The sequence below is a fragment of the Panicum hallii genome, chromosome 8 (assembly GCF_002211085.1).
Source record: "Panicum hallii strain FIL2 chromosome 8, PHallii_v3.1, whole genome shotgun sequence".
Taxonomy (NCBI): Eukaryota; Viridiplantae; Streptophyta; class Magnoliopsida; order Poales; family Poaceae; genus Panicum; species Panicum hallii.
Window position 1 is genome coordinate 25171229 of NC_038049.1, and position 70774 is coordinate 25242002.

General features: G+C 47.6%; 4 protein-coding genes across 15 annotated transcripts; 2 read left to right on the plus strand and 2 right to left on the minus strand.

The window, feature by feature from the left end:
* The first annotated feature begins 16317 nt into the window (after positions 1-16317).
* On the plus strand, positions 16318-19634 carry LOC112902776 (pentatricopeptide repeat-containing protein At4g21065-like). Its single transcript, XM_025971946.1, has one exon. The coding sequence runs from the start codon at positions 16374-16376 to the stop codon at positions 17826-17828; it is 1455 nt and encodes a 484-aa protein (XP_025827731.1). The 5' UTR covers positions 16318-16373; the 3' UTR covers positions 17829-19634.
* LOC112902777 (ELMO domain-containing protein A) lies at positions 18006-22710 on the minus strand. 2 transcript variants are annotated; one of them, XM_025971947.1, is made up of 9 exons: positions 22300-22710; positions 20430-20539; positions 19815-19883; positions 19102-19217; positions 18961-19015; positions 18758-18878; positions 18623-18670; positions 18434-18528; positions 18006-18354 (listed from the first exon to the last, which is right to left on the minus strand). In XM_025971947.1, the coding sequence occupies exons 1-9, from the start codon at positions 22442-22444 to the stop codon at positions 18256-18258; spliced, it is 858 nt and encodes a 285-aa protein (XP_025827732.1). In that variant the 5' UTR covers positions 22445-22710; the 3' UTR covers positions 18006-18255. The 2 variants fall into 2 exon arrangements, with proteins under 2 accessions (XP_025827732.1, XP_025827733.1); XM_025971948.1 differs by lacking the exon at positions 22300-22710 and adding an exon at positions 20727-20979.
* A 4360-nt stretch (positions 22711-27070) lies between these two features.
* LOC112902779 lies at positions 27071-29837 on the plus strand. Of its 11 annotated transcripts, XR_003230669.1 has the most exons (9): positions 27095-27502; positions 27573-27663; positions 27749-27778; positions 28218-28298; positions 28482-28488; positions 28580-28636; positions 28731-28842; positions 28939-29110; positions 29209-29697. XR_003230669.1 is itself a non-coding variant. In XM_025971951.1 (8 exons), the coding sequence occupies exons 1-7, from the start codon at positions 27167-27169 to the stop codon at positions 28940-28942; spliced, it is 744 nt and encodes a 247-aa protein (XP_025827736.1). In that variant the 5' UTR covers positions 27071-27166; the 3' UTR covers positions 28943-29110; positions 29209-29837. The 11 variants fall into 11 exon arrangements, 3 of the variants coding, with proteins under 3 accessions (XP_025827736.1, XP_025827737.1, XP_025827735.1); XM_025971951.1 differs by lacking the exon at positions 28482-28488 and having other exon boundaries at positions 27071-27498; positions 28543-28636; positions 29209-29837; XM_025971952.1 differs by lacking the exon at positions 28482-28488 and having other exon boundaries at positions 27076-27498.
* Positions 29838-33400: 3563 nt separating this feature from the next.
* LOC112903300 lies at positions 33401-44513 on the minus strand. The gene is made up of 6 exons (XM_025972540.1): positions 44315-44513; positions 44150-44195; positions 36787-36910; positions 34876-34955; positions 34374-34477; positions 33401-33725 (listed from the first exon to the last, which is right to left on the minus strand). Exons 1-6 carry the CDS (start codon positions 44474-44476, stop codon positions 33687-33689), a joined length of 555 nt encoding a protein of 184 aa, XP_025828325.1. The 5' UTR covers positions 44477-44513; the 3' UTR covers positions 33401-33686.
* Between the last annotated feature and the right edge of the window lie 26261 nt (positions 44514-70774).

The following is a 70774-nucleotide window of genomic DNA, read 5'->3' on the forward strand; positions in this document are numbered from 1 at the left end:
TGTGGTCCAGGAAATTATGAAGCATCAATACTCTCCAACCGGACCTACCTTGGGGAGTCACAAAGGGGAATTGCCATTCCAAGCTAAGCCACCACTGCCTTATACGCTCACGGCTGCGGAGTCACATGGCTCTCCGGCCTATGTGGTTTACAAGGTGGGAGGTGATCCCGTGGATCACCAATTCTTCAGCGAGCCGCCCAAGGAGATCCTGCATGGATATATGTGTGCTTATATACCGGACAGCAGTAATCCGGTACATCCAGTACAGAGGGCAGCTGTGACATTTAGGTACTTAGGAGATAGGCATATTAAATTTTAGTATATGTTATGTTTGTTAGAATGAAGTGTGTGTTGCTTTGATAAATACTTTTAAAACCAAAATGCAAGTTAAAGGGTAGTTTTGTAATTATGGAAAAATTAGGGTTCTTTTGCTAAATGTGTGTGAAGGTAGGGTAATTTCAAAATATAAGAAGGTTAGTTTTGTAAAGGTAAGAAGTTACTTTTAAACCATTGTAAGTAGTGGAATTATTCTAAGGTTTCTTTTAGAATGTGAATTTTTAAATAGGTTTTATGTGAAATTTGCGGATTTCAAAATAGTTTCAAAACCCTAACTCTTTTGAAGCTGATCCTTAAAGCAAAGTTGTAGATCTTTCTAAACTCTACACTTTTGCTTCTGGGCATATCTTCATTTGGGCTATGGTTTGAAAGAAAATTTTACTTCACCGTGAACCCCTTGAACTTTTGGAAAATTACGGAGACATCCTCGTCGTCTTCCTCTCTCCCCTTCCTCTCTGTTTTCTCTGCTGCTCTGCTCCACCGCTCACCGGCGAGCTCCCGCGCTGCCAGCTGCCCCTCGCCGCTTTAACCTCACCACCTGGCACTCCAACTCACCCGCCCGCCGCTCGCCCGACCCCTGCTGGCTTCTCCCCACCCCGCCACGTCGTGCCACCGTCGCCCGAAGCCGCCACATCGCGCCGCCGGTCGCCAGCAGCTGCTCCAGCTCGCCCGTGCCCCTTCTAAGCCCCACCGCATGCCCAGGAGTATTCTTCGACTACTTTTACTCGTTCGCGCGGCCGTATTTTGCTTCCTCGATTTTTTCTCCGCTCAGCATCGCCACAGCTCCGCCGCACTCTCTGCTCGCTGTCGTCAACCGCCTCCGCCACCCCACACCCACAATCCCGTGCTCCACCGGCACCGCTACACTCCACTGAAGCTTCATAGCTAGTTCTTCTCCATTCCCTCACGCTCGTGCCACTAGAACGCCGCGCCGGCCGTTCTATCCACCGTCGCCGATCGACTTCACCGTCGTCCCGTCGCTCCGCCTCTTCTTGGACCTCACCGAGCTCACCACCAGCACGACAACTACTCGAAGAAGCTTCCTGGCCACTTTCCCATCGACTTCCTGCACTCCGGTCGCCAGAACGCCACCGCCGCCTCAAGAACTCACCGCGCCGCCTCGGTCCTTCGTCGAGCCGCCGTCTCCGCACCATCCGACTTTGATCCCGGCCACCCCCGAGCCCACCGTGAGCTCCTGAACCTTTTCCCACACTTCTCCCTCGCCGCCAGGGATCCTCCTCACCAAAATTTGATCGCCGCTGTGATGTCCGTCGGTTCAAACCGGCCAGGGACCCGATTGCAAGCATTCTTTTATTTCTTGGGTCCTCTCTGCAAAATATCAATACCCCTACAATTCAAATCAGCCAGCTTTGAAAATCTGAAGAAATTTGTAGAAAAATCCAAAAAAATGTCAAACCTGTCCTTTTATACTCTAGAAGTCTGGTTCTACAACTTTTATTACTAAAGTTTAGTTTGAAACTTAATACTTTAAGTGTTATTTTAAAGTTTAACAAAAGGGAATCTTGTATGTATCTCTTGCATGCTAGCTTTATTTCATGTGATTTTTGGTGTACAACTTGTATGTGATATGAGTAAACTTGTGTGCAAATTTCATCACCAGTATTGCACTCTAACTTGAACTTATTTGAATTTGTACAAAGTGAGCTTGAAATCAACTAAATTTATTCAAGCATGCTACTGATGCTTTCATACTTAAATCTTTTGATCATGTGTTAATCTGATGTGGAGTAATTCATAGAGAATTTTTAATGAAGTTTTAGCACTATTTTGCCTTAGGATTTGATTTAAACTTGAAATTTAAATTTAGTTCAAATGACTTAGCTTCTGTTTTCAAAAATTTATGAAAAATTTGTGGCAAGCTTATCTAATAGAGATGAACACATTTATCAAAATTCAAGGCCAGAACCTTTGTACATTTCAAAATAAAAATAAAACTTGTTATCTTAAATTTAAATTTATCCATTTTTTTACTACTGTTCTGTTAGGTTTAAATGTATGAAAAATTAACAGAAGTCTTGTATTAACCTTAGGTATGTGTATTTAAATTCCTAACCTCAATACTCTTATGCTTGAAGCTATAGAAATTAATTATGATGCTAGTAAAATTAATTGGTTCAAATTATAATAAGTAAGTGAAATTCTTGGAATTCAAAACCTTGTCTTGAGATGCTTTGATTGTGAGTTATTTGGATTGCAACTTTATCGTGAAGAAAAGTTATTGACTTAATAAATCACTTAATTCAAATCATTGCATGTCATGTAGAATCGACGACGCTTGAAGACGGAACCTACGAGTTGGTCCCAGAACCCGAGCAGGCTATTTCTGAAGATCTAGTGAATGTCGCTGAAGATCTTACTGAAGCCCCAAACCAAAGTTTAGAAGTTATTGACATTCCTAATCCCAGCCCCACCCAAGAAGGCAAGCCCCGGTGCATAACCCAGTAGTTTAAATTATGCACTTATATTACTATATATCTATTTTGTGCATTAAGTATTAGCAATTGTTATGAAACCCTAGTTGCATGAAATCTAGGAACCTATGTAATGTTTCAGAGTCCCTATCGAGTAGATGCTCTACTAATAGGACCGGCAGAAGTCGAGTGATTTCCTGTCACTCGCGCGATATAGGAGTTGGTTGTTTACTATTTTGCAATCACTATAAGGATCACGGACGGGATTATGTGCAGTACCATGATTTGGAATGGTACCCATCTGTGTTGATCAATTTGATAAGGCCGTAGTGTGTGGTAGTGGTGGTCAAGTGTTTGAAAGTATTAGCCACATACCGTAAATATGGTACGCGGTAAGCCTACTAACAGATTGGCCCGGCAAGTAGACTTACCCCACCACTCGAATTATGGTTTTTGTCACACACACGCACCGACGTGTGAGAATATGTTCTGCATACAAGACAAGAGTATGGTCATACAGTCGTGTTGTAGACGTACGTCCTGCACATTGGATGTGCATATGGTCCCGCAGTCGCTTGTGGTGGCTCTGATCCACGCCCCGGAATATGAGGGGAATGGTTGCCCGGAAAGGAAAGTTTCCGAGCGTGTGAGTTAGGATCTCTTGCAAGGTTATGAAATTCGATTCACGAATCGTCCATTTCTCACGGAGATTGAGACTACTTGATAGTTATACCACATAGAGTAACAAGAGTAATAGTTACTGGAATAATTGTATTGGATGCCTAATATCTATCTTGCTTGACTAGTATTGGTGCTTACCTAGAATAATTAAAAGAAACTAGAATCTGAAAGCCAAAATATGAAAGTAAAGACATACTCTTTGTTGCTTTTCAGCAAAAGAAAACCTAGAACCTTTCAACCTCTGATGGTCTAGTTATGGGCTAAATATACCCAATTGACGGGTAAGCCTTGCTGAGTATTAGTATACTCAGCCTTGCTAGTAATGTTATTTTCAGGTATGCCATTCGAGGACTTAGTGGCTAGTTCTCCTTGGTCCTGTTCTGTTCCATTTGGCTAGTCCGTGGAATGGGATCCATCCCCGGCCGGCAATGACCCATCAGAATGACGCCATGCTTTGGGCTAAGTATGGTGCCTACCTCTGTGACGCATGTAGTCATGTTGTTATATCTTTTCCACTGCCCCCTCTGAATAATGTCAATTAAAACTTGAAGTTTTCACATACTACTTGTATAAATTTGTATTAGCTAGGATAAAATAAAACCCCTATGTAATAATGTGTAATTATCTTGTGGTGTGAAATTTGCGAGCTGTTGTAAGGTTGGACTCGCCTTCATGCGAGGTAAACCTACGTCGATCCTATGTAACCGTGGTTGAATCGGGCGGTGACCTGACAGACCAATGAGTTGTTCCGTTTGAAGTGCGTTGAAATCTTGTCGCCTGTATAGCGATGGTCTGGGCACTTGAACCGGAATAATTCAAGCGGTTCTGCCACAGCAGCTGGAGGAGTCCCTGGAACGGATGCAAACAAACAAGCGTGGCTAGCAGCCTATGCCACCGGGCCGAGTCACGATAGTGCACACTCGGCCCCAGGATTACAGACGGCAGAACAAATCAGTGCTATTCTAAGGGATCAGTTTGGTACTCTACTAAAGAGGAGGGCAATCGGCTATACTAAGCCGTATCCCAGTGATTATGACTTAATTCCCCTACCACCTAAGTATCGGCTTCCTGAATTCACTAAATTCAGTGGAGCAGAAGGATCTAGTTCTATTGAACATGTGAGCCGATACTTAGCGCAATTAGGGATGATCTCGGTGTCGGATCCCTTACGAGTAAGGTTTTTCTCGCAATCTCTCATAGGGCCAGCCTTTGGGTGGTATACGTCATTAGGCCCTGATTCGATTCGCACCTGGAAGCAGCTTGAGGAGCAATTCCATATTCAGTATCATTCGGAAGCTGCAGAAGCAGAAATTGCCAATTTGGTGCAAGTGCGGCAGAAGCGTGGGGAAACCGTGGCGGAATATGTCCGACGCTTTAGAGAAGTGAAGAACCGATGTTACTCGACATGGATTTCAGAGAAGGAGGCGGTCGAGTTGGCATCTCTGGGATTACTAAAGCCGATCAGGGATCTGGCTTTTCAATTGGAGTTTACCTCTTTGGCGCATTTGGTACAGAAGCTAACAACGCATGAGCAGCGCCACCTAGAGCTATATCAAGATAAGTTCAAGCGTCAAGTGGCATTGGTCGACACAGAAGAAGCTGAAGACTCTGGGGATGAGCAGGAGGTGGCACTTGCAGAATGGACTCAGGGGGCAAACCCCGTGCCCTGCAAATGGGTGAAACAAAAAGGGCCTGCGAAGGGTTTTGACTTCGACGTTAGCAAAGTCTAACAGATATTCGATCTGTTATTGAAAGAGAAACAGTTGAAGTTACCCGAGGGTTATAAGCCTCCTACAGTGCAGGAACTGAAGGGGAGATCATACTGCAAGTGGCATGACTCTTTTACCCATAATATAAGCGACTGCAAGGAACTTCATCGGCAGATCCAATCGGCTATCAAGCAAGGCCGATTGATTTTGGGCCAAACTGCCATGAAGGTCGATACCCAGCCCTTCCCTAGTGTGAACATGGTGGAAGGTTATGATCGGTCTGCAAGGAGGCAATTGGATTTCACGCTGGCATCAACATGGCGGGGTTAGCGTCATGCCGCCAAACCAAGAATGAAGAGGCTGATCCTTGCGATCGGCCCCAAAAAGGAGAAAAGGGGTATATCATAGAGGAGCAAGTGAGGCATGTTAGGAATCAGCGGCTGACTTCTTCTGATCTCCTCAAGAAGTACGAGTACCAGTACCAGCAGCGTCTCCGGCGAGAATCAGAAGAAGAAGAGTATGAGCGCCGTACTGGAAAGTGTTTGAAGAAACACGAAGATGTGAGTGATCATTGGCATTGCCCGTTCTTCAGGTATTGTTGGGATTCTGGCATGAGTCAATTGCCTACTACCAGAGACTGCCCAGAGTGCGGACCTGTGAAACCAGATGCAAAGGGGGTCTCGATTTTTGGGCGTTTGGGACCTGTTCCAACTCAGCAAGAGCAGGTTCGATCGCCACAAAGGAGGGTGAACTTTGAGGAAGAAGAAGATAAGTATCATCGTCTGCGGTGGTGCCCTGATGAACTCAATCGTTCTCAGAAACACAGGGTTCAGCGGTTGCACAGCCTGGAAGAAGCTGAAGCCAGATATCTCAAATCACTAAGGAAGGCACGTCCGGATTTGGCGGATAAGGTCCACCATGTGCAGAAAAGGGAGTCATGTCCTCCCAGGAAGGAGTGGCGGCCAAAGTCGACAAGAGCCGATGTGAGGACATCGGCTGATACACATATGGTATTTGTGCTCCCTGCAGAATTCCACGCTCGACCCCATGAGGAGTCGGTAGCTCAGTTTGACTTGGGACCCCGGCCGGTAATATTTGAGAAACCACAAGCAAAGAATTACAAGCATTTGAAGGCTTTATATCTCAAGGGTTACATAAACGGCCAGCCCATTAATAAGATGTTGGTGGACACAGGAGCGGCAGTTAACATAATGTCGTATTCAGTTCTGCGCCACTTGGGGCGGTCCACTGGAGATCTGATCAAAACTAATGTCACACTGAGTGACTTCAACAGATAGACTTCAGAGGCTCAAGGCGTCCTCAGTGTGGATCTGACCATCGGAAACAAGACCATCCCGACCTCTTTCTTCGTCGTCAATAGCAAGAGCACATACAACGTCCTACTTGGCAGGGATTGGATTCATACCAACTACTGCATCCCTTCCACAATGCATCAATGTCTAATCCAGTGGGATGGAGATGAGGTAGAGGTGGTTCATGCAGATGACTCGATCGAGATTTCGCATGCTGCTATGAGCATTTGGGATGCGGAGGACCATAAGCCAATATCAGGGATCAGTTTGGAAGGCTGCGACCGCATTGAAGCTACAAAAAATGGGGTGAGGCTGGTCTTATCCACTGGCCTTACAGAGTAGATGAATCACGGAGAACAAGCTGCTCCGACGCACTTAATGAGGCCGATTCCTGCGATCGGCCCCAAAAAATAAAGCGTAAACTTTTGATATCAAGTGTTGTGCATAGTCGTAGCAGCTATAGGAAGGCCTGCTTTGACAGCCGGCCTTACTCTTGTTGTAAAGTTTCAAAAAGCAGTGAAAGACATAAAGCGGCCGATCTCGACGATCGGCCAAAATTCTTTTTATTATCTTCTTTTTCCATTTGTAGTATTGATTTAACAGATGATGGGAAACTAGGATATGGGTTTACATCGGCTGACGAGCTTGAAGAAATAGATACTGGTCCCAGGGATAAGCCACGACCAACTTTTGTCAGCAAAAAGTTACGCCCATGTTTACGAGAGCTGATGATAGCCTTGCTAAAGGAATACACAGATTGCTTCGCCTGGGATTACACGGAGATGCCTGGGTTGGACAGAAGCATAGTTGAGCATCGGCTCCCTCTCAAGAATGGATTTCGGCCATTTCAGCAGCGGGCACGACAGATGAAGGCTGAGGTCCTGGTTGAAGTTAAAAAGGAAGTCGAGAAGATGCTAGAAGCAGGATTTATCAGGCCTTGCAGGTATGCTGAGTGGATTTCAAGCGTTGTACATGTGTAGAAGAAGGATGGCCGATGGCGAGTCTGTGTGGACTTCAGAGACCTCAACAGAGCTACTCCAAAGGATGAATATCCGATGCCTGTTGCGGAGACATTAATTAACGCGGTGGCTGGTCATAAGATCTTGAGTTTTATGGATGGCAACGCCGGTTATAACCAGATCTTTATGGCTCCCGAGGATATAACAAAACTACATTCAGAGTACCTGGGGCAGTAGGTCTGTTCGAATATGTGGTTATGACTTTTGGGTTGAAGAATGCTGGCGCTACATATCAACGTGCTATGAACTACATTTTTCATGACTTGATCGGCAAGCTGGTGGAAATCTATATTGATGATGTCGCGGTGAAGTCTGCGTCGGTTGAAGGACATTTGGAGGATTTGCGACAAGTTCTAGAATGAACTAGAAGGTTCGGGCTTAGAATGAATCCGAAGAAGTGTGCTTTTGGCGTCTCGGCCGGTCAGTTTTGGGGTTTTTTGGTTCATGAAAGGGGAATTGAGATCGGCATAAAAAGTCAAGAAGCGGTGCGCACCATAGTGCCACCTACTACAAAGAGGGAGCTCCAGCAGCTCATTGGTAAAATTAACTTTGTTAGGAGGTTTATTTCCAATCTTTCTAGGCGGATTGAGCCTTTCATGGAGTTGGTAAAAATTAAAGCCAATGAAGAGTTTCCCTGGGGGGCAGAGCAGCAACAGGTATTTGAAGAGATCAAGGAGTATCTGTCGAAGCCACCTGTGCTTGTCCCACCCCAACAAGATAGGCCATTCTATGTGTACCTATCAGTAGGTGACACCTCCATCGCGTCGGTAGTGATACAAGTGCATGACAACAAAGAGAGGGTTGTGTTCTACCTCAGTAGAAGGATGCTAGACGCATAGACAAGGTATCTTGATATTGAAAAGTTATGCCTTTGTTTATTTTTACATGCACCAAGCTTCGTCATATCCTGCTATCAGCCGAGATAATTATCATCTGCAAAATCGGATGTCATAAAACACATACTATCGACTCATGTGTTGAAAGGCCGATTGGTAAAATGGATGTTTGCATTGTCAGAATTCGATATCCGGTATCAACCTGCGAAGGCGGTCAAAGGACAAGCATTGGCGGATCTTATTGTAGAGAGGGTTAATACTAATATAGCAGTACTTTCCATACGTGCATGAACCATGTACTTTGACGGGTCAGTTTGCGGAGATGGACATCGGTATCTTGCTGGTATTATCTTGATGGACAACCTATTCTTTTTCAATCAGATTGCATACCGCTTGCACCAATAACCTCGCAAAATATGAAGCGGTGCGTAGAGGTATAGAATTGCTCCTGGAGGCCGGGGCTGAAGCAGTGGAAATTTTTGGGGACTCGAAATTGGTAATCTCACAGCTCACAGAAGATTACAGATGTGAGAGCGAGTTGCTTTTCCCGCTATGGGTACAATGCCAAGAGCTTATGACCCAGTTCAGGTACATAAATTTCTACTAGATACCTAGGGCGCGAAACTGTGAAGCCAATGATTTGGCATAGATGGCTTCGGGGTACAAGGCTATGACAGATGGAGCCGACCTTCAGGTGCACCTCCTGGACCAAGGCGATTGGAGAGCCGATATCTTCAATTGTTTGAAGGATTCGGCTCGGGGGGCACCTAAGAGGATACGCTACAAGGCTATGAGATATGTTCTGATAGGAGACGACATTGTTCTATAGGACTTTGGAAGGACTACTACTCAAGTGCCTAGGGCCGATTGAGTCCAATCAGCTCTTACATGAAGTCCACAAAGGGACCTGCGGGACTCATCAATCGGCTCACAAGATAAAGTGGCTGATTAGGCGATCAGGGTATTACTGGCCCACCATGCTTGAAGACTGCTTCAAATATTATAAAGGATGTCAAGCGTGTCAGAGGTTCGGAAAGATTCAAATGGTACCAGCATCAGTGATGAATCCCATTATCAAACTATGGCCGTTTAAAGGCTGGGGAATGGACATGATCGGCAAAATTAATCCTCCATCCAGCAAGGGCCACCAATTTATTTTGGCCATCACGGACTACTTTACCAAGTGGGTAGAAGCGGTTCCCATGGAGTCAGTGGCATCCAAAGATGTTATCAATTTTGTCAAGGAACATGTCATTCATAGGTTCGGGATCCCTCAAACTATTACAACAGATGGAGGCTCGGTCTTTATTTCAGAAGAATTCAAGAAATTTACCGCCGACATGGACATCAAGTTGATCAGGTCATCTCCATATTATGCCCAAGCAAATGGACAAGCTGAAGCATCCAATCAGAGCCTCATCAAGCTGATCAAGAGAAAGATTGAGGAGTATCCTAGGCATTCGTACGAGGTCGGTCTTATCAGAGGCTTTGTGGGCATACCGTATATCTTGCCATGGAGCAACAAAAACCTCTCCTTATCACCTGGTGTATGGACAGGAAGCTGTTTTACCGTGGGAAATTACGGCCAGCTCAAGGCGTGTAGAGTTCCAAAATGACCTCAACAAGAAGGTCAAGCCAAAGAAATTCCAAATTGGAGATCTGGTTTGGGAAGCGGTGCTACCATTGGGGACTAAAGATGTAGCATATGGCAAGCGGTCTCCAAATTGGCATGGGCCTTATAGGGTTGACCAAGTCTTATCTGGGAATGCATATATGCTTGAAGAATTAGATGGCGTCAAGTTCCCGGTGGCAGTCAACGGTCAGCATCTCAAGATATACTTCCCGAGCATGTGGGATGGTGAGCAGTAAAGCCGATGTTATGCATCAGGCTACAAGCCGATATGACCAGTGAGCCTGAATAAGAGAGAGCTGAGGCCGTACGGAAGGGTATAAACCGGCAGAACACAATGGCCCGTACATACGAAACTGGTGACGTGTACCAAGTCAAGAGCAAGGAAAGAAGGACGATGCGTGCAGTCGGCCCACATATATAAAAGGAAAAGAAAAGTACTTCGTACCCAGCACACTAAGCTGACAGAATAGCCGATGTGCGACCATCGACTCCAGGGTCTTAAAGTGCCTAAACACATTGGGTTCGTCGAACAGCCAATGTATGACCATCGACTTTAAGAGTTTAAAATGAACACATACAAGTTTATCTGCTAAAAAAAGTGAGCCTATTGAAGGAACTCATCGATGGCAGCAATGGCTTCAAGATGGACATGATCAGCTTCAGCAATCACTGCTTCATCTTCCTCATCCACTCCTGGCACCACCTGCTTGCTCAAAGTACTCAGTTCGGCAAGATCCACCTTCAGTTGAGCGGTCAGGGCTTCTGCTTACCGTTTGGAGCTTGCAATAAGGTCTTTTTCTTCTTGGATGCGCTGCTCGGTGGCCCGGACTCTAGCCTTGAGGTCTTCTAATTCCTTCTCCAGAAGAAGAAGCCGTTGAGTGTGCGCAGATGTGTTAGCCTTGGCGTCCAGAACATCTTTCTTCTCGTTAAGCGACTGGCACCTCTCGGCAATGTTGGCCTTCAAGGGGGTTTGAGAGCGACGGGTCTCAATCCTATGATGAGCTTCTGCTACTCTTGCCTGAAAGAAGGGGAGGTGCTCGGTCGGCCAGAGCTTGATTTGAAGAGCCACGGGAAGCTGAGAGTTGATCTCCTCGAGATTTGCCTTACTGCACTGGAGTCCTGGACCAGGGCATCGATTGGAGCTGACAGAAGGTCCTTCACACAGAGAAGCTGACTGGCGACTCTGGTCGAATCCGGTTGAGGATCATCGACTTCTAATATGGCCGATCCAACAGATGCAGGATCAAACGCAAGCAATTCCGAGAGGTTCAGGCCCTGAAGGGAGGCATGTGAGTAGAGCAGCACAGAAAAGGATGAAAATGATCTAGTGGTAAAACATACCTGTCCTGGGGGGGAGTAGCGATAGCTGATGAAGTAGTGATCGGCTCCTGAGGATGCGTCCCTTATGGAGGAGGAACGTTGACAGCGGAGAGGCGACGATCGGCTCTTGAGGGTTCACCCTCTCAGAAGGAGGAGTGACAGCTGACGAAGCAGCGGTCGGCTCTTGCAGGCGCGCCCCTTTCAAAGGAAGATTAGCAGTCGATGAGGTGACAACCGATTCCTGCAGACCTTGAGGGGCGACCGGAGCATCAATCAGCGCCGTGGGGCCTTCCAGAGCTTTTGGGTCAGGATCCTGAAGGGTAATTAGAGCATTGACAGGTGCTTCCACATCTTCTAGGTCAGGATCCTGAGTCTTTTTGGCATGCGGGTTCCTCCCCACTAGAAATGTCCACAACGACAGGCTACAAGGAAGGGGAGTGTAATCAAGAAGAATGTACATGAGCAGAAGGTTAATTACGAAAGGGGTGATCCAAACCTGGCTAGCAACCAGAGCTTCTTGACTGGTGGAAGATGGCCCAGCTGCTTTTTGGATTTTCCTGACAAGCTCCTTCCTCATCTTAGCATGGGCCCAGGGGGCAACAATGTCAGAAGATCTTCTCCGCTTGGGGGTCAGCTTTGCGGTGCTGGGCTGGATCTGCATGATGCTTTTTGAAGGGGGGGTCCGTTTTTGCCAAAGAGAACCAGGCGAGAATTGGAAGTTAGATCCATCATTACTCTTGGGCTCCGGGCCATCCTCCTGCTGTAAAAGAGTAAATGGAATCAGAAAAAAGGATTCAGCGAAGTCAAAAGGAGAAATGATGGGCGGATGGTAATACGTCTTCTTCAGGGACTTCATACTCAGCATGAATCTGCTGCAGCATCGGCCCCAAGGCTCTCCGGAAAACATGAGTCTTCCACATCAACCACCAGTCCTCGAAGCTGACAGCCGAAGAAATGAAGGCGAGGTCAACAGGAATTGGGATAAAAAGGTTTGAAAACAGGCTGTAGCATCTTTGGGTGGTGACGGCGTCAGGAAGATCTACCCTGTTTGATGTCAAGTGATGAAGGAGGAAGTGTGAAGGAACTTGCCCAAGACCAAATTGCCGGGCTGCTACAACCGGCTGGTAAAACTCGTATCCCAATTTGATGATCCGGTTGCAAGTGCTCATGCCGACTGGGAGGAGGCAAGGGTGAATCATGATAGAGTACAGGCGCCGGGTGTCGACATCATCGGCGAAGTCAGCCAATCGGAACGTGGCTGGGCTCTCAAAGATTTCAGACTCAGCATAGGGGAGGAAGATTGGGTTGTCCAGGCCCTTGTAGAAAATCCTAAATCATTGTGAGGCATCTGAAGGATTCAACTTGCCGCCAGGGAGATTGTACAAGGCCTGTCCAAAGCTGGTGCATTGGATCTGCCTCCCACTTTGGTCCGAAAAAGAATTGTTGGCCAGAGGGGGGAAGTTTGAGATGAAATTTTGAAAGTAAAGGTGAGCCTACAGCTGGATGAACCACCAGGGACCACCAGTGCTAAGTTTTTTCTGGGAAAGAAGGCTCAAGGACATTAGATGAAGGTATCTGTAAATTTCTCCAAGGAATAATTTACCAAGGCCAACAGTGTGACCTTTGGCCAACTCGTATGCCAGAGGAAGATAATTCTTGGTTGGAGCAAGGGAGGGTCCACAGAAAAGGAAGTGATCTAACCAAAGGTTCAAGAAAGCTGTGTGTTATTTCTCCATCACAGGGCCTTTGGTTTTTTGGTGTTGATTCAGATATGCGCCCCAGTTCGTGCATTCTGCTTTGGAAGACAGTTTGAAAGGGACTTCAGATAGTCTATAAGCAGAAGGACAGGATAATGCGATGTCCAGACCAGTGATCATCATCATGTACAGAAGAGTTGGAGTCATCGGACCATGTCCAAAGAGAAAACAGTTTAAGGCATCGGACCAAAAATAGCCGATGGTCTTTAGAAGGTTCTCATCCTTTTCAAGAAGGGAAAGAGATAGAGACAAAGCATCGGCTATCCCTATGGATTCCCATGTAGGATGATAAGTGTTCGCCACCCTGTTATACCAAGTTACCCAGCCCTCGGGAGGGTTTGGCCATGCACGAAGGCTGTCGGACCAGGAGTCTAGATCTATGTTTGGCTCACGAATGAGATTCGATTAGCCTCACAAGAAATCAGATCTACGGGCTTTTCGTAAGAACGAGGCCCAAGACAGAAAGAATTGGGGGAAGAAGGATGCGGCAAGAGGATATCGGAAGCCTAAAGAAATCCACGAAAGCCCAAAATGATCGAAAAAAGGGTCATTTAATAGCATGAGGAATCTTGTGATTACTGCATTAAATTAACAAAGGTCGGAGTTTTACCTTTAGACCAAAAACATTCGTGTCAGTGTTCGAAGACTCCGCCATCGAAAACCTTGATGAAGGTCGAAGACTCAGGAAATAGATCTAGGGTTGGTGGCGCAAGATTGAGCGCGTATTCTGAGGGTGGCGCAGATCTAGGGTCTGGATTCAGGCGGAAAATGAAATGAATTGAAGAAACAGTTCGAATCCGGATCGGTATATTTTGAGGAAGGGGACCGATGCGTTGTCATCAGCTTTTAACAAATCAGCTTTTAGAGAAATCGCAGTTAAAAAGAAGATCTTATTTACAATAAGGGAGTAAGTACAAAAGAGGAGCTGATTGCTCCTAGAGCCGATCTATCGGCTTGGTGCTACAGTCTACCACCAGTAGACGCCGGAGGTCTTGCGGCGCTTGATTGGCGGAGCTGCGCTGACGTCGCTATCGTCGCCGTTGCTATTCTCGTCGCTGTCATCATCTCCGCTGCTGCTGCTGGTGAAGCTGTCGTCGTCTTCGGTTTCTTCATCGTCCTTGTCGACATCTTCTGATGATCCGATAAGAAGGAAGTCTCATGTTACTGAATCCTCCTCGGTTGAGGAGGAATTGGCTTTTTCTTCCGAAGAGAAGAGCTCTTCTTCCCAAGATGCATCATCTTCGTCATCTTCCTCCAGCTCGTCACTGAGGAGTAGCAGGAGATCCTCGCCGTCGGTCAGGGACTCGTCATCCTCTGACCAAGATTGGAAGTCCCATTCCTCCGCATTCCAATGCAGGGGGGCAAGGATCTCGTAGGCGGCTATCGGATCATATTCCGAGTAGGCTCTTGGGAGGATCCAGATTCAAAGGAGATGGCGGAAGAGGTAGAGGAAGAGGAAGAAGCCATTGCAAGAGAAGGAAAAATTGGGGTGGATATGGTTGCTAATGGCTAAAGAAAGAAGACGATTAAGAAAAGTTGCCGGGGGTAGGTTTATAAAGGCGAAGTGGAAGGTGAATCGGCACCATAACGGTTTCCAAGGAGCCTGATGCAGAGCAATCACATCCCCTGGAAGTTGAAGAGGCACGCCTGTACGGATTTCGGAAGTTGAAGAGACGAGGCGATTAAAAGGGAAATGGTTTCAGAATAATTATTGCCGAAACCAGGGGGCCATGTGTTATCGCCATAATTTGGGCGGGCCAGAAAGGTGGGCCGTGGAGCAAGATGGGTTTGAAGGATAGTTATAATGGGCTTGCGAATCGGACTCTTTGCAGATGTTTTGGGCCAAGGTTGGTCGTGTATCTAGATAGATATGTATGTTTAAACAGTTCAGATTGAGATAGTTAAGATTTGTGTCGTGTTTGGTTAGGATTGGTTAGGAGAGGCAAGTCCACGGACTATAAATATGTACATTGGGTAAACAATAAAGAGAATCAATCATTCACCAACAACTCTCGGCGCATCGCCACCCCTGTTCTAGGGTTTCTCGGGTAAGCGTCATGCGGCCCCGATCATACCCTGCGTGATTGGGGCAGCATCGTTCTTACTTATTTACTTTTCGTGTTTCTCGTTCTGAAGCGCTGTTGATGGCGAGTAGCACCAGTTATCTTAGCGTTTATAGAGTAGCATCGGCTCTTTCATGCGTTAATTGTGCTTTGCTTGTTACCTGTAAACATCCGGTTACCCATGTACTTGATCTCGGGTATAAGGGCAGTGCATTGCTTCATACTTGTTTAGTAGATCTAATCTGTTATGGTTAATATTCGTCAATCGATGGTTTAGTTTAATATCTACGTGATTAGGCCTTCAAACGGATTGAATGTTCCAGCAGTATTCTGGGTATTTTATAACAGCTTGAAAGGAGATTGTTCCGAGATCGGCTTTTAGTTGGTTTTTAGGCCTCTGTTTAGCTTGTTGTTTTGTTACCTTCAGCATCTGTTAGGCTCAGTTACGTGTAGGATGTTCCGATTATGTGGTGAAAGCTTTAATCGTCATAGATTGGATTAGCTTAATGATTACAGAACAAGATTTATGTTACCATCGGACATATTTGCTTTATTTATAGATCCGATCCGGTATTCAACACAATCGGCTCTTTACATCCGATATCGGGAAACGTCCGATGAGCCGATCACGGCTCGGACTAATATTTATACGTGTCTGTACATGCAGGAAACTAATACATAACACCTTCCTGATCAGGTACAAGGTCAGGTGGCACGCCTAGCAACTCAGAAACCAGGGCGTGTGCCGGATCTCGAGCCGTTGACCAAGGACCGGGGCCCACCAGCAGTTCCGGGAGCCTCCTGGCTCCTCGTGTTGCGTGTCACTGCTCGCCGGTAGGTTTTGATTGACAACAACTCTAGCCGGACGGATGCAGTAGAAAAGAAAGGTTTTGGAGTGGCTTTGAAACCGGATTCAGCATTTCGTCTGTCCGTGTGTTCTGTAATTAATGGTCTCATTAGGAACACGAAGCTATAGATGAAATAGAGCTATGATAATTTGTTTTCTATTAGTTTTCTCAGATCATATATCAATACTCATTTCGCTTACTGTATGTATTATCAATCTACATCGTACTACTCGCAAAAAAAACATTATACTAATCTGGTCTACTATTGTTTTCGAAATAAAAATCTGGTTTATTATGATGATAATTTAGATAATTCCCCATTATTTTCGCTTGGTCGCGAATCGTAATCGTAACAAAGGAAATGATGGAAATGGACCCAACTCGGCCACATTCCCCTCCCCTCCACCGATAGATCCAAGTCACCCGATGCAAATGCCATCGGCGCCGCTCTCCGCGGCCGCCGCCGGCGCCCGCGTCAGCCGCCGTCCGAACCTCTCCCTCCTCGCCGACCGCTGCACCACCACGCGCGCGCTGGCCCGCGTCCACGCGGCCATGCTCGTCTCCGGCCGCCTCGCCGAGAACGCCTTCGCGGCGTCTCGCCTCCTGACCGCCTACGACGCGCTGGCCCCGGACCCCGCCGCCGCCGCGCTCACGCTCCTCTCCTCCGTCCCAATCGCCACCAACTCCTTCATGCTCAACACCACCCTCCGCGCACTCGCCTCCTCCCCGGACCCTGCCGCCGCGTTCCCCTTCTTCGCGCGCCTCCGCGCCACCGGCGCCCTCGCCGCGCCCGGCGGGCACACCTTCTCATTTCTCCTCAAGGCCGCCGCGCGCCTCCCGCACCCGCTACCCGTCGCCGGGCAGCTCCACGCGCTCGCCGTTCGCCACGGGGTGCACCTCGACGCCTACGTCGCCAACGGGCTCGTCCGGGCCTACTCCGTGGCCGGCCGCCTCGGCGCCGCGCGCAGGGTGTTCGACGAGGTGCCCGAGCGGAACGCGAACCTGCACACCACGGTCGTCTCTGCTTACGCGCAGAACGGGCGGCATGAGGGCGCCATGGCAGCATTCGACGAGATGGTCAGCGAGGGGTTTGAGCCCACCGGCGCTTCGCTGTCATCTGTGCTGTTTGCGTGCGCGCGGTCCGTGTCGGGCGGGCTCCAGATGGGGCGCCGCGTGCACGACCTCATGGTGGCGCGGGGCATGGCAGAGGGGACCATCCTCGGCACGGCGCTCGTTGACATGTATGCCAAGAATGGCGCCATCCAGGAGGCGGTGGCGGTGTTCGACAGGATGCCGGAACGGCGCGCGCCAGCAACTTGGAACGCCCTGATCTCAGGGCTGGCGCACCACGGCCATGGCAAGCGCGCGCTGGAAGTGTTCGAGAGGATGCAGCAAGAGGGTGTGCTGCCGAATGCGATCACACTCGTCGGGGCGCTCTCAGCGTGCTGCCACGCAGGGCTGCTGGAGGAGGCCCGCCGGCTGTTCAGGTCCATGAAAGACTTTGGAATCGCTCCAGGCATCCAGCACTACGGGTGCATGGTCAACCTCCTCGGTGGGGCGGGGCTCCTATCAGAGGCAGAGGAGATGATAAGGGGAATGAAATGCAAAGCGGACACCATGATATGGGGAGCACTTCTGACAGCTTGCAAGAATCATGGTGACGTCGAGATCGGCGAGCGGGTGGTGGTGGAGATGCTGAAACTGGATCCTAGCAACCATGGCGTGTATGTTGTGCTGTCAAACTTGTATGCAGAAGCTGGAAGGTGGCAGGACGTGGATAAGCTGAGGAAGGTGATGAAGGGAGAACGGCTGTCAAAGATCCCTGGGGCTAGCACAGTCGGTGGACCACCAGAGCAACTGGAGATCGCCACCACCAGATAAAAAGGTGCTGGTCTAATTGCACTGGCTGGTGGCTTTGTGTCCACGAAGTGAAGAACAGATCTGCTGCAAGTTTGTGATAAGATAAAGCTGCTATGAGAGAGGAAAAGATGGATTGGAGCAAATGCATCTTAAGATCAAGATTGGACAACTGACAATTGTATAAAACAGCACGAAGCATTGCGAAGACCAAATTCTGCACTTTTGACAATATGAATATCACCAACATCGAGACCGGATGATGGCAATACTAATTCCGTGGTAATACACCGATGAGTTGTTTACAGAGGTCCAATTTAGCATGACACCAGTACGTAATCACTCTACTTAGTTGCTAAAAAATTCTTCCTAGAAATCAGAGGAAGGGAGGTGCTATACAGTTGAACCACAAACTCAGTTATGTTCTCCTACGCATTTGGTATTTTGGTCACTAGCAAAGCAGGCTGTATGATGGCATGTCTTCGATCCGCATCACATCGTCCAGCATGAGCTCCCTCTCCAGCTGGGTTCGTGTTGACTTCAGTACCTCCTACGAGTGGCATCACAAACATGAGACAAGTAGATTTGGGTTCCAACTGAGGATGAGATGTCAATAGGCAGGAATTTACATTGAAGTCCATGTAAGAGGCGTTCTTGTCAAGCCACTGCTTGTCCATCACAACAAATGCGACGCAGTAGAGCAGATCAAATGCCCACTCATCCTCTAGGACAAGGAAGTCAAGAGCAATTCGTTGGATACTGAAGGTACTTTCAGATGTCAGAGCAAAAGCACAAAAAAGTTGCTAAAACAGTCCTACCTGAAAGCATTTGAATAAAAATGGCTCGGACAAATGTTCTTGGCTTTGCTGCAGTCAATATTAACTTCTTGTTAGAAAAAATAAATTTTTATAGTCATAACAAGATGGCATTGGAGAGTCTGGGTCAGTTCTTACTTGACTGGAGATCAAGCATCTGCATGATCATGAATGTAATGTTTACGCCAGCAACTGCAAATGGGTACTCCCATGTGGCTCTGTTACCGCACTGTTTCTTTAGCAGCCTCTGAAATGAGGCCTGCGGAAATAAAATTAGATGGTTCCTCACTAGCAAGGGAGCACATTCAAATAAAGAAAAGCTATCGCTATATACTGCTTACAGAGAATGTCTTGGCAAAGAATAGAAGGTTCTCCAGAGAGATGAATCCTGCACCTCTGTAGCATGTATTGCAGTGTCACATAACTTGACACTTTGAAAGGTACTCAAGAGAATATTTAGTTTGGATCAATCAATAGTGTACCTAAAGTCAGTTGATGGGTCTCTTCCTTGCCAACCCATGTCCTTCCACTGTTCCGATATCAAACCTTGAAGTTCTTGATCAGGGTATGTCGCATGCCAAAGAGCTTTCAGGGCTTCCTGCAACCGTTAGTATTACTACTCATCAGGATTCAGTAGACAGAGAGAAGAACAAATAGAAACATAACTATACAGATGAAGATGCCAAACTCAGTACCGCAGCAGTAAACAGTTCAGCACTTGCTAATTACTATTTGGTATGCATGATTTAGTACGATTCAATTATGCAACTAAATCAGTTCTTATGTTATGTGGCCATACTATCTTAGAAGTATGATCAAAATGAAGAGTTAATCGCATTTCAACCTACTAATGGGTTCAGTTCTTAGAAGTAACATTGCTCGTAAGTCTTCAATCTGTGCATCAAAACCCTCCAGTATCAAGGAGAGCAGTTGTCCAGAAAAGCACAATATATCTGCACTTAACTGATAATTAGCAGGGTAAGTGAGATAACTTATTGTGCCCTGTTCTGTTTGATGTCTATTAGTCTTGTTATTTGATAAGGTATAAAATTCCCAGCACCAAAGGAAAAAAAAAGTAAATGCTTGGAGCAGTTGTTTTATGCAGTTCAGTTTTTTCCGGCTTAGATTGACACATTTTAGTGCAGAGCTAATCAGTTTTACCAATCATTTACCATACTTATGGCACAAACTTCACCTGGTGATCTCGTCTAGATGGATCAAAGTAAACCTTCATGCGATGCTTTAATCTCTGAAGCCTTTCTTCCTGCAAATTAGCAGCAATTGAAATAGAATAACAAGTGGTTTTACCCTCAATAAGCAAACTGCCTATTAAACTTTTTCATATTGACTAGCTGCCCCAGTATGGGATATGGATGCAGAAACATGGCAGTACAAGATCTTCCCAAAAATACATGATGCATACAAAAAGAGAAAATTTCAGATAAAGTTTTGAGCTAGACCACCTAGGTTGCTGTGTCTGTCCTGCAGAGTTTAAATGGTACATTGAAATTATACAGGACCACCTAAATACTCAATGCACATGAAGAGGGGATAGTAATGTCTCAAAGAAAAGCTCTGTTAGGAATGGCTCAACCCAGGCAGCGCTAACGCGACTAGAAATTGATCCCTATGATCGATCTTGGAATTCCTTTCGAGTGGCCACTTCAATTATTTGTTGTCGTCTTCACCCAAAAAAGTAGACCTAAGTACTGATGAATTTAGTTGCGCAAACCAACTGTCCTACTCTAAAATGACCCAACATCACTACATCAGATCATTTGCATAATTCTGAGAACTCAATAACCATTACCTGCACTGGTGTGAGGTTCATGCATATTCTCTCATATGCCCCTTTTCGCTTGATGCACACGCAAGATAGGCCTCTCCCTATCCATCTTGGTGATCCACATGACGCTTCGTCTGCACAAGAAAAAGCACATTCCATCACATGATCAGTAAACACCAACTGAATAAGTGTAATTGCATATTTTTCATAATAGCAAATGCAGAACCAGTTGTACACATGTTACAAACGTGACATTCTCAATATATACTGATTAAAAATAAAACAAAAAGGTGATCTGTGACAGGAGGAGAATATCTGAACTGGCAATTTTAGCCCACAGTGCAAGCTGCCCCAGCATCCCAGAGCCAAAACCTTCAGGGTCAGACGTCTAAAGGCTATTGACACTACACATACCATGCACTCACAATGTGGTTATAGACCACCTTAAATACTAGCTTATGATGGTTATTATACTCAAATGGATCTATCATGATAGGATGAAGACAAAACAAGTATTTTTGTAGCCTAGCTACCAAACTGATACCACCCTCACATGAGGTTACATGACAATGTTCTTGATCTGAGAAACACACAAATAGCCCCCTAGAGTTTCTCACCAAACGCTCTTTTCATTGCCAAACAAATCTGTCAGGGATCCTTCAACGCCCACATTTCCTACCAAATCGGCTGCCTCACACTGATAAGAGACGTGTGAGCCCAACAAAGCCATGCCCAGAAGCTAAAGCAACTGTTGGCTTGCCCTGCTGTTGATAATGGTCCAGAATTTGCTGTCAGATAGTTGTTGATGTGGCCTAGTCTAATGTATGATGTGTCTTTGAAGAAGAAAGGTACCCATCGTTCATAACCAAAATGAGCAGGGCAAGGGAGAGGAGGGCAACGAATAAAGATGGCAAGTCTGAACTCCCAGGAACATGATTGTAAATGTTGATGGAATAGTGGTTAACCATTGCAATTTGCATAAGCATTATACGAACAGTTGGTAACTTTGAAAGTTCGGTATTAGAAATTCAAATATAAACCTAATAAAAGAGCTCTTTTACGGCACCAATTTATTCTAGGATGGGCAGGCATACCAATTGTTACCATAAAAACAATGAGGCAAAATACAACCAAGACTCAAGACATCGCCATACTGAAGAACTTCCACGACCAGCAGCCGTTCCTCAAATCGGGAGAAATAACTGCCTAAACTTCCATGTCGAATCCACAAATTGTCAAATCTCAGAGTAGGAACTAGCTGCAGAATAAAAACTTCCAACCATCTAAAAGAATAGAGAAATTCGGAAGAAGGGTGGCTACAAACATTCTGATGCTTTGGTCGCTGAAAGAAAGGAAGAAAGGACAAGGACCATGATTAGTTCCTCTAGGTTTATCCTGCCGCTCCTACGCCGCTAAATGGTGGCAAAAGCGACACCAAGTTCAGGATTGAGAGGCACATGCAGTGCTGACTTTTTTCCATGGAAAATCGCAGAGTCCTGCTACTAGTACTAATCTGGATGCTAACATCAATGCGCCGCAAAATGACATTACCCGAAAAAAGCACATCAAATGCAGCAAAAGTCGTGAAAGGAAAAGGACTCCTGAAAAGAATGCAAGAAAAGAAGTTAAGAACTCTGCAAGAACAGAGGAGTATCATCGCGAAGTCATCAGCACAGCGAGGCCCACAGCAGACTAGAGAATATTCGCTGCTTCTTCAAGAACAACAAGATAAGCAGTGGTAAAAATAATTTACATAAATGCAGGGAAACTGCTAGATGAATTACGCAAACGGAAGAGCAGGTCAGCAGGAAGAAACTGCAACTGCAGGGATCAGACATTGCAATTATGAAAAAAGTATGAGAAGGACGGGAAGGGGATCCATCATGAGACTCACCGGAAGATCCAGCAAGCGAGGAGCCGCCGCCGGCGCCGAGGGCGCACCGCGGCAGCGACGTCCTGACGGCAAGACAGCCGTGGTGGTGCTCCGGGTCCCTCTCCGCCGCCTGCGCGGGCGCGGGCGCCGCCGCCGCGGCCTCCATTCCCCTCCTCTCTCGACCAACGGCTCCCTGCTGCTGCACGCTGGCGTGTCACGGGGCGCCGGCCACCTGCCCACCTCGCGCCGCGCGCTGGACGGCCGAGCGGGTTCTTCTTCCCCGCGGCGCTGAGGGTAGATGTGGGAGCGCGTCAGAATAATGCCGAGGGAAAGCAGAGAGAGGGGGGCGGTGGCGGACGGACGCGGAGCTGGTGCGGCGGCGGCGGCGGTCGTCGCGTGCGTGGTTGGGTGGCGCTGTTCCGGGGACGAGCACGTCGCGTTGCGGCTTGTCGCCACGCCCCGGTAGCACAAGGGCACCGATTTAAATACCAAGAAATTACTTTTTAAAAGAAAACTTTAATGTTTAATTGTCTAGTATGTTTGTATTGGGATCCCCTCTCTCTCTCTACTTGTGTGTCTGACAGTGTCCCTATCTCTCTCTAACTTACTCAGACAAGATTGGGATTACTTCTGTTTAAGGTCTGACAGTGGGGCCAGGGTCCATGTAGGTCCCCTGGTTTGGATCCTAGAATTTGGATGTGCGTGTATTGAATTGTATTCCCATTTCAAGTTCAGGCCATGTTTTTTGGGCAATGTAAGGAGCAGTGTAGGAACTTCGGTTCATTTTTCTGTCCAATCAAAAGGGATTCTTTCTGATTGACCTCGCTTCAGATTAGTATTATTTAGATCAAACTTGTTTTTGTGTTTTGGTGGTAATAGTTTTAAGTTACCCAAATCAATGCAAGATCAATCTTGATGACCTTGAAGGAAGGATGGAACTGATTGAAGTGACATATGTAATTTCACAAAAAAATAGTGGTCAAGTGATTGACTTAGTAAAAGAGTTCTTGATATTTTTCCATTTGCTGTTGTTACCAAAGTGTTGGAACATATTACATACCCCCCCCCCCCCGGCACCCCTTTAGCAATTTCATGTTTTAGCAGTAGAACTACTTTCCTAAATTGATGTGTCGTGGTAATTAATTAGCTCATTATTAAACTAGAATTTCCTATATTGGCATATGTATATTGGGATGGAATTAAAAGAAAAGGAATAAAAACAAGCATACAACAAGAATATTTTTTTTGTAAATGCAGTCTTGTTATTCTGTAATCCCCAAGAATATTGCAATCTATTATAGTTACCTTTCCTCACCCTTGGATCTTCATAAAATTCACTCTCCCATATACTACATCATCTTCTGCTTTGCTAGGGCAGGTGGCGAAGCCAACTGTGCCCAAAGGATCAGAGATTAAGTTTGCCTTTTTCAGGGTTCAGATTCACTCATGCTATCGAGGTTGATAGCGGCGAGATTGTGGTTTTGCTACTGAGTACAACAACGACGATGATGAGAGTAAGTGATCTTGGTGGTGGATAATCTGCTGGGAATTGCATCTGGACACAAGAAAGGAGGGTATCACAGAGGAATTGTTTAGTGGAAATAATATAGGGTAGTAGATGAAGAGAGTGCGGACGGACGGCGAGAGGAGGTGATGATGGCGGGCTGGCGGCTGGGAAGAAGGTAGAGGATTAGGTTTATCCTCCAGCATGTGTTAGTGATTTATGTACATATCAAGGGAGTAAAGATCTTATAAAAAAAGGTAAAGAAGACGGTTTGATGTGATCCAATGGTTGAGATTGCTTGAAATCTAGTAGTATCTTCTAGGTAACCATGGACAGATGGAGCCGTACAAAGAAGTCCAGAAGACATATCCGAAAATTATAGTTAGTTGCATATATATCCTTTTATTTGTCCCATTGTGAGCTAGTGAGTCAATAATACGCGAAACACGCTCAATGGTACGAGAGGATCATCACCTACGGCTTTCATTTGTGACTATGTGACAGGGATATTTGATGATTAATCTTGCAACATTTGTGTTTTCTCATATGCTGAGAAAATAGGTAATGTATGTGTTACCATTAATTATGCCTTCGGATAGACTTTTAATCATCCCCAATAATGTATATAGGCGTGTAGCGAAGGCACGTGGCAGGAGCGAAACCAAATTGTTTGGAGGCATGAAAGGCGTGTGTTTCCCCTGCCGCAGGAGACGGCGCACAGGAAGAGGGACAACATTATTGTGTCCGCTGGGCAGCGCGTGTCGCTGCGCCGATCGCCAGCTGCGCCGCGGAAACGAGACAAAATAATGGTCCGCGCATGCCTCTGCCCGGCTGGCGACCATGCCTCTGCCCGGCCGGCGACCAGGATTTAGAAGTTGAGTATTCTTATATTAAAAGAAAAAAATTTAATAGAAAAATGCTAAAAGTTCGTAATGCTATAAAACCATTCAAATCAAAGATGTCTGTAGCAAAAAAATTACAATTATTTATAATTCCTCATGTGTCCATATCTAAATCTTCTTTGATAAAAGTATTTGCACCAGAACAATTAGTTTTATACTTCAATAAGTAGCAAACTAAATAGAATGCACCTAGCTCCACAAAAATTTTAAATTATTGATTTGTTATTCATTTTACAGCTCCAAAATTCATGTTAAAAGAATATAGATCGCTTAAAACTAAATATTAATAGTTATTGTGCAAGAAAATCAAAATTTGGGATGTGAGCTTTCATCACCAATGATGCTAGTGCTAGAGCTAATCAGATGGCTAATGCTCGATTCAACTAGAGGATGCTGGTGGTCTATGCCTTGCTGCTGGCATGCTACCTCGCTTTGCTACTCCTGTTAAGAGTTTAATAATGCTGGATGTTGCCGGTCTGGGAGAGTGGTGGGAGTGCTGCCGAGTAGGAAACATATCTATCTCTTGGGCTGTCAGCTTTGGCTAGCGGGCTAGCCCGGGAGTGGGTACTGGGTAGTACTCTATATCGGCATTAGGCTAAATTATAAGGTAAAAATTGGAGATTTTGATCCAATATAATACATATAAAAGTATATACTTGACATATACTTATTTTTTTGGTAAAATAATTAGGTATTCCTGAAAATACCAAGGCATCAATGCTGCCTCCGCCCCTGACCACCGCACCATCAGCCTAGACTTCCCCGGTAATCCATGTACTACTTCCACATTCTGAATTGAATTGCAGATCACTTTAGCTATGGGCTAAGTCGAACTTTTTAACTACAAAATTTATAAAATAAATACCGACATCTATAATATTAAATTAATTTTATCGAATTCATCGTATGAAATATATCTTCACAGTAATTTTATTTGGTATCAGAGATGTTGATATAATTTTCTATAAACGTAGTTAAATTTAGAGAAAATTAACTAAAAAGGCACTCCACACACAAGAAATTAGTAGGGTAGAACAAAGATAAAGTTAACTATAATTTGGAATGAAAGAATTAGCACAATGTGCATACAATTGCTTGGCTCGGTAGTAGCACCCCAACATAGAATGGGGTTGCTTATTATAGGGTGATGTGTGTGTAGCTCATAATTATCTTGCTGCAGTGCATTTGATGGGAACGGCGACACGCCATTATGCATGCTGGGTACTGCATGTGGCACCCTGTTTGCTACATGGGTTTAGCCTAAACATATTTTAGTCTACTATAAGTCTAGAATACTTTGTTAAATACGTTTTCTCATGCTTTTATTTGGTGCTACCGTTCTCATTAAAAAGGTGAGCTAACGTTAGATGATAGCTGAAATTGGAGCAAACATCAGTCAACAACTCAATATGTGTTTTGCCCTAAAAAAACTAAATATGTGTTTTTGCCCTTGGACCATAATATCTGGTGACTGCAACTGTTTCTCACTTTTTTCAGAAGGCATGACTGCAATTGTTTCTTCTTCGTCGACGTCTAGCTAGTTCGGCCTCTGTTGCTCTGTTTTTCTCCCTGCTATGGCGACGACATGCTCGGATGCTCCCCATCATCGGATCACCATTATCCTAACGCAATAAGTGTGCCCGTTTCCCCATTTGATGCCCCCACCCCAACCTTTCCCAACTGCCCATGGCTAACGACACCTTGCAGACCATCTTGCTCACCGTCAGACTGGTCTGCTTCCATGTAGTTTGTCTTTAATTTTAACCCTCATATCTATGATTTCCGGTGTCAACTGAGATATCGGACACTTAAAATCTAGATTTTGTGCATTGGAAAAGCTCTACTAATATTCTAAAGAGAAGAGGCGTAGGTAATGCAATAGAATGGTAATGGATCATCTCTACAACTAAGAAAACTCGAGTGGCGAAAAAAGTTTCGTTCGTGCGACGGCCACCCTCCAAAACCGTCATCTCGCAAAAAAATACGCCGCGCCGTCCGATTTGATCCCTCCTCCCGTAATGCATCGAGCGTCGTGCGATCTCTTTCGCTCCTACGTCGGCCCGAAACCGTCACCGAGCGTTACCCCCCTACGTGCTCGTGCAGTCTGCACGATCGGCACGGCGGCACGGTCACCTCGGCGGCGCGATCAGCAGGGAGCCGTGATCACCACGGCGGGGCGATCAGCAGGGAGGCGCGATCAGCACGGCGGCTCGATTACGACGGCGGCGTGATGGGGACGGCGGCGCGATGAGGACGGCGGCGCGATCAGCAGGGCGGCGCCGTGAGGACGGCGGCGCGATCAGCAGGGAGGTGCGATTAGGACGGCAGCGCGATCACATCTTCACGGTGGGGCGATCCACGACATGTTGGTGAGGTCGGCGGCGCGACGTAATTTAAACGCGACCGGCGAGCTGCCGGTAGGCCCTTCCTTTTGGGGTGCGATCCGTCGTTGAGACCCCGTCGAGGTCCCTGGCAGACCGCCATGCATGCCCGCCTGCCGTGCGCCGTCCTCGCCGCCCGAGCCGTCCCCGCCTCACGGATCCGCGCCCGCCTCAGGACGATGCCCCGGTGGATGTCGGCGTTCCCGCCGCGCCCGGTGCCGCAGCGTCGACTGCAGATCGAGGAGGGCACCTACGGGTACGCATCTCTCGAAACTCGCCCGATTTCCCCAATCCCGCGAGCACGCCGCCTGCGCATTGGCCCAGCTGGGCGCCCCCACTGTGCCTTCTTTTTTTGTTATTCATGGCGAAGGAGACGGAGACGAAGTAAATCGTTGCAGTCAAGAAGATCCGCATGGACAACGAGCGAGAGGGCGTAGGTATTCCTCTGCTTGCATTTTGAAATACGTACTGGTTCACGGCTCTCATTTCTTTTAAATTCGGGGCCAGTTCCCTATCACGGCCATTCGGGAGATTAAAATCCTCAAGAAGCTGCACCAGCAGAACGCTGTCAATCTCAAAGAGATCGTCACCTCGCCAGGTTTGACAAATATATCGTGAATTAGAGCATTGTTCTGGCAAACTCTGTTTGGGCAGAGGATTAAGACTTGTGTTAATTGTTTCAGGGCCAGAGAGAAATGAGCAGGGGAAGCAAAGTATGATTCTAAACAAAAACACCATTGAAAGTTTTGCTTTATTGCTAATCCAGATGTGCTATATGTTGTGATGTTGGGTCGTCAAGGGCAACAAGTACAAGGGGAGCATTTGCCTTTACTAAGTTTTATTCTTTTGTTCGATTTGTCTGTGCGGTAGTGTGCCACACCACATCATTCAACCATTGAAATGTAATTCGGGATGCATCTTGTATTCTTGTAGCAACAGGAGCTTCAGATATAGCCTGTGCTTCAATCTGTTAAAAGCAAGGAAAAAGGCCTTTTGAAAAATTTGAATATCTGTAAAAGAATATGAAAAGTGTTGGCTTTGGTGACTAAATGGCTGCTTATTTTTTGTTTAAAGGCAGAGTACTACTGTGAATGTTTTTCCTGACTAATAAAATCTCCATTTTGGTTAATACTGAATTTATGTTCCATTTAGATGAAGATTGCTTGGTTCATAGCTTCGAGCAAGAGAGAGATGTTGTCAGGAGGCATACATACACAGGATTGCTTCGAACAGGTGAGGCCGTGCAAACCTTTGTACTCCATTATCGTTTACTGACACAATTGGAGGATTCATGGTTACAAGAGAATGGTAGCCAGTTTCCTACTTGTCAAATTTCACGTATGACCCTTTTAACTGTGTGTTCATGCGTCAGGTTTTTGATGCTCCTAAACTTCTCTTTCAAAACACTTGTTGCAGATATTCTGTAAAGTCAATCTTGACTTAGCTCTACTGTTCGGTAACACTGTTATTTCCTCAGCTGAATATTCTTGAGTTATTCTTGGACTGCATTACAGAGACAAATGAAAGGCTTATCGAGTTCGGTATTGGTGGAATATGTAACTCATGTGTTGGTGAGCAACACAATACCTTCGACTCTATGATTTCTTATTTGATGTGAATTCAGTGAAGCACTCACACTTTGTGCTTCCATCTATGTACATGCAGATCCTGCAAATGCTTTAGTCATTGTTCAGTGCGGCGGAATCCCATTGGTTATATACAATACTTATCAACAACGGTGCGGAGCACTGAGTATTTCTGAAGCTAACAAAACGAGGTTTTGTTCTTTGGGCAGGGTATATTTCTGATGATTTCGTGCTATTCAGTACCCTTTGCTCATGCCTGCAATTTTCCTCCCATGGTTACATAACAGGTGACTTATGCACTTGGGTATTATCTATGCAACCCTGCGACAAAGAAAGAGATCCTGAAACCTGATGTAGTTAGGATTATAAGAGAGTATGCTGCAGCTGGAGCTGTTAACACCAGCTTCAGCAACATGGCTAATGCTTTCCTGGAGAAGCATGTTGACCCATGACCTTCGGGTAAAGCTTACAGAATGTGTACTCTGCTTACTGTTTTAGCTGTTCTCATTTGAACTAAAGCAACAATAGAATTCATCTGATTTCATTTTTATGGACAGGGTGCTATGCAAAGGTGCCATAATGTCATGTACACAGAAAATAGCATTATGAAAGAGGGAGTAAAATGGAAGGTGGCTTCAAACCAGAATCGAAAGTCTGCTGTGCATCCAAATATGATGCTTAATCAAGCAGCTAGCTTATTCCTTGATGAGAGAACGACGCCCACAAGGCCTGGCTGAACAACGAATTCCTGCTCTTCAGCAAGAACATTTCCCTGGTTTTCAATACTTATAGTTCAGTTATCTGTCCAAGTAATTTGGTGACACCAACCATCTTCTGTTCTTGAATTGCATTATCTGTCCAAGTAATTTGGTGACACCAACCATCTTCTGTTCTTGAATTGCCAGCCTTACACCTGCGCTGGCAGTGCTAGCGAATGAATACTCATGAAGTCAATGTAACTGTCATGAATTATTCTTCCTTTTCGGTGTCTGACAGAACCTGTAATTTAAAGACTGCGATGTAGCGAGTTCATTTTTCGTTTTCCATGGCTGAACATAAAGATTGGATAGGATAAGATGGGACATACTGATCTTGTACGCAGCTGTACTAGGGAGTTTTCTTTCTTCCCTCTCAGCTTTACATATGATGATATGAGCTAGTAAACTTAGTGAACGGATTTTCTTAACGCCTTTTCATAAAATTAGGTCATGATATACGAAGTTTGGTACATATTAACTTGCCGACCGAGAGATTTTTGTTAGCAACAATTTTCGTTATTTTGGTAACAGCAGGAACGACAGTATATTGTTGTTTGTTGGTAGATTTATATCTTTTTATCTTTAATTTTTTACTCCCGTAGTAACGAATGGACATGAACCAGTACTTTTAAAATTGACTTTTGAGCTGCTGCCGTCCACCGAGCCATGCGGATGTGCCAAAAATAAATCTGCCTCATCGCCTTGATACCCAAAAGGGGTCCAGCCAACGTAGGTGACGTGTGCACAGCATCCGGCACGGAGAACTGTTAGCGTCTGATGTCTGTCAGATCAGGAATCTCAGACCCGTCACCGGTCCATGTGTAGGCTGGCTTTCCACGTCACCATGCCCACTAACCCATTTAGCCTGCAAGCCACACTGTGTCCCATGTTCTACATCCGAATACACGTTTACAGGGAAAGGTCAGGTGGTTATACGAGCCTCAGTAATATTTTAGGTCCTGAGTTCTACTTTAGTGAATTTTTTAAGATTTAATAGCATTGTACTTTCAATGATAGGGGACGTTCCATCGATAGCGAGGTGTTTACGGTGACTTCGTCAATTTTGAGGATTTGCCGGCTCAGTCCTCAAAGATGCTCATAGGGGTAGTATTGCGTGTGTGCATTATAGAGGTGAGTGTGAGTGTTTAAATTGTAGTGTGTAATCTAAAAACGAAAGAATACATGTTTGCAACAATTTTAGCGTTATCCGAATTAACTGAATTGGTATCCACTCAAATATGAATATAGATGTCTAATATATGATCACCTAGGTATAGGGATGAAAATAGTATGGATATTCTTCACCCGTCCATCTGATTGAAGGGGTCAGGAGACTAAATAGAATATATCGTATATATATTCGGGTATTCAATATCTATACCATATTCGTATCCAAATACTCAAATGGGATATATGATATGCGAATAGGATGGATATCAATATCTGGCACATTTGATACTATCACTGAATTCAAGTAAAAATAAATATCTATATTCGTATCTATATATATCTATCTATATACGATCCGTTTCGATATATTCGTATTTATTTATTGTTATTATTATTGTAAATTTTTTATATTCTTTATTAATTTATTGATAATTTTAAAATTTATTTGTGAAGAATGATCTCCATCTACGTGTTATTTTTGATCCACTTTTTATGTATTATATGATTTATCTCTTTCAAAATCATCTATGAAGAAAATGGACACTTGGGAATCATTATCATACAAATCAAGTATTAAACAATTATACGGAAAAGTTCTGCTTGATGTCTGGCTCTTCTCTTTAATATAGCGGCCGGCTCTGCAGCCAAGTTTGTTTCAAAAAAATAAAATAGATAATTGTAACATGTGACTCAGGATGGTAAATAACCATCTACCGTACCAGATACTTCAACAATACATATGGGCTACTTTATTTCCAATACGAAAAATCATCCGGCAACATTGACATGAATCAGTTGCAACACTTTGTTTACAGTTACCTATCATGGCAGAGTACAGTTGAGAGGTTACCGGGTTCAGAGACGACCCGGGTCCGAAACGATGGCGTGGCCATCTCTGCAAGACCTCTGACCCCTGACGCAAGGGAGGAAGAACTGTCCCAATAAAAACAAGCCAAGCCGGGGCCACCTCAGACAGTTCTTCAGTTATCAAATCTGCAACTGTTGGAGGACAGAAGACATCCAAAACAATTACCTCAAGAACAATTACCCGTAAGTACATGTTCATGTTGCAAGGCCATATGTACACGTGATTTGTACCGCGAAGTCCCGTCCTTACAGAGATCCTGATGATGCCTAGGCATCTCCGCGGTCGATCCGGGCCGGTTTGTCAGTGGCGGCTCGTAATGATTATATTATATGAGGTTTCTTTTGTGCGCGTAGCATTTTTGCAGAATGAATTGCTAAAATTGGATGCCAGTATCAAACCAGTGCTTGTGTTGGATTCTGTCAAATCCAGTAGACTGCACATGGTATCAGTTAGCTGGACTTGTTGATTTCTCATTGGCCATACCCATAGCAGAAAACAAAAAAAGGAAGATAGATGGACCGGCCAATGCCAATTTAAAGTTTCAATTGTTTGTTCCAGTCAACATATCAGCCGAACATCACCGCCTCTTTATACTAAAACATGAGTGGAAGGATGAATATTCTTTCTATTTTGATGGTTATACTTGATTTCAAAGAATTCGGAACATAACGGAAGATTTAATACACTCTATTTCCTTTCTTATGAATGCCTGGGAACTCTTAATATTGTAGAGAAATGGTCTGATGCGTACAGATTGTTTTCCACTTATATTATGAATTTATAAAAGAAACTTGGGAGAATACTATTCAATAACGAAGATGCACCCATTAAACTTGTGAGAGACTGACCATTTTCTTACTTTAAAAAAAGCACAAAAGAGATACAGAAGATCCATTTTGTGCATGTGCTGTGCTTTCCAGATAATACAATCCCTTTTGGTAGAAAAAAAATATCCAAATGGGCTTTGACCATTGCTATGTTCGCAAGTATCGCAAACACAAAGCATATACATACGTCATAGAAACAAATAGCACTTCATTATCCGGAGAAAAATATATAGAACTTTAGGATATGGTTTTCCAATTTTCTTATGAAAAGGTTATATTCAAGTGCAAACAAATTCCACATGTTACTATTTTCGACTATATGGATGAGAACAGCTACAAAACCATCTTCCAATATATTCTTTAAGATCTATCTAGTAGTGGGAGCAAAAGATTCTATAAAATCCTCTAGGACATATCTAACTCATAAAGTCGTAGTATAGGTTGAGACCCTGAACACATCGCAAGCTATTTCAAATCATTTCGTCGATTCGGCAGATTTTATGCTTCGGAGAACTAATAGCTGTGCAACTAGCACTTTTTCGTGTTGTTTTTAGGTGCATAGCTGGAGTATAGCCATCTGAGGTGCCAATTGCTTGAAGCTTTCTTGCCGACATTTGAATAGATGCAGGATTCCGAAAATGACAACTGCAACAGCTATATACATATTGATATATAATAAGTATCACAATGTATAGCACAAAAGAAATATATCTTCTTAGAGAAGAGCAATACAACTGAAAGTTGAGAATTTCATTGGCTGTTAAATGAAAATGTCAAATACCAATTGCAGTTTCTCTTATACTGGGCGTGGGGCAGGTGGCGTTTCTTCTGGAAAAGCATACAACTGTGCCAGCCGATAAGTGTTCGCATTTTGATAATCAGTTTTGCTTTTCTGGTCAGATTGTTCCATCACATCTGGTAAACTGGCAGAAAAGATGAGCAAGAGATTGGAGGATGACAGCTGACCTTAACTTTGGACCATAACAACCATATAACTGTTCCAAGTTGCAATCAAGCAGATATCTGAACGAAACACTGCTGACGTGGCTGCTGCTATCTTCAATTTGCAGCATAACATCGAAGCAAAAGAAATAAGATAACAAGACGACTCGGCACGTGAACCAACTCAAAAAATGAGCAGAGACATGAGATTTGGCATTAAATCCCCAGACCTGCATTTCTAAATCTATGACATATGAGAAAACAGGGAATTTATGATGGTCGAAAGATAACTACTTAACGGATTCTGACTATAAATAATCTCTGAAAAGTATCAACCGAAGTATGCCACTACATCGAATTTGAGTCTAAACAAAACAGCCATTGACAATTACAGCATGATACTCATTCTGCTTGTAAACCCTGCCAGAAGGGGTTCGATCGATCAGACAAGATTACATATGAGCTTCATGTCAACCCTGTGATTCTCTTAACCGAGCGATCAATTCATCCTGCAAAAAGCAAAGAATGTGAACACACTTTTGAATTGGTCCTGAGGCAATATAACGGGCCTGAAATGACTAACATAGGCATGGACAATTAAATGAACTTTTCTTCTGATGCCCCAAGTTTTCATAAAATAATACAAAAGGTCACTGAACCAAATATGTTTGTTATAAAATATCTCCTTTCCTGATGCCAAATTTGCAGCATCGAAGAGTAAAACACAGCGTAAACTGCTCGAGCTAATCATATAAACAAAAATGTAAAAACAACTCTGTATTTTGTTCATAAATATCTGACGGATAGAAGTATTAAATATAACAAGTATTAAATATAACAGAGAAAGGCTGACTCTCCCTATCCATTGAATTTTACAAAGCCACAGATTTAGCCAAAAAAATGCCTAAACTCTGCATAAAATATTCTGTGGAAACATTTGAGATACCACTTCATAAGTTCAAGGAAGCAGCACTAAGCATTTGCAAAAATATCAAGTTCATGAAACATATTTGGAGTATTTTGTATATGCAATGAAATTCTTCCGAATTCAGGCTATAATGGAGCAGAAAATCAAATGATGCACTAGCCATTATGATTTCAAATAAAAACTCTGCAAACTCCTTCAGAATAAGAAGATTCATCATGGTTTGTCTTACCTTTTTCCCTTTGGTCGAGAGACCACTTTGTCGTAGAAGTGCACGTAACCTCTCAACTGTAAATGATTGTAGTGTGTGCTGTGAAAATCCAGAAATTGTTTCGTCTGCAAGATTAAAGTATCCATAAGATTCAAAAGAAATAACTAAATGCTGGGTTTGGAGAAAAACAAGAGTGCATCCTTTCATTTTCTTGAAATTCTATTAATGCATAAGTAGATTCTAGACTCCATACACATAAATAATCAAACACAGTAATAAAAAAGAAAGATGGTTAAAAGTTAAATTTGCAATCACTGTCTTAAGTGCTGATTTTATTATGACTTGAAGTGGAAAATTCCAGAAGAAGTTGGTTTGAAACTGTCAATAAATGACTTTTGTTGAAAACTGGGGCAGCTGCAATTTCTTTTGTATTAGCCCTCTACATTCTAAGATGCTAAACAAAAAGAGACTATCTGGATTCACACCTGATGATACAACTAGGGTTGAGGTGAAGAAATGTTACCATAGACTGATGATCCAGAGGAAGTACCCAAGTTAGCTCTCTTTGCTGAATTGTTGACATCCAAACTTCTGGCAGCAGATCTGAAATAAAAAGAGATAACTTACTTCAAAAAGTAATCTTATGCGAAGTCACACCATCCAACAAATGAGCAGATAAGCACCCATTAAGAAGGAAGCTCCATAAACGTTCTGATGGCTTGGTATACGTATGCCTCAAGTAACTAGCCTAACATAATATGACAACATGATCAAACTACAAGCTATTATCAGCATCAGCATCTATCAGCCTCGCAGGATTAGTTTCTTTTAATAAATTGCTGAAGCAGAATTGGCATTTGTAGAATGAGAATCTACAAATAGCACTAGCTGATTTGTAAAGAAGAATCCGCATGTTTCTGCAAGCCATTTCCATGAACTTGATGTTATGTTAAGGGAGATTACCCCTCTGACTAAATGTTTAGGCCATCCATGTTTGTCTATTGCCAGCGTTTCAATAAGCACCCATCAAGTATCTAATGAAAAGCGCCTCCAGTTGTTTTCCTCAAATGTCTAGCATACTCAAACATAAACGAACTATCTTTAGAAAAGAACTTTACGGTTGGGTTATCTTAGCTAAGAGCCTTTTGACATGAATTTGAAATTTCTACTAAACCCAGCCTTCCCATCTCAACCTATCCTGGCTGGATTGAAGGCACGAGTCGTATAACATTAATCCACTTGTTAGCAATTATATATCAAATTCGCATCCTGAAATTCTGATAATGGATCTAGAACATTATCAAATACTCTAACATTTGATTAGTGCCAGCTATCCTATGTATGTAAATATTGTGTAAAGCTCCGAGATACTTGTCCTATGAGGTCATAACTCATTATCGATTAGAAAGGTCCTCATATAAGCCCATGGCAATTGTTATTTCTGTGCAAGTTCATGCTAGCCATGGCAAATTGAGCATTCGAAAGCGATTGCTGCTCTTCGTAAAAAAGAATGCCTCTGCAGATTCAAGCCAGCCATGTTAATTCCCTGCATTTGATGATAATTGCTGCTCTTCATTTATGGAAAGAATTTGAAGTGTGTCACTGCAGGTTCAAGCAATTCATTTTTGAATATTTCATAATGATTGTTGCCCTTGAGTTGATAGCGACTAAAACACATGACATGCTGCATCAAAGGCTTAAGTAAAATAATAAATACTGAAAATCCACAATACCTTCTCAAGTATAACAATTTCGACAACCGGCTTCCTTGAATAGTAAAGTATATGTTTTACTCGCATATACAAAATAAAGCAGTTCATGCTTATATAGTTATATTAAATCATCCTTCTAGATGAAATACTAGGAAGATATCCAGCTCTCACATTTATCATGAGATTAATCATTTTAGACACCGAAGAGAGTTCAAGTGTATAGGTAAGCAATTTTTTTTTACTTCTTGTCCCAATGAAACAAAGAGGAAAAACTAAATGCCAAAATTTTTAAGTCCTCTTCAATGCTTGACAAATTCAGAATATATTTGAACTTATATTTAATCACTTGTTCCAACAGGATCATAAAGAAAAATAAACACAACATAAAACATAAAATTCAGGAGCATCAAACATGTAACCAACACTAATGCAGAAGTTAAACAATATTAAATATAGGCAATTGACTAATTGAGCAACTTAGAAGTACCAATATTCTTGCCTATGACAAGTATTCACTACAAGAATATCCTTAGGATTAAGTAATGAAAATGCAACAAGCGTTTAGCAACTTCATATGCGAAGGGAAATTGTGGTATCCATGTAAGACCATGTAAGACCATGTGTCTGTTAAGTACTAACAAAACAGACATGAAACTAAAGGCCTAATACGACACAAGCGCAGACTGTTTGTAACAAGATATTTTCATATATTTTTTATTTACCTTTTCCCTCTGGTGGTTTCCCCTGGAGTCCTCGAACCTGAATCTTTGGCCTCACTCTTCTGTTTGTTCAATTGGAGATGTCTGATTAAAATATTTGTCGAATCCGTCTGTATAATTTGTCCTTCTAAAAATAACAAAGAAAATTTACAAGTCAAACAAAAAGTAATTTGGAATAAAGGTCACATGTTCATTTTAGATATTTTTGATACATTATTAGGGCAATAGATCAATATATAGAGCCATGTACAGGTGCTGTAATATCTGAGAAATCTTTACCCTTCTACAGCATGGAAATATAGACATGTTAAAAAAGCTAAGACATGTATCTGACAGATACCACACAAGTTTTGTACTTCTTTGTCATGTATCACTGTTAACAAATGTGGCACACGATTGATATATTATATTATGTATAATATTTGGGAACACTACAGCATCTGAAGTTCCATGGCTTACATCTCTTGTAGAAAAACATATTTCATGGTTGAAGTGACTCCATGACAAGAAAATAATAAACAGCTGGGTTTTATGCAGTTCGGTTCCTGTATGGCATGGTGACAAGGTGTTTCTGTATCCCATAAAAAGATACATCACTCAAACCTGAACTAAATGAAAAACTAAATTTAGAGCACAATCCACAGCCACTTTGTTCAATTGTAGCACAGTTATAGCTAATAGTGGCTTACAGTATGTACCACAGGGACCATAAGGCAGAAAACATAAATAATACTAGAGAACTAACTTATAGAACATATCAAATGAATAGTCAAATAGGTATTTCTTTACAACAACTCATTGGATCTACTGCCACCTTATCATTGCGAAATTCCAACCACAATATTTTTACCTGGAACATTACGAGACACATGAATGCATGAAAACCATCTCTTGCACTAAATCAAAATAAAGATAGTAATCTCAAGAACAAGCCCTAGAGTACAACCTTCTGCACAACGCAAAGGTCATAGCAATAATGCCACCATCACAACACACCCTAACTTAAAACGTGAATGAAAATAAAATGCAAAAGCACAAAAGGTCTAGCATAAAAAATCCATTATAGCATGCAAAGGACTACTGATAGGAACAGAGGTCCTGCCCCTCACGGATCTCAGGTTGTAGTTGTCGGTGATTGGAGGACGGGACTTGAACTGCGACACACGGAGACGGGGCGCCGTGATCGCTCACCTGGGAAGGAAGGAGGTGGCGGCTAGGGTTAGGGTTAGGGAAACACCGGCTCCCCGAGGAAGCCGGCAACAGATGAGTTGCAACTTGCTTAATTCCAAATAATCCAATGTTTACAAGTATTTATAATCCTCTCTCAAATTCTAATAATTATAAAAGATAATTTGGGCTTAGCCCATCTAATATGGCCGGCTGGGTCTCTACCCACACCTAGCCACTCTTGGGCTTGCGCCTGTGGTAGACTAGGCCGGTCATAACATCTCTCCCCGCCTGCGCAAACAGCTCGTCCTCGAGCTGCAAGTTGGGGTACTGGCGCTGGAAATCTGCCATGAGCTCCCATGTCGCCTCCTCACGTGGCAGCCCCTGCCATTGAACAAGGATGTGCCACTCGCCGCGCCGTTGTTGAGCCTGGAGAGCTATGTCTGGCACTGGAAGTAGCCGGCCATCCAGAACCGGCGGAAGAGGACCCGGCACCGCCGGTGGAACACCGCGGTGGCGCTTCAGGAGCCCCACATGGAAGACGTCGTGAAGCCGTGACCCGGGTGGAAGCTGGAGACGATAAGCCACAGCGCCGAGCCGCTCAGTGACCTGGAATGGACCCGCATAACGTGGCCCAAGCTTCCTCTTAGCGTGGGGGTCGAGGGACTCTGTGGTCCGATGGAGCAGGCGCAGCCACACCCAGTCGCCCACCTGGAACTCCTCATCGCGATGGGCGGCATTGTAGTACTTCTTGGAGATATGTTGAGCCTGCAAAAGCCGCTGGCGGACCTCCTGGAGGACCTCGTCTCGGCTGGACAGCAGGTTATCCACGACCTCCGTCTTGGCGGATCCCGGCTCGTACGGTAGCAGGGGAGGCGGGGGTCGTCCATAGACGACCTCGAAGGGAGTGGCGCGGAGAGCCGTGTGGAAGGAGGTATTATAACAATACTCCGCCCACGATAGCCACTCCACCCACGCGTGCGGCCGATCACCTGTGACACAACGCAAATACATAGCAATGATTTTGTTAACGACCTCCGACTGGCCGTCCGTTTGGGGATGGAAAGCCGTGCTCATGCGGAGGGTGATGCCGGCCATCCTGAACAAATCGCGCCACACGTTGCCGGTGAAGATGGGGTCCCGGTCGCTGACGATAGAAGACGGGAACCCATGAAGGCGTACCACACCGTCGAAGAAGGCGCGAGCGACTGGGGCCGCCGTGTAAAGGTGGCCCAGCGCGATGAAGTGGGCGTGCTTCGAGAAGCGGTCGACGACGGTGATGACAGACTTCCCGTTGACCTTAGGCAGCCCCTCGATAAAATCCATCGAGATGTCCGCCCACACCTGGGATGGCACCTCGAGCGGCTGCAGCAGCCCCGCCGGCTGCAACGTCTCGGTCTTGTTGCGCTGGCAGGTGGTGCACGACCGAACCCAGTCCTGGACCAGCGCCCGATCTCGCGGAATGTAGAAGTCGGCGCGCAGGCGATGGAGGGTCTTCTGGATGCCCTCGTGGCCCGCCGAGTGCGCCAGGCGAAGAACCTGGTCGCGCAGGTCACCATGGTCCGGCACGAAAACGCGGGACCGTGTAGCAGGAGGCCGTCGCTGAGGCGCCATGGGGCAGCAAGCTCGCCATCCTGGAGCTGATGGAGGCGCTGCTGCCCCTCCGCGGTGGTTGCCGTGGCCGCCCGGATGTCGTCCAGCAAGGCGAAAGAGGGGCCCGAGAGGACGTAGAGGTTCGCCCCCGCCTCGACCGCGCTGGACAGCGCCACCTCCTCGGCATTGCGGCGTGACAACGCGTCGGCCACCGTGTTCAAGCGGCCCGGGCGATACTCCACCGAGAAATCGAAACCGAACAACTTGCTGATCCACTGATGCTGGGGCACTGTAGAAAGGCGCTGATCAAGTAAAAATTTTAAACTATAATGATCAGTGCAAACCCGGAAGTGGCGTCCCCACAGGTATGGGCGCCAGTGACGCACAGCCTGCACCAGGCCGATTAGCTCCCGCTCGTAGGCAGCCAGCTTGAGGTGGCGGGCCGCGAAAGGCTTGCTGAAGTAGGCCAGGGGACCGGCGGTCTGATGGAGTACCGCCCCAAAGCCGACCCCTGACGCGTCGCAGTCCACCACGAACGGCCTGGAGAAGTCCGGCATCTGAAGAACCGGAGCCGAAGTCAGGGCGCCCTTAAGCGCCACAAAAGCAGCCTCGGCGTCGTCGTCCCAAGCGAACGCGTCTCGTCGCAAGAGACGCGTAAGCGGGGCTGCAATGAGGCCGAAATCCCGGATGAACTTCCGGTAGTAGCCTGCGAGTCCCAAGAACCCGCGGAGGCCCCGCGCGGAACGGGGCTGCGGCCAGGCAGCCACAGCGGCGACCTTCTCGGCGTCCATGGCGACACCGCCCTCGGAGATCACGTGGCCTAGGTAGGCCACCGTCGTCGTCCCGAAGGAGCACTTTGAGCGCTTAAGGTGCAAGGAGTGCGCTCGCAGTGCATTGAGGACAATGCTAAGGTGTCGTAGATGCTCAGCCCACGATGTGCTGTAAATCAATATATCATCAAAAAATACAAGAACAAACTTCCGGAGGTAGGGGCGCAGCACGTCATTCATCAGGGCCTGGAATGTGGCCAGGGCGTTGGAAAGCCCAAACGGCATAACCAGGAACTCGTAGTGGCCGTGGTGGGTGCGGAAAGCGGTCTTGTCGATGTCGCCCGCCCGCGTACATCCGCACCTGGTGGTAGCCAGACCGGAGGTCCAGCTTAGAGAAGAAGCAGGCGCCGTGGAGCTCATCCAGGAGCTCGTCGACCACCGGGATCGGGAACTTGTCCTTCGACGTCTTGGCGTTGAGGGCGCGGTAGTCGATGCAGAAGCGCCAGGACTTGTCCGCCTTCCGGACCGGACAGGAGCCGAGAACGGCGACGTGCTCGATCGTATGATCCCCTGGGCGAGCATGGCCGTACACTGCCGCTCCAGCTCGTCCTTCTGTAGCTGTGGGTAACGGTAAGGGCGGACGGCCACCGGTTCCGTCCCTGGCAGCAAGTGGATCCGGTGGTCGTATGGACGTGCTGGAGGGAGCCCCGTTGGCTCGGAGAAGATGGCGCCCTGCTGCGCCAGCAGGACGTCCAGCATGGGTTGCTGGTCTGTAGCGGAGACAACAGCCGCTTGCGGCTGTGGCACGGTCGGAAGCACGCCCTGCCACTGGACGCGTGCGCCCTGGTGCCAGAAGGATACCGTCATGGCCTCAAGGTCCCACAGGGTTGGGCCTGAGGTGCGCAGGAAGTCGACGCCAAGGATGAAGTCGAAGCCGCCTAGGTCGATGGCTGCACAAGTGACGGAGAAGGCAACGCCCCCAATGACAATGGGAACGTTGCGTGCGATGCCCGCGCACGGTAGTCGATCGCCGTTGGCCACGGTGACCCGGAGCTGTTTGCCGCCGTAGGGCGTCAGGCCCAAACGCTGCAGTGTGTCGCCGCGGAGAAAATTATGTGTGGAGCCGGTGTCGAGCAGGGCGAGGAAGTGCTCGCCCTTGATCAGCACTGGAACCACCATGGAGTTGGCCGAGCGGATGCCGGCAAGAGCGTACAGCGAGACCACCAGGGCGTTGGCCACGGCGTCGGTGACCACCTCCTCCACTGCGGTCGTGTCCTCGGCCTCGTGCTCAACGGAAGCGGCGGCTTCGTCGGTGAAGTCGCGAGCCTCGAGGTAGAAGACGCGCTTGCATTGGTGACCGCGCACGAACAGCTCATCACAGTTGTAGCACAACCCCTGCCGGCGACGTTCCTGCTGCTCTGCCGGAGTCAGACGACGGAAGGGGTGGGGCGCCGACGGAATGGCAGCAGCCGGTGGACCAGCGCCGCCAACTGGGAGGGTGGGTACCGGCTGCTGTGACCGCTGCTGTACGAGGCGCGCCGGTCGTGGTGGAGCAGCGGGCATCATGGCCAACATGGCATTAGCTCGCAGCTCAAAAGCCCGCGCCAAGTACATCGCCGTTGGGAGATCCTGCGGTGCGCGCATCGCCACGTCGACCCTGATGTGGTCCGGAAGGCCCCCGATGAAGAGCTCGGCCTTCTGAAGATTGTCGAGGTTGCGCGCATGGCACAGGATGGCATTGAACCGCTCGGCAAAGTCCTGCACCGTGGTCCGGAAAGGGAGCCTGCCAAGCTCCGCCAAACGCGAGTCACGTACAGGAGGACCAAACTGGAGATGGCACAACTCCTTGAAACGCTCCCACGATGGCATCCCCTCGCTTTGCTCGAGGGTGTAGTACCAAGTCTGGGCCGGTCCGCGAAGATGATACGAGGCCAGCCACATGCGATCCGAGGCCAGCGTCCTCTGGCCGCGGAAAAACTGCTCACAGTGGTTGAGCCAGTTTAGCGGATCCTCTGAGCCATCGTAGGTAGTGAACTCCAATTTGTAGAACTTCGGCGGAAGGCGGTCTCCATCGGGGCCCGGCGGCGGGGCTGGTGGCATGCGGTCTTGCTACGGCACGCCCCCGGCCATGGACGAGCCCGGGATGGACGGGAAGAGGTTGCCATCGACCCCTCCGTAGCGCGTGCCCGAGGCTGGGATCCCGCCGACGGCGGGCGGAGCCCGCGCAGCCGCGGAGGACAGCGGCACCGCAGTGGGTGTTGACGACGAGTAGATCGACGGCGCTGGCGGCGGGGGCCCGAACGTCCAAGACGGGATCGGCGAGGGCGATGGGGGGAACGAAATCATGTGGATCGGAACACCGGTGGACGATTGGGCCGCTGGAGTGGCTGCGCTCAGGGGCGGGGCAGGCGGCCCCGGCAGGGAGGCAGCCGTGGGCGACGAGGAGGGCAGCAGCGGGTGCTGGAGCCCCGGCTGGGCGGCGAGGAGGGCCTGCTGGAGCGCCCGCTGCCCGTCGTGGAGCGCCTCAAGGCTCTGGAGAATGCCCAGGAGACCGTGGGTAAGCTGCTCGTTGGTCATCGCGGGGGCGGCGCCATGGGCGCCGGGCGGCAGTCCAGTCGCTGGCGCTACTCGAGCGGACGTCGACGCCGAGAGGAGCGGCTGAGACGCCGCCGCCAGGGCCGGTTGGGGCGCCGGCGGGTCGGAGGCGTTGGTGGCAGCGGGCTGGGGATCGCTGGACATTGTTGATACCAGATTGATAGGAACAGAGGTCCCGCCCCTCACGGATCTCAGGTTGTAGTTGTGGGTGATTGGAGGACGGGACTTGAACTACGACACACGGCGACGGGGCGCCGTGATCGCTCACCTGGGAAGGAAGGAGGTGGCGGCTAGGGTTAGGGTTAGGGAAACACCGGCTCCCCGAGGAAGCCGGCAATAGATGAGTTGCAACTTGCTTAATTCCAATAATCTAATGCTTACAAGTATTTATAATCCTCTCTCAAATTCTAATAATTATAAAAGATAATTTGGGCTTAGCCCATCTAATATGGCCGGCTGGGTCTCTACCCACACCTAGCCACTCTTGGGCTTGCGCCTGTGGTAGACTAGGCCGGTCATAACAACTACACTCTCACCGCAAAACTTAAAGACATCACTAGAAGTTCTGACCACAGTAAGTTGGCAAAAAAACCTAATTGAATAAACAAAGCATCAATTGTTATGCATTCAGCTAAGACTGCTTCATCTGTAGAAGCGACAATAAGCTCATCTTTGTAATGCACATCTAAAGTACATTAGCACTAAAAAATAAGCAGACCTTCCATCGAATTCTCACTCTCCCTGTATATTTTGAGCATATTAGCAATTACCTTTTATAATCCTTTAAGCATATTATACACCACATTACCATTTCTAATCCTTTGAGCATATTATAGACACTACCATTTCTAACCCAAACAACAATCCAGTAACACCCAAGAGTTAATCATTCCAGTTACTCCTAGGACAGTAGAACCCTATGCACATCTTCCATAAAAAGAAGAACAACAAAAGCTTTCACCCATCAAGCAAAGGAAAATGAGGAACCGTAATGTTAAATATTATGAATTTCTAGAGTACCGATGCAAGTAGAGTACATTTTGTGCACAACTAAAACAACATTTTTTTTTCTCGAGAACACAATACACAAGCGACATTGCCCTACATCACAACGTTCCAATTTCAGCACACGAAATGCCACTAGAACTACCAGATAACAAAATTTATGCTTTCAAGGGAAGTGAGAACTGTAAGGCAGTAAGCTCTATGATAATTTTTAAGAGGACCGAAACTCCACTGACCTGGGGGATCCGTGCTGTGCTCGCAGACGTAAACCCTGAACCCACCCTGCGCAGACCATAGCCAAAACAAGGTCTCAGAACTCCTCCCTAGCCGAGCGAATCCAGACGCCTCAGAACGCCCGAATAGAGGAAACCATCTTGGGGTTTCAGTGCGAGGATCCGTACCAGGCTGGAGGAGACGGAGCCGGACGAGAAGTTGCCGCGCGACGGCATCCCCGCGAGGAACTTCGCTGCGCCGCCGCCTCCGGGCTTCGTTGGCGCCGGAGAGCTCTTCCTGTCCCCGCCGCTGCAGCCGCCGCCGCCGCCGGAACCCTCTTCGGCTGCCATGGGGGATGGGTCTTGTGTTTTCGTTTCCAGTTTCCCATTTCCTTTTGTTTTAAACCACTTTTCCCCCTGTTCTCGTTGCGCCATGCCACCGTGGAGGACCCGGGTGGGCCCGCACGGTGAAAACTCGTTGAAACCCTCCTAATTTTTAGATATTATTTTACAAAATAAACTAATTTTTACCATTTACCACGTGACAATAGACCTTATAAACTTATCTAAATAACTCCCCTCGAGTATATCAAAGTCCAGATAATTCTTTAGTTTTTTAATTTATTCCCATAACTATGTTAATTTGCCAAATTTACTCTTACTAAGATTTGTCCTTTTTCTTACACTTACAAATTGAGTTTTAAGTTAACATTTTTCTAGGTGATAGCAGACATAATATATGTTTCAAAAATATGTTATGAACTTTTCATCATAATTTTGATAGGCAACTACATCTAACAATGAATTAATTCATAAGATATATATTTAATAATTAATGATGAAAATTTATATTATATTTTTAGAATAAGTTATTGTAACACCCTAATTTTTCAAACTAGAAGTTTAAAATAAACTTTGTTAGGACTTGTTTAAAATTCATAAGGTTTCATTCAAATTCTTTTGAATTTAGAACCTTTATTTCACTTAATAGTACTTATTTTATTCATAAAAAAGAAATATAAGGAAAAATAGGGTTGTGCACTTCATGCCTCATTGCACTGTCTTATTGATTGTTTTTCATTTAAATTTAAACTTCAAATTCAAATTTAAATATATTTGGATAGCATTTATTTTTCCCTCTCTTTCTCCTTCTTGGGCCGGCCCATCTCTCTTTCTCTTTTTCCTTCTCTTTTTTCTTTGCACGGCCAGCTTTCCGCGGCCCAGCCGGCCCGACTCTCCCTTTCCTTCTTTCCCCCACGTAGCCCAGCTGGCCCAGCCTTTTTCTTTTCCCCGATCTAGTCGCGCGCGTGCCTCAGTGGACACGCGAGGCCCGCCTGTCAGGCCCTTCTGACCCCCCCCCCCAACGCCGGACCCGGACTCGCACTCGAGTCTGGCTTGACCCCGCCGCAGCTCCGCCGCAATCCGCCTCGGGCCCGCACGCCTAGGAGCCGCCGCTGCCCCTATTTAAAGCCCCGACCCAGCCCTAGCTTTCCTCAACCCGCAGCCGCCGCCTCTGCCACAAACCCTACCGCCCGAGCCTCCTCCGCCGTCGCCATCGCCGCCGCGTTTGGGAGCTCACCGCGCCGCCGCACCGCTGCTCCCCGCCGTCGAACAACCCCTGCAGGAGCACCGCAGTGGGGTAACGATGCTTGCACGCCGCTCCTTTCTCTCTCTCGCTTTCCCCGTGCCGCACGACCTCACCGAGGGTTTCCCGCCACCGCTCGCCGCCGGCTGCCGCATATGGCCCCCGACGCTCCCTCTTAACCCCCCAATTGGGTTCCGCATCCCACGCGCTACCTCCTAGACCAGACCCGAGCCAAAACCGAGGCTGGAATCGCAATTTCGCGTTTCTCCAGCGAAGCTCCGCCGCTCGCCGTCGCGTTAACCTCGCTGCCAGCGCCCCACGCCGCCGCCCGCACCGCCAGCCGCTTCCCCACCGTCGGATCTAGATCCGACGGTCCAGATCTATTTCAACCCGAGTCAAACTGATCTAATACCGGTCAACCTGTGGTCTTTTTGCGGTTTAGCCCTTAAGTTTTCTGAAAATCAACCCACAGTCCATGTTTGTTCAAAAGTATTTACGAATAGATCCTTTTTCTTTTAATTAGGCCCCTGACTTATTCAAATATAGAACCCGCAGTCCTAGATCCTTCTGTTTTACAATCTAACCCCTAGGTCTACGGTTTAATTATGATCTAGCCCTCAGTTTCTTCTATTAGAGCCTTTCTAGTTTCAAATCTTTCACAAATAAGCCCCTGGAATCATGTTTTAGCCCTAATTTCTCCGTTTTAACTCCGTTTTCATTGATTCTTGCGCTCACGCGATCCTTACGACATATGCAGTAGCTTTATTACATTATTTTGTTCTATTTATATTGATTGGTGTACTGTTTCTTATTTATTTTATTTATTTGCTTGTATGTATTTGTGTGCTATGATAGACGATACGCAGTTCGAGGGTCCGCAAGAGCCGAGCTTTGAAGATGTTCCCGAGTAGCAGCAGTTCGCTAACGAAGGCAAGTGGTCCTTGATCATACTTCAGTCCCAATAATATTATAAATACACCTTTACTTTATATGCATGCATGTGTCTAGAATATGATGGATCCCAAGTTAAGGATATGCCTAGTTTCATTTGAACCTCCTTGAATAAACTTGGGTATTTATATCTATGTTGTAGTTACGCTAGTTGCTTTTACTTAGATGTTGGGTGGATAACCTGGATATCATGATACACTGGTTTACTCATGTTTTGAAATATTTTATTGGTGATAAATAAGATTATTGAATTAATTGGAATATGGAGAACCACCCAGGAAAATAGTGCAACCACAATACTACATGGCTCTGGTCTTGGCTAATTAATTAGAAACTTTAGCTTATGATAATCTTACCGAAAGGGCAAGAGGGGTTGCATCGTCGGGGTATAGCTCGGTCCTCTTGAGGCATATTGCTATATGTGGTCCTTGGCTAAGGCGTTTCCTCATTACGGAGAGTTATGACCACTTTGGCTTGAAACCTGTCACACCCGATTTATAAGAACATAAATCGAGCAATCATATATGCGCCAGGATCAAGTCACGCATATATACAACAGAATCATCAAGATATCACAACACGTATCTCGAAATAAAAGCGTATAAATTATAAATGAATATCTTTATTACACCTGAATCAAGAATTAGTTCACGGAGTGCGGAAGCGTAAAATGAATACATGAAAAGCAGGGCGCCACAGGGACGTCGGCTGGGAGACAACGTCTAGAAATCGTCGAGTCCGCTGATGTAGTCCTCCACGTCGCTGGGTACTGAGCAGCAGTCGAAGATGTCCCAGAGAGAACAGAAGAGTAGAGAAGGCAAGTGTGAGTACACAACTTGTACTCAACAAGTATAACACGGATTATGAGGCTCTAAGGTTAGCTGACTCAACTGCATTAGCTTTTAATCTTTGCAAATTTTATTAAAGCTAATTACTAGAAGTGGATGAATTACCATAACCCAAGTTACATAATAATTAATCAAGATTATACATGAGACTACTGAAAACCAAACCAAACCACCAAGGATAAACCCCACTAATCAGACGGAGGATCTGGGCCGCTCATGACTGTGAGCACAGCTGATATATCAGTTTTACACTCTCGAGAGGTTGCACAACTTTACCCACAAGTCGTGAGCTACGCTAGTTGTTCATCACACTTCCTTAGGTGAGATGACTAGTAAGCGCACTACAAGACCGTTACAAAGGATCACGTTAGTAAGGCGTAACCGCTAAGGTTTCTGGATCAGCGATGATGGGGCCCACCTCCGGGGGTACAAGCACATAGCATAGACCAAGCCGGAGGAGCAGGGACCATTGAAGCCTACCACCCCTCTTGCCCACGCAGGTAAGTTACTCCCGAACCAAAATGACCTAATTAATAAGTCAAGACCGTCCCATTCCAGTCTTGTGGTTGCGCGGTTGTCCCAGGTTGTCGCTCTATGAACCGGTCCTTAGGGAGAGTGGCCAACCAAGCACTAAGCACCGTGCTGGGCCCCTAAACCATATTTCTAACAAAACATATTTTAAGGAGACGTGAGCCGCTCAAGCACACAGCACAGAGGGTCACTCTCAGAATTAAGTTGCATATAACCATTATTCAAATTTAATTAAAAAGGACCAAGGTGTGTGAGAGCGCAGCACCTAGCACAACTAACAAAAATGCAACCCAAGGTATTTATATAAAGGATAAAGTGGCTAGGAGATCCTTATAGGCATACAGTATTAAAATGCAGTATAAAATTGTATTTAAAGATGATAGGATATTCATGTTATACTTGCCTTCCTCGAAGTTCTCCTGCTGCTGCTCAAAGGGCTCTGCAGAAAGGGGCTCCTGATACTCGTCCAAAGGCTCAGCGTCTACTCACGATCGCAACGCCACAACATGGTCCAGCACATACACATACATGCAAACAAGGACAAAAGATAAGAAACAGTACAACATGGTCTAGCACATACACATACATGCATACACATACATACACATACATGCATACACATACATACACATACAGCGGAGTCCTGCACTTCCGACCATACAGGGCCTCGAAAGGAGATTTCTTCAGACTGGCCTGATAGCTGTTGTTGTATGAAAACTCTGCATACAGCAGGCATTTATCCCAGCTGGTACCATACTGAATAACGCAGGCTCCAAGCATATCCTCCAACACTTGGTTGGTTCTCTCTGTTTGCCCATCCGTCTGAGGATGATAAGCGGTACTGAAGCGCAGCTTCGTATCCAGCGAATCATGCAACTGCTCCCAGAACCGTGAAGTGAACTGAGATCCTCGGTCAGATACGATCTTCTTCGGAACTCCATGCAGACAGACGATCCTGGAGATGTACAACTTTGCGAGTCGAGCGCCGGAGTAAGTAGTGTTTACCGGAATGAAGTGGGCAACCTTCGTCAACCGATCCACTACTACCCATATGGAGTTGTACCCTTTCTGAGTACGGGGCAATCCAACAATGAAGTCCATAGTGATCTCCTCCCATTTCCACTCTGGAATCTTCAACGGCTGCAATAGACCTGCTGGACTCTGATGCTCTGCCTTGACACGCTGACAAGTGTCACAAATAGCCACGTACTCCGCAACGGAACGCTTCATTCCATACCACCAGAATCGTTCCTTGAGGTCATAATACATCTTCGTGCTGCCTGGATGGATAGAATACGCTGTATCATGAGCCTCACTCAAGATCAGCTTCCTGAGATCCGCTACATCTGGCACGCATATCCGGCCCTTATACCACAAGGTACCCTGATCATCCTCTCTGAAATGAGGTGCCTTGCCAATCTTGAGCAATTCTCGGATCTCCTGCAGCTTCCTATCTTCTTTCTGATGCTGCCTGATCTCTGCCTCTAGAGTGGGTTCTGCCTCGAATGATGTGCTCGAGGTGTGATGCAAGAAACCCAAACTCAACTGCTCAAACTCCGCGCATAACTCTTGGGGCATCTAAAAAGCCACGGCCATGTTAACATAGCTCTTCCTGCTCACAGCATCTGCTACAACATTGGCCTTGCCCTGATGATAGTGGATCTCCAGGTCATAATCTTTGACTAGTTCTAGCCATCTTCTCTGCCGCATGTTCAGCTCATTCTGAGTGAAAATATACTTGAGGCTCTTATGATCGGTGTAAATATCACACCTTTGCCCAAACAAGTAATGCCTCCATATTTTCAGAGCATGCACAACTGCGGCTAACTCCAGATCATGAGTGGGATAATTCAGCTCGTGCCGGCGCAACTGCCGCGAGGCATAAGCGATAACTCTGCCGTCCTGCATCAGGACGCAACCAAGACCATCCCTCGAAGCATCACAATACACTGTGAACCTCTTGCTCTGGTCTGGCAGAGTAAGGACTGGCGCCGTAGTCAACCTCTTCTTCAGCTCCTCAAAGGCCTTCTGACGCTCATCAGTCCAAGAGAAATCCACACCCTTCTCTAGCAAGGAAGTCAAAGGCTTCGCAATCTTGGAGATATTCTCAATGAACCTCCGATAATATCCTGCTAAGCCCAGGAAGGAGCGGACTTCCTTCACTGTCTGCGGTACCACCCAGTCAAGCACATCCTTCACCTTTCCGGGGTCCACAGCAATACCTCCCTTGGAGATGACATGACCAAGGAACGGAACCTCGTCAATCCAGAATTCGCACTTGCTGAGCTTGGCATACAGCTTGTGCTCTCTGAGCCTCTGCAACACAAGCCTCAGATGTTTCTCATGCTCTGCTTCTGACTTGGAATATACCAGGATATCATCAATTGATATCACCACAAAAGTGTCCAGATAATCCATGAAAACCTTGTTCATTAGATGCATGAAGAAAGCTGGAGCATTGGTCAAGCCAAAGGACATGACCGTATACTCGTATAGCCCATACTTGCAGGTGAATGCCGTCTTCTGGATATCCTCAGGATGAATCTTCAGCTGGTGATAACCCGAACGTAGATCAATCTTCAAGAATACACAAGCACCCTGAAGCTGATCAAAAAGATCCTCGATGCGAGGCAATGGATGCTTATTCTTGATGGTGACGGCATTCAGATCCCGATAATCAACGCTCATTCTCTTCGCTCCATCCTTCTTCTCTACAAGCAATACAGGAAAAGCCCAAGGAGAGAAACTACGACGGATATAGCCCTTGGCTAGCAACTCGTCGACAGTCTTCTTAACTTCCTCGTGCTCAACAGGTGCCATACGATAGGGCCGCTTAGCAATCGGAGCTATGCCAGGCAAGAGATCAATAGAAACCTCAATGTCGCGATCAGGCGGCATACCTGGCAAATCATCCGGAAATGCATCCGGGAATTCAGACACCATGCGAATACCATCCGTGGGTCTAGCCTCCATCTGACAAGGAATCCCAGAAGGCTCCGAAGCACTGACGGTGACCTCCTGTCCATCCGGTGCTGACAAGTGGACAGTCCTCTGAGCACAATCAATCTTGACACCCCATCTAACAAGGGTCTCCATTTCCAAGATCACATCGATATCCTTGGTGTCTAGCACCACCAGATTAGCACTGAACTCTACCCCCCTTATGACAACACTGACTCTGGGACAGAAGATATGAGACCTCAACTGCCCTCCCGGTGAGGATACTAACATGCCCCTCTTCAGAGTGCTAGTATGAATGCCATGATACTCAACAAAAGATCGAGTAATGAAAGAATGCGTAGCACCGGTATCAAAAAGCACTGTAGCAGGGTGAGTATTGACCATGAACGTACCAATAACCACGTTGGGAGCCTCGGCCGCTGACTCGGCCGTCACGTGGTTCACCCTGCCCTGGGCTGGCGCCTTGGGCTGAGCTGGGCGCCCCTGCTGTCCCGACTGCGCCTTCCGAGGACAGACGTTGGCGTAGTGTCCCGGCTCGCCACAGTGAAAGCACACCCGTGGAAGTGCTGGAGCCTGCTGTCCGGCAGGAGGAGTGGGCACTCCCTGCCGCGGAGCTGGTGGAGCCGGTGGAGTAGAGCGTGCCGGAGGAGCTGGAAGCCTCTGGCCCTGTCCCGCCTGCTGCTGCTGCTGAGGACGGGGCGGGTACTGCTGCTGGCGCTGCTGGTACTGCTGGACCTGCCTCTGGTGCTGCTGCTGCTGCTGCGGGTACTGGTACCGAGGCCGGGTGTTGCTGCCAGACGCAGCAGGAGCCATCTTCCTCTTCTTGTCCTCAATCTCCCGGCGCTTGCGCTCGGTGTTGAGGGCAGCATCAACCAGCTGGTTGAAGTTGTCGAAGCGGTGGTTCATGAGTGCGTACTCCAGGTGGTCATCGAGTCCCTCCCTGAAGCGCTCTTGCTTATCGCCATCATTGGCGACCTCAGCGGGGGTGTAGCGAGCGAGCTGGAGGAAACGATCACGGTATTCGGTCACCATCATAGCTCCCTGAAATAATAACCACTGGAGCAAGAGAATGGAAATTACTCTGCATTTCTTAGGACAAGGGTGGGTTGAGCTCAAAAAAAAATTGCGGAAAGATTTTATTCTAATTTACCTGCTTAAGCGCAAGGAACTCCTTGTGCTTCATCTTCATCACTCCAGCAGGGATGTGGTAGTTCCTGAAACGCTCCCGGAACTGGACCCAGGTGAAAGCGTCATGGTCCCGAGCTGGATAGGACTCCCACCAGTCAAGAGTTGAGCCTCGCAGCTGCCCTGCTGCGTACAGGACTCGCTCCCTGTCGTCGCACTGAGCGACATCCAACTGACGCTCCACTGAACGAAGCCAGCTGTCAGCCTGGAGTGGATCAGCTGCATGAGAGAACGTCGGCGGGTGACCCCTCAGAAAGTCCGCGCGCCGGTCACGGGGCTGCTGCGGTGGAGGAGGTGGCGGCTGAGCGTGGATCTGCTGCAGAGCCTGAACAGTGTTGTTCAGAGTGGCCATCATCTGCATCTGGAGCTGGAAGAACTGCTCCGGAGTCAGAGGTGGAGGCATCGGCAACGGCGTCTGCTGGCCGGTACTCTGGTTGTTCTGCCCTTGCTGGCCAGAACCGGTGCCGGTGCTCCTGGTGTTCACCATCTGTTTGCAGCAGAGCGAAATTCATAAGAGATAGATATTGTACAACTTCCGGAAAGAAAACTCTGACAGGATAAAATAGAGAAAAAAGGGTGTATGGTTTTGCCCCCAACGATCTAACTCAATTTAGGTTTGTATTAAAATCGATTTGCATAAGCAAGTTTAACTTCTAAACTATGCAATCAACCAAAAATCCAAATCAAACATTTTGCACAATCACAAACATTCAATATTCACACGTTAGCCGAGTTTATCACTCCACTCGACTAAAACAAACATGCGTTCTAGCGTATTTTTGCAAAGGCATCCTAGACTTATGAGGACAGTCAGAAAATTGCAGGCCACATCTGCTGGAATTATCAGACTAATTCTCGGAAAATGCAGAGAGGATTAGCAGAATCGAGGTTTAGAGCTCAAGGAATAGAAGCAGAAATGAAGGTTTGGGTTTTGCGGAAGCAAGGCAAGCGGAAGGAAATCCCTAAACTCGACCTTTTCTATCTAGGCTTCGTCCTACAGTCGACACGGCTCTGATACCAATTCTGTCACACCCGATTTATAAGAACATAAATCGAGCAATCATATATGCGCCAGGATCAAGTCACGCATATATACAACAGAATCATCAAGATATCACAACACGTATCTCGAAATAAAAGCGTATAAATTATAAATGAATATCTTTATTACACCTGAATCAAGAATCAGTTCACGGAGTGCGGAAGCATAAAATGAATACATGAAAAGCAGGGTGCCACAGGGACATCGGCTGGGAGACAACGCCTAGAAATTGTCGAGTCCGCTGATGTAGTCCTCCATGTCGCCGGGTACTGAGCAGCAGTCGAAGATGTCCCAGAGAGAACAGAAGAGTAGAGAAGGCAAGTGTGAGTACACAACTTGTACTCAACAAGTATAACACGGATTATGAGGCTCTAAGGTTAGCTGACTCAACTGTATTAGCTTTTAATCTTTGCAAATTTTATTAAAGCTAATTACTACAAGTGGATGAATTACCATAACCCAAGTTACATAATAATTAATCAAGATTATACATGAGACTACTGAAAACAAAGCCAAACCATCAAGGATAAACCCCACTAATCAGACGGAGGATCTAGGCCGCTCATGACTGTGAGCACAGCTGATATATCAGTTTTACACTCTCGAGAGGTTGCACAACTTTACCCACAAGTCGTGAGCTACGCTAGTTGTTCATCACACTTCCTTAGGTGAGATGACTAGTAAGCGCACTACGAGACCGTTGATCACGTTAGTAAGGCGTAACCGCTAAGGTTTCTGGATCAGCGATGATGGGACCCACCTCCGGGGGTACAAGCACACAGCACAGACCAAGCCGGAGGAGCAGGGACCATTGAAGCCTACCACCTCTTGCCCATGCAGGTAAGTTACTCCCGAACCAAAATGACCTAATTAATAAGTCTAGACCGTCCCATTCCAGTCTTGTGGTTGCGCGGTTGTCCCAGGTTGTCGCTCTGTGAACCGGTCCTTAGGGAGAGTGGCCAACCAAGCACTAAGCACCGTGCTGGCCCCCTAAACCATGTTTCTAACAAAACATATTTTAAGGAGACGTGAGCCGCTCAAGCACACAGCACGGAGGGCCACTCTCAGAATTAAGTTGCATATAACCATTATTCAAATTTAATTAAAAAGGACCAAGGTGTGTGAGAGCGCAGCACCTAGCACAACTAACAAAAATGCAACCCAAGGTATTTATATAAAGGATAAAGTGGCTAGGAGATCCTTATAGGCATACAGTATTAAAATGCAGTATAAAATTGTATTTAAAGATGATAGGATATTCATGTTATACTTGCCTTCCTCGAAGTTCTCCTGCTGCTGCTCAAAGGGCTCTGCAGAAAGGGGCTCCTGATACTCGTCCAAAGGCTCAGCGTCTACTCACGATCGCAACGCCACAACATGGTCCAGCACATACACATACATGCAAACAAGGACAAAAGATAAGAAACAGTACAACATTACAAAAAAACAGCACACTAAACTATGCTAGAACTGTTCTACGCGTTACAACGATTGCGTGAGCATGAAAACCGCCTAAAACGGAGCTAAGACGTGAAATCTAGGGCTAAAACAAGATCCAGGGGCTTTTCTGCGAGAAAACAGAACTTCCAGGGGGTTCTGGACAAAAACCAGGGACCTAAACATAATTAAAGGCTAGACGTAGGGTCTAACATGCTAAAACCTTAGGGCTGGACGGGGGGTTCGATTTTGAAAAACTACAGGGGGCTGAACAAAAGAAACAGGACTAAAACGTAAATACTTTTGAATGGCATAGGACTGCGGGTTGATTCTTGAAAAGCGTAGGGGCTCTTTAACAAAATGGCCAGGCCGAACCGGTACGCTTTAATCTGGACGCTCGGATCTGGATGTGGCGGCTCGGAGCGAAACGTACGCGGGATCTAATCAAGGGCGCTGGTTGCAGATCGGACGGTCCGAGGCATTTGGGGGCACGGGCGGTGTCACACCCGATTTATAAGAACATAAATCGAGCAATCATATATGCGCCAGGATCAAGTCACGCATATATGCAACAGATCATCAAGATATCACAACACATGTCACGAATAACATTAATATAAATCGTAAATGAATCATAAATGAATTATTTTATTACAACCGAATCAAGAATCGGTTCAAGAGTTGCGGAAGCGTAAAAGAGATACATGAAGAGCTGGGCGCCACAGGGACGTCGACTGGGAGACAAACACCTAGAAGTCGTCGAAGCCGCTGACGTAGTCCTCCACGTTGCCGGGCACTGAGCAGCAGTCGAAGATAGCCGAAACAGAACAGAAGAGTAGAGAGGCAAGTGTGAGTACAAACTCGTACTCAACAAGTATAACACGAGCATGAGGCTCTAGGGTTAGCTGACTCAACTGCATTAGCTTTTAGTCTTGGCAAAGTTTTATTAAAACTAATTACTACAAGTGGATGAATTACCATAAACCCAATTGCATAAGAATTAATCAATATTAATTAAGAACTACTGAGAACCATCCAAACCAAAACCACCCGGGGAAAATCGCCCTCGTCAAAGGTTGATAACCCCACTAATCAGACGGAGGATCTGGGCCGCTCATGACTGTGAGCACAGCTGATATATCAGTTTTACACTCTCGAGAGGTTGCACAACTTTACCCACAAGTCGTGAGCTACGCTAGTTGTTCATCACACTTCCTTAGGTGAGATGGCTAGCAAGCACACTACGAGACCGTTACAAAGAATCACGTTGGTAAGGTGTAACCGCTAAGGATTCTGGATCGGCGACGATGGGGCCCACCTCCGGGGGTACAAGACACACAGCACAGACCAAGCCGGAGGAGCAGGGACCATTGAAGCTTACCACCCCTCTTGCCCACGCAGGTAAGTTACCCCCGAACCAAAATGACCTAATTAGTAAGTCAAGACCGTCCCATACCAGTCTTGTGGTTGCGCGGTTGTCCCAGGTTGTCGCTCTATGAACCGGTCCTTATGGAGAGTGGCCAACCAAGCACTAAGCACCGTGCTGGCCCCCTAAACTATGTTTCTAACAAAAACATCTTTTAAGGACGCACAAACCACTCAAGCACACAGCACAGAGGGTCGGCTCCAGAATTAAGTTGCATAAGACCATTAGTCAAATTAATTAAAAAGGACCAAGGTTTGTTATAGCGCAGCAACCTAGCACAACTAACCAAAATGCAACCCAAAGGATATATATAAGGATATAAAAGTGGCTAGGAAGTCCTTATAGGTATACAATATTAAATGCAGTATGAAATTGTATTTAAAAGTGATAGGAGGTTCATGTTATACTTGCCTTCCTCGTACTCTCCCGGCTGCTGCTCGAAGTGCTCGGAAGACGGCTGCTCCTGGTACTGCTCCAAAGGCTCCGCGTCTACTCACGATCATCAAACATAGCCCACACATACACACATGCATAACAAGAACAAACTATAAGAAAACAGTACACCAATCCAACAGAACAGCACATGAAACTAGCCTAGAACTAATCTACGCGTTACAACGATCGCGTGGATATAAAGAACGCTTAAAACGGAGCTAAAACGTGAAAACTGCGCTTAAAACAGGATCCAGGGACCTAATTGTAAGAAAAACAGGACTTCCAGGGGCTTCTGGACAAAAACCGAGGACTAAAACGTAATTAAAGCCTAGATTCAGGGGCTAGCACGTGAAAAGGCATGGCTTGGACGGCGGGTTCAAATTCCAGAGAAGCCAGGGGCCTAAAAGCATAAAACAGGACCTATCCGTAATTTCTTTTGAACTACACGCGGACCGCGGGTTAATTCCCCAAAAAGGCGAGGGCTCTTTAGCAAAAAGACGTGACTGAAGCGGTAAGATCTGTTCTGGGCCCTCGGATCTTGATCGTGCGGCTGAGATTAGATTCACTAATCGAAGGGGTACGCGTGACTCTCGACCGTCAGATCCAAATCCGACGCTCCTGGCCTATACTTAAACGGATCTAATCTAGACCACCTAATCCAGATCTGACGGCTCCGATTCATCCTTACCCCGAACCGGTACGCCCGCTTTAGATCCATTGGATCTCGATCCTACGGTTCGGATCTAAGCTACCCTCGATCTAATCTTGCCCACCCATCCCGGGATCGCACGGCTCAGGACGAACGGCGCACAGGACGGCGGAGGGGGGTCACCGGAGTTCCTTCCCGCGGCGGCGCTTTGCCGGCGTAGGCCGATATCGGCCGTCCGACCTCGATTCGGGATGGGGCTTGGCCGGGGAGAGGGAGTGGGCGACGGTGAACCCGTCTGGGCGGTTAGCGCGACGGATTGGGGTCGGACCGAGGCTCCCCACGGTGGAGTGCGGCACGGGACATGGCGGCGCGGGGAACGCGCTTACGCGGAGGGAGAGGGGAAGGGAAAAGGGGCTCGGCAGGAGCCTTACCACGCCTGGAAGCTGCGACGACGGCCTGCGGGGAGGGATTGGCGGCGCAGAGGTGGGATTGCGGCGGCGCGGGGCTCGGCTGATGGCGGCACTGTCCTCGGGCCGAGCTGCGGCACGGTGGCGCTAGAGCACAGAGGGGAGGTGGGGGAGGTGGATGCGGCTGAGGAGGAACGCGAGAGAGAGGCCGCGGCTAAGAAGGGGGAGGGGACAGTCCTCGGCGTGCGGATCACGGCCACGGATCCCGTGCCTTCCGCGGTTCGTTGCGGCTCGGCCTTACCCAGGTGCTGCGGGACTTCTAGAAGAGAGAGGAGGCTCGGGCGATGACCAGTGGGGCCGCGCGAGCGAGGGGAGGGGAGCTCCAGGGTGCGGCGGGGCGGCCCACGGTCAGCGGCAGGGCGGCCGGACCGGCGAGGGGAAAAACAGAGGAGGGGGAAATCGGGCGCTGGGAGGAAGGGGAAGGGAAGGCGCCGACAGGTGGGCCCGGAGTGGCAGCGAGAGGGAGAAGGAAGAGAGCGCGGGGCTGAGGGGGAAACGGGCCGGCTGCCGGGCCGTGCGGGGAGAGTAGGAGAGAAAAGAGGAGGGCCCGAGGGAGGAAGTGGGCCAGGAAAGAAGAGAGGGAGAGAGAGCCCGCGGGTGAGGGAGAGGAGAGGGAAAAAGGGGAATTGGGCTGGGCCAAGGGTTTGGGGTTGGGCTGCTTTCTTTTCTCTTTCTTTTTCTACACTCTAACCATTTAAACAAAGCCATTTGAATTCAAATAAGTTTGAATTCAAACCCAACACAATTAAAATAATGCACCAGCATGAATGCACAATCAGGTGGATCTTATGATTAATTTTATTTTCTTGCGTCATAAAATTACTTTAAATGCGATATAAATTAAGTAAAAGACTGGAAAATTTATTTAAACTCAAATAAATTCATTAAAAATAGGGAAAATTTACCTTAGGGTGTTACAAACCTACCCCCCTTACAGGAATCTCGTCCCGAGATTCAGATAGGTTAGCTAGCAAAGAGGTCGGGATATGTCTTCCTCAGCTCGTCTTCTCGCTCCCAAGTAGCCTCATCCTCCGTATGATGACTCCACTGAACACGGCACATCTTGATCTTCTTGTTTCTAGTAATTCTCTCAGATGTCTCCAGAATCTTCACCGGATGCTCAATATAGGTCAGATCCTCCTGCACATCCAACCCTTCTATCGGTGCTTGTTCTTCTGGTACTCTCAAGCACTTCTTCAGCTGCGATACGTGAAACACATCGTGAACTCCTGAGAGATTGAGTGGCAACTCCAGTCGATATGCCACCTCACCTTTCCGTTCCAACACCTTGAACGGACCAATGTACCGAGGAGCTAGCTTCCCTCGTACATTAAACCTGCGGATTCCTCTCATCGGCGAGACCTTCAGATATACATGATCACCCACTGCAAAGGTCAAATCTCGACGACGCACATCCGCATAACTCTTCTGACGAGTCTGAGCGACCCTCAGATTCTCTCGCACCTGCTGTACCAACTGTTCTGCCTCTTCAACAATATCTGGGCCAAATACCTGCCTCTCGCCAATCTGATCCCAATACAATGGAGTCCTGCACTTCCGACCATACAGAGCCTCAAACGGGGATTTCTTCAGACTGGCCTGATAACTGTTATTATAAGAAAACTCTGCATACGGCAGGCATTTATCCCAGCTGGTACCATACTGAATAGCACAGGCTCGAAGCATATCCTCCAACACTTGGTTGGTTCTCTCTGTCTGCCCATCTGTCTGAGGATGATAAGCAGTACTGAAGCGCAGCTTCGTATCCAACGAATCGTGCAACTGCTCCCAGAACCGTGAAGTGAACTGAGATCCTCGATCAGATATAATCTTCTTAGGAACACCATGCAGACAGACAATCCTGGAGATGTACAACTCTGCGAGTCTAGCACCGGAGTAAGTAGTGTTCACCGGAATAAAATGAGCAACCTTCGTCAACCGGTCCACTACTACCCATATGGAGTTGTACCCCTTCTGAGTACGGGGCAAGCCAACAATGAAGTCCATAGTGATTTCCTCCCATTTCCACTCTGGAATCTTCAACGGCTGCAATAATCCTGCTGGCCTCTGATGTTCTGCCTTGACACGCTGACAAGTATCACAGATAGCCACGTACTCCGCAACGGAACGCTTCATTCCGGACCACCAGAATCGTTCCTTTAGGTCGTAATACATCTTCGTGCTGCCTGGATGGATAGAATATGCTGTATCATGAGCCTCACTCAGAATCAGCTTCCTGAGATCTGCTACGTCCGGCACACATATACGACCCTTGTACCATAAGGTACCCTGCTCATCCTCTCTGAAATGAGGAGCCTTGCCAATCTTGAGCAACTCGCGAATCTCCTGCAGCTTCTGATCTTCCTTCTGATGCTGCCTGATCTCAGCCTCTAGAGTGGGTTCCGCCTCGAACGATGTACCCGAGGTGTGATGCAAGAAACCCAGACTCAACTGCTCAAACTCCTCGCATAACTCCTGAGGCATCTGAGAAGCCACGGCCATGTTAACATAGCTCTTCCTGCTCAGAGCATCTGCTACAACATTGGCCTTGCCCGGATGATAGTGGATCTCTAGGTCATAATCCTTGACCAACTCTAGCCATCTTCTCTGCCGCATGTTCAGCTCACTCTGAGTGAAAATATACTTGAGACTCTTGTGATCGGTGTAAATATCACACCTCTGCCCAAACAAGTAATGCCTCCATATCTTCAGAGCATGCACAACTGTGGCTAACTCCAGATCATGAGTGGGATAATTCAGCTCGTGCCGGCGTAACTGCCGCGAGGCATAAGCTATCACTCTGTCTTCCTGCATCAGGACGCAACCAAGACCATCTCTCGAAGCATCACAATACACTGTGAACCTCTTGCTCTGGTCTGGCAGAGTAAGGACTGGCGCAGTGGTCAACTTTTTCTTCAACTCCTCGAAGGCCTTCTGACGCTCATCAGTCCAAGAAAAACTCACATCCTTCTCTAGCAAGGAAGTCAAAGGCTTCGCAATCTTAGAGAAATTCTCAATGAATCTCCGATAATAACCTGCTAAGCCCAGAAAAGAGCGAACTTCCTTCACCGTCTGTGGTACAACCCAGTCAAGCACATCCTTCACCTTTCCGGGGTCCACAGCGATACCTCCCTTAGAGATAACATGACCGAGGAATGGAACCTCGTCAATCCAGAACTCGCACTTACTGAGCTTGGCATACAGCTTGTGCTCTCTGAGCCTCTGCAACACAAGCCTCAGGTGCTTCTCATGCTCCGCTTCTGACTTGGAATATATCAGGATATCATCAATAAATATCACCACAAAGGTGTCCAGATAATCCATGAAAACCTTGTTCATCAAATGCATGAAGAAAGCCGGAGCATTAGTCAAGCCGAAGGACATGACCGTATACTCGTATAACCCATACTTGCAGGTGAATGCCGTCTTCTGAATATCCTCAGGACGAATTTTCAACTGATGATAACCCGAACGCAGATCAATCTTCGAAAATACACAAGCACCCTGAAGCTGATCAAAGAGATCCTCAATACGGGGCAATGGATGCTTGTTCTTGATAGTGACTGCATTCAGATCCCGATAATCGACGCACATCCTCTTCGCGCCATCCTTCTTCTCTACAAGCAACACAGGAAAAGCCCAAGGAGAGAAACTGCGACGGATATAACCCTTGGCTAGCAACTCGTCGACAGTCTTCTTAACCTCCTCATGCTCGACAGGAGCCATACGATAGGGCCGCTTAGCAATAGGAGCCGTGCCAGGCAAGAGATCAATAGAAAACTCAATATCGCGATCAGGCGGCATACCTGGCAAATCATCCGGAAAGACATCCGGGAATTCAGACACCACGCGAATACCATCCGTGGGTCTAGCCTCCATCTGATGAAGAAATCCAGAAGGCTCCGTAGCACCAACAGTGACCTCCTGACCATCTGGTGCTGACAGAAGAACTGTCCTCTGAGCACAATCTATCCGGACTCCCCACTTAGCAAGAGTCTCCATCCCGAGGATCACATCAATACCCTTGGTGTCTAGCACCATCAGATTCGCACTGAAATCTACCCCCCTTATGGCCACACTGACTCTGGGACAGAAAACATGAGACCTCAACTGTCCCCCGGTGAAGATACTAGCATGCACCTCTTTAATGTGCTAGTAGGAATACCATGATGCTCAACAAAAGACTGGGTGATGAAAGAATGTGTAGCACCAGTATCAAAAAGCACTGTAGCAGGATGGGCATTAACCATGAACGTACCAATAACCACGTTGGGAGCCTCGGCTGCTGACTCGGCCGTCACGTGGTTCACCCTGCCCTGAGCTGGAGCCTTGGGCGGTGCTGCACGCCCCTGCTGTCCTGCCTGCGCCTTCCGAGGGCAGACGTTGGCGTAGTGCCCTGGCTCGCCGCAGTGGAAGCACACTCGAGGAAGTGCCGCGGCCTGCTGCCCAGGAGGAGGAGTGGGCGCTCCCTGCCTCTGAGCTGGTGGGGCCGGAGGCGCTGGAAGCCTCTGACCCTGTCCCGCCTGCTGCTGCTGAGGACGAGGCGGGAACTGCTGCCGCTGCTGGTACTGCTGGGGCGGCCTCTGCTGCTGCTGCTGCGGAGGGTACTGGTAGCGGGGACGGGTGTTGCTGCCCGAAGAGGATGGAGCCATCTTCCTCTTCTTATCCTCAATCTCCCGGCGCTTGCGCTCGGTGTTGAGGGCAGCATCAACCAGCTGGTTGAAGTTGTCGAAGCGGTGGTTCAGCAGCGCATACTGGATGTGATCATCCAGCCCCTCCTTGAAGTACTCCTGCTTGTCGCTATCACGGGCGACGTCAGCAGGGGCGTAGCGAGCAAGCTGAAGGAAACGGTCACGATACTCCGTCACCGTCATCGATCCCTGAAATAACGAACACAGATAACAAGGATGGAAATCGCTCAACTGGTCAGGTTACAAAAGAAGTCAAGGATGGATCAAGCTCAAAAGGAATGGTAGGGAATTCCGTTAAATTTTACCTGCTTAAGAGCACGGAACTCCTTCTGCTTCATCTTCATGATGCCCTCAGGAATGTGATGGTTCCTGAAACGCTCACGGAACTGGTCCCACGTGAGAGCGTCACGATCCCGAGCTGGGTAGGACTCCCACCAGTCAAGAGCGGAGCCTCGCAGCTGCCCTGCTGCGTAAAGGACTCGCTCCCGGTCGTCGCACTGCGCAACAACCAACTGGCGCTCCACCGAACGAAGCCAGTCGTCCGCCTGGAGTGGGTCCGTGGCGTGAGAGAAGGTCGGCGGGTGACCTCTCAGGAAATCCGCACGCCTGTCACGGGGCTGAGGCGGCGGAGGAGGCGGTGGCTGAGCGTGGATCTGCTGTAGAGCCTGAACGGTGTTGTTCAGGGTAGCCATCATCTGCATCTGGAGCTGGAAGAACTGCTCCGGGGTCAGTGGTGGCGGCATCGGCAGCGGCTGACCAGTACCCTGGTTGTTCTGCTCCTGCTGGTCAGAACCGGAACCGGTGCGCCTAGTGTTCACCATCTGATTGCAACAAACGAAATTCATAAGGATAAGATATCGTGCAGCTGCGGAAACGAAACTTCGGAAGGATATGACAGAAAGAAAGGAATATAAGTTTTACCCCCAACGTTCTAACTAAATTTTATTATTTAGTTCAAGTTGGGTTAGGTCGATTTGCATGAACACGTTTAACTACTAGCCTATGCAATCAACCAAAAATCCAAATCAAGCATTTGCACAATAACAAACATTCAACATTCACAAATTAGTCGAGCTTTCCACACTACTCGACCAACACACTCGTTCTAGCGTATTTTATCAGGACAACCTAAACTTATAACTTATGAGATTAGGCGACTCAGGCCAACGTCTAAGGAAAACTCAAGCTATTTCTCAGAAAAGACAGGGGAAATAGCAACTCTAGGGCTTAAGACTCAAGGAATAGAAGCAGAAAAATGATGGTTGAAGATTTGCGGAGGCAAGGCAAGAGGAAAGAAGTCCTAAACTCGACCAATTCTATCTAGGCTTCGTCCTACAGTCGACACGGCTCTGATACCAATCTGTCACACCCGATTTATAAGAATATAAATCGAGCAATCATATATGCGCCAGGATCAAGTCACGCATATATGCAACAGATCATCAAGATATCACAACACATGTCACGAATAACATTAATATAAATCGTAAATGAATCATAAATGAATTATTTTATTACAACCGAATCAAGAATCGGTTCAAGAGTTGCGGAAGCGTAAAAGAGATACATGAAGAGCTGGGCGCCACAGGGACGTCGACTGGGAGACAAACACCTAGAAGTCGTCGAAGCCGCTGACGTAGTCCTCCACGTTGCCGGGCACTGAGCAGCAGTCGAAGATAGCCGAAACAGAACAGAAGAGTAGAGAGGCAAGTGTGAGTACAAACTCGTACTCAACAAGTATAACACGAGCATGAGGCTCTAGGGTTAGCTGACTCAACTGCATTAGCTTTTAGTCTTGGCAAAGTTTTATTAAAACTAATTACTACAAGTGGATGAATTACCATAAACCCAATTGCATAAGAATTAATCAATATTAATTAAGAACTACTGAGAACCATCCAAACCAAAACCACCCGGGGAAAATCGCCCTCGTCAAAGGTTGATAACCCCACTAATCAGACGGAGGATCTGGGCCGCTCATGACTGTGAGCACAGCTGATATATCAGTTTTACACTCTCGAGAGGTTGCACAACTTTACCCACAAGTCGTGAGCTACGCTAGTTGTTCATCACACTTCCTTAGGTGAGATGGCTAGCAAGCACACTACGAGACCGTTACAAAGAATCACGTTGGTAAGGTGTAACCGCTAAGGATTCTGGATCGACGACGATGGGGCCCACCTCCGGGGGTACAAGACACACAGCACAGACCAAGCCGGAGGAGCAGGGACCATTGAAGCTTACCACCCCTCTTGCCCACGCAGGTAAGTTACCCCCGAACCAAAATGACCTAATTAGTAAGTCAAGACCGTCCCATACCAGTCTTGTGGTTGCGCGGTTGTCCCAGGTTGTCGCTCTATGAACCGGTCCTTATGGAGAGTGGCCAACCAAGCACTAAGCACCGTGCTGGCCCCCTAAACCATGTTTCTAACAAAAACATCTTTTAAGGACGCACAAACCACTCAAGCACACAGCACAGAGGGTCGGCTCCAGAATTAAGTTGCATAAGACCATTAGTCAAATTAATTAAAAAGGACCAAGGTTTGTTATAGCGCAGCAACCTAGCACAACTAACCAAAATGCAACCCAAAGGATATATATAAGGATATAAAAGTGGCTAGGAAGTCCTTATAGGTATACAATATTAAATGCAGTATGAAATTGTATTTAAAAGTGATAGGAGGTTCATGTTATACTTGCCTTCCTCGTACTCTCCCGGCTGCTGCTCGAAGTGCTCGGAAGACGGCTGCTCCTGGTACTGCTCCAAAGGCTCCGCGTCTACTCACGATCATCAAACATAGCCCACACATACACACATGCATAACAAGAACAAACTATAAGAAAACAGTACACCAATCCAACAGAACAGCACATGAAACTAGCCTAGAACTAATCTACGCGTTACAACGATCGCGTGGATATAAAGAACGCTTAAAACGGAGCTAAAACGTGAAAACTGCGCTTAAAACAGGATCCAGGGACCTAATTGTAAGAAAAACAGGACTTCCAGGGGCTTCTGGACAAAAACCGAGGACTAAAACGTAATTAAAGCCTAGATTCAGGGGCTAGCACGTGAAAAGGCATGGCTTGGACGGCGGGTTCAAATTCCAGAGAAGCCAGGGGCCTAAAAGCATAAAACAGGACCTATCCGTAATTTCTTTTGAACTACACGCGGACCGCGGGTTAATTCCCCAAAAAGGCGAGGGCTCTTTAGCAAAAAGACGTGACTGAAGCGGTAAGATCTGTTCTGGGCCCTCGGATCTTGATCGTGCGGCTGAGATTAGATTCACTAATCGAAGGGGTACGCGTGACTCTCGACCGTCAGATCCAAATCCGACGCTCCTGGCCTATACTTAAACGGATCTAATCTAGACCACCTAATCCAGATCTGACGGCTCCGATTCATCCTTACCCCGAACCGGTACGCCCGCTTTAGATCCATTGGATCTCGATCCTACGGTTCGGATCTAAGCTACCCTCGATCTAATCTTGCCCACCCATCCCGGGATCGCACGGCTCAGGACGAACGGCGCACAGGACGGCGGAGGGGGGTCACCGGAGTTCCTTCCCGCGGCGGCGCTTTGCCGGCGTAGGCCGATATCGGCCGTCCGACCTCGATTCGGGATGGGGCTTGGCCGGGGAGAGGGAGTGGGCGACGGTGAACCCGTCTGGGCGGTTAGCGCGACGGATTGGGGTCGGACCGAGGCTCCCCACGGTGGAGTGCGGCACGGGACATGGCGGCGCGGGGAACGCGCTTACGCGGAGGGAGAGGGGAAGGGAAAAGGGGCTCGGCAGGAGCCTTACCACGCCTGGAAGCTGCGACGACGGCCTGCGGGGAGGGATTGGCGGCGCAGAGGTGGGATTGCGGCGGCGCGGGGCTCGGCTGATGGCGGCACTGTCCTCGGGCCGAGCTGCGGCACGGTGGCGCTAGAGCACAGAGGGGAGGTGGGGGAGGTGGATGCGGCTGAGGAGGAACGCGAGAGAGAGGCCGCGGCTAAGAAGGGGGAGGGGACAGTCCTCGGCGTGCGGATCACGGCCACGGATCCCGTGCCTTCCGCGGTTCGTTGCGGCTCGGCCTTACCCAGGTGCTGCGGGACTTCTAGAAGAGAGAGGAGGCTCGGGCGATGACCAGTGGGGCCGCGCGAGCGAGGGGAGGGGAGCTCCAGGGTGCGGCGGGGCGGCCCACGGTCAGCGGCAGGGCGGCCGGACCGGCGAGGGGAAAAACAGAGGAGGGGGAAATCGGGCGCTGGGAGGAAGGGGAAGGGAAGGCGCCGACAGGTGGGCCCGGAGTGGCAGCGAGAGGGAGAAGGAAGAGAGCGCGGGGCTGAGGGGGAAACGGGCCGGCTGCCGGGCCGTGCGGGGAGAGTAGGAGAGAAAAGAGGAGGGCCCGAGGGAGGAAGTGGGCCAGGAAAGAAGAGAGGGAGAGAGAGCCCGCGGGTGAGGGAGAGGAGAGGGAAAAAGGGGAATTGGGCTGGGCCAAGGGTTTGGGGTTGGGCTGCTTTCTTTTCGCTTTCTTTTTCTACACTCTAACCATTCAAACAAAGCCATTTGAATTCAAATAAGTTTGAATTCAAACCCAACACAATTAAAATAATGCACCAGCATGAATGCACAATCAGGTGGATCTTATGATTAATTTTATTTTCTTGCGTCATAAAATTACTTTAAATGCGATATAAATTAAGTAAAAGACTGGAAAATTTATTTAAACTCAAATAAATTCATTAAAAATAGGGAAAATTTACCTTAGGGTGTTACAGGCGGTGGCGATTTCTCACCGGAGACATTTTCCGCGGCGGCGCTTCGCCGGCTTTGGTCAATATCGGCCGTCCGACCTCGATTCTGGGTGGGGCTTGGCCGGGGAGGAAGCTAGCGGCACGCCTAATCTACCTAGAGGTTCGCTCGGGTACGGCACGGCGTCTAACTCCGATACGGCGGCAGACCTAAGCGCGCGCGGCGGCGCTTCGCCGTAACGGCGTTCCGCTCACGTGGCCAGCTCACAAGCCTCGGTGTCTACCTTAAGAGCAAGAGGAGGTTGGGGCAGTGCTCACCGGGGCACAAATTGGGCCATGCGGTCGTGTAGGGGATGCCGGCGCCAAGAACAAGCGGCGGCGCGCACGGGGTGCTCGTGGACAGGCCGAGGTAGTGCTCCTCCCGGCCTGCTGATCCACCAAGACAACATGTGCGGGTCCTGTGAAGGTGTAAAGGGGGTCAGCGGGGCCGGTGATGTGCCGGCGGTGAAGAATTCCGGCGAAGCAGAAATCTTACCGTGGGGACACTCTGGTGAAATTGGCCGGCCTGCCACGGCTAGGGGGGTTGGTGAGGCGTGGCCGTGAGTGTGGTGGGGCGGCGGAACTCCGGACCCTCTTGTCGAGCGGTGGGTGGCGCTGAGGCGGTGGGACGCGAGCGGCGCAGGGGCTCTGCCTCGGCGAGGCACAGGCGGGGCCGCTAGGGTTAGAAGCGGCCGCTACGGGGTGGAGAGCTGAGGTCGCAGGGGTCGGGGGTCCCACTTATAGGGCGGCGGCACCCTCGGCGTGCGGGCCTAGGCGCGGGTGGCGCGGAGATCTCGGCGGTGGTGCTGCACGGCCGTTGCGTTGGTGAAGAAAGGGAGCAGTGGAGGAAACGAAGGTGCTGACAAGCGGGGCCCGGTTGATAGAGGGAGAAAAGGAAAGAGGAGGGAGCGCTCGGGCTGGGCTGCGCTGAGGGGCTGAGGGATCTTGGCTCGGGCGCGGCCCACACGAGAGAAAAGAGGGAGAGTGGAGTGGGCTGTGGGGGAGAGGGCCGGCCCAATCGGGAGAGAGGAAAGTGGAGCAGACCGGGCTGCTGGGTTGGGCTGCCTTCCTTTCTTTCTTCTCCTTTCCTTTTTCTTTTCTACACTCAAACTATTCAAACCATTCTATTTGAATTCAAATAAATTTGAATTCAAACCCTATACACTCAACACAAATAAACAATGCTCCAGCATGAATGCACAAACAAGTTGATCCTATAATAAATTTTATTTTCTTGTGTCATAGAATTACTTTAAATGCAAGATAAAATTAGAGAAAGCCCTGGAAATTTTATTTGAGCCAAAATAAATTCATTAAAATTTGGGAAAATTACATTAGGGTGTTACAAACCTACCCCCCTTACAGGAATCTTGTCCCGAGATTCGAATAGGCTAGCTAGCAAAGAGATCGGGATATGTCTTCCTCAGCTCATCTTCTCGCTCCCAGGTAGCCTCATCTTCCGTGTGATGACTCCATTGAACCCGGCACATCTTGATCTTCTTGTTCCTGGTAACTCTCTCAGATGTCTCCAGAATCTTCACCGGATGCTCGGTGTAGGTGAGATCTTCCTGTACATCTAACCCTTCTATCGGTGCTTGCTCTTCTGGCACTCTCAAGCACTTCTTCAGCTGAGACACATGAAACACATCATGCACTCCTGTGAGGTTGGGAGGTAACTCCAAACGATATGCCACCTCACCTTTCCATTCCAACACCTTGAACGGACCAATGTATCTAGGGGCTAGCTTCCCTCTCACGTTAAACCTGCGGATTCCTCTCATCGGCGAGACCTTCAGATACACATGATCACCCACTGCAAAGGTCAGATCTCGACGACGAACATCCGCGTAACTCTTCTGACGAGTCTGGGCGACCCTCAGGTACTCTCGCACCTGCTGTACCAGCTGTTCTGGCTCCTCAACAATATCTGGACCAAACACCTGCCTCTCGCCAATCTGATCCCAATACAGCGGAGTCCTGCACTTCCGACCATACAGGGCCTCAAAAGGAGATTTCTTCAGACTGGCCTGATAGCTGTTGTTGTATGAAAACTCTGCATACAGCAGGCATTTATCCCAGCTGGTACCATACTGAATAGCGCAGGCTCCAAGCATATCCTCCAACACTTGGTTGGTTCTCTCTGTTTGCCCATCCGTCTGAGGATGATAAGCGGTACTGAAGCGCAGCTTCGTATCCAGCGAATCATGCAACTGCTCCCAGAACCGTGAAGTGAACTGAGATCCTCAGTCAGATACGATCTTCTTCGGAACTCCATGCAGACAGACGATCCTGGAGATGTACAAATTTGCGAGTCGAGCGCCGGAGTAAGTAGTGTTTACCGGAATGAAGTGGGCAACCTTCGTCAACCGATCCACTACTACCCATATGGAGTTGTACCCTTTCTGAGTACGGGGCAATCCAACAATGAAGTCCATAGTGATCTCCTCCCATTTCCACTCTGGAATCTTCAACGGCTGCAATAGACCTGCTGGTCTCTGATGCTCTGCCTTGACACGCTGACAAGTGTCACAAATAGCCACGTACTCCGCAACGGAACGCTTCATTCCATACCACCAGAATCGTTCCTTGAGGTCATAATACATCTTCGTGCTGCCTGGATGGATAGAATACGCTGTATCATGAGCCTCACTCAAGATCAGCTTCCTGAGATCCGCTACATCTGGCACGCATATCCGGCCCTTGTACCACAAGGTACCCTGATCATCCTCTCTGAAATGAGGTGCCTTGCCAATCTTGAGCAATTCTCGGATCTCCTGCAGCTTCCTATCTTCTTTCTGATGCTGCCTGATCTCTGCCTCTAGAGTGGGTTCTGCCTCGAATGATGTGCTCGAGGTGTGATGCAAGAAACCCAAACTCAACTGCTCAAACTCCGCGCATAACTCTTGGGGCATCTAAAAAGCCACGGCCATGTTAACATAGCTCTTCCTGCTCACAGCATCTGCTACAACATTGGCCTTGCCCTGATGATAGTGGATCTCCAGGTCATAATCTTTGACTAGTTCTAGCCATCTTCTCTGCCGCATGTTCAGCTCATTCTGAGTGAAAATATACTTGAGGCTCTTATGATCGGTGTAAATATCACACCTTTGCCCAAACAAGTAATGCCTCCATATTTTCAGAGCATGCACAACTGCGGCAAACTCCAGATCATGAGTGGGATAATTCAGCTCGTGCCGGCGCAACTGCCGCGAGGCATAAGCAATAACTCTGCCGTCCTGCATCAGGACGCAACCAAGACCATCCCTCGAAGCATCACAATACACTGTGAACCTCTTGCTCTGGTCTGGCAGAGTAAGGACTGGCGCCGTAGTCAACCTCTTCTTCAGCTCCTCAAAGGCCTTCTGACGCTCATCAGTCCAAGAGAAATCCACACCCTTCTCTAGCAAGGAAGTCAAAGGCTTCGCAATCTTGGAGATATTCTCAATGAACCTCCGATAATATCCTGCTAAGCCCAGGAAGGAGCGGACTTCCTTCACTGTCTGCGGTACCACCCAGTCAAGCACATCCTTCACCTTTCCGGGGTCCACAGCAATACCTCCCTTGGAGATGACATGACCAAGGAACGGAACCTCGTCAATCCAGAATTCGCACTTGCTGAGCTTGGCATACAGCTTGTGCTCTCTGAGCCTCTGCAACACAAGCCTCAGA

Coding starts and splice junctions, on each gene's coding strand:
- LOC112902779 (XM_025971951.1), top strand. CDS start 27,167: ATGCATGCCCGCCTGCCGTGCGCCGTCCTCGCCGCCCGAGCCGTCCCC. Junction 27,779..28,217: donor AAATGAGCAGGGGAAGCAAA/GTATGATTCTAA, acceptor TGTTCCATTTAG/ATGAAGATTGCTTGGTTCAT. Junction 28,637..28,730: donor AATATGTAACTCATGTGTTG/GTGAGCAACACA, acceptor ATGTACATGCAG/ATCCTGCAAATGCTTTAGTC.
- LOC112902776 (XM_025971946.1), top strand. CDS start 16,374: ATGCAAATGCCATCGGCGCCGCTCTCCGCGGCCGCCGCCGGCGCCCGC.
- LOC112902777 (XM_025971947.1), bottom strand. CDS start 22,444: ATGGAGGCCGCGGCGGCGGCGCCCGCGCCCGCGCAGGCGGCGGAGAGG. Junction 19,016..19,101: donor GACCCATCAACTGACTTTAG/GTACACTATTGA, acceptor TACATGCTACAG/AGGTGCAGGATTCATCTCTC. Junction 18,671..18,757: donor GATGCTTGATCTCCAGTCAA/GTAAGAACTGAC, acceptor TATTGACTGCAG/CAAAGCCAAGAACATTTGTC.
- LOC112903300 (XM_025972540.1), bottom strand. CDS start 44,476: ATGGCAGCCGAAGAGGGTTCCGGCGGCGGCGGCGGCTGCAGCGGCGGG. Junction 34,956..36,786: donor GAAACCACCAGAGGGAAAAG/GTAAATAAAAAA, acceptor TTTTTATTTCAG/ATCTGCTGCCAGAAGTTTGG. Junction 34,478..34,875: donor CTCTGGATCATCAGTCTATG/GTAACATTTCTT, acceptor TTAATCTTGCAG/ACGAAACAATTTCTGGATTT.